We start from the raw sequence: 66,973 nt of genomic DNA, 5'->3' as shown, positions 1-66,973 counted from the left end.
CGAATTTTCACCACGAACAAAATTATCTTTCCTCCATTTCCACCCTTGTTAGAATCTTGGTCTTTTCTTAATATGTATTCACATTGGAAACCTAATCCATCATAGTACACATCCAAAAATGTTTTAATTAAGTCAATCAAGAACTGCTCCTGAATCAAGATGCCATTTTCTAAGCATGATGACGCCTAAAACTCAATAAAGCATCCATGGTTTCTTTCGTATAGGCAATTGTGGCTTCTTTTACATAATTGTGAACTTCTTTTCTTAAAAAGAGAATACCCTATTACTAAAGAGATACTTTTTAAGATTATAATGAGGATCCAAAATTCTCATTTACTTTCTTTTGCCTCCCCTGTACATATATCTACTCTTTGTAATCCTTAGAGTTTAGTCATTTTATAGTTTCTCCTCCTTTCACAAAACTCAAGATCTCTCAATAGGTATCCAAATTCCCTTCTTTTTTTGTTTAACATCTGAGACGAGTTAATTGATATAAATTTTTACAAGGTTTGACAACTGTAGTGGTTTCTAAATCCATAGTCCCCACAATCATTATTATTATTTATATCTACTCAATAGATTAGTTACCACAGTGATTGGCTAGTAAAGAAACTATTACAGGAGAAAATAATATAGGATAAATCATGGAAGCAGTGCTCTAGCATTAACTTACAGATAGTTGAAATGAAGACTTTAATAATCCAGAATTTGTATGCATTCAGATGATAAATAAAACAAATAACCAGAACAAATTCAGACTAATTTATGGACATTTTGTTCATCTGAGTGAACAATTCTTAAACCAAATAATCTTGGTATTGTCTGGTTGCATCTTGTGAACTTAATCCTTTCGTGATCCATAATCCGAAAGCCTTATCATTGCTAACCATATTATACATTGTCTTTCTGGGTAAGAAGGAAAAAAACTTTTTAATTGCATTCAGCCAATCAAAAACTTCTTTTGAATGATGATGATAAAAAACTTCTATTTTTAAATCTTGATGTTGAGGATGCCTAAGAATATACAGAATCCTTACTTTCCATAGTTGGTCACCTGACTTGTTACTTTAGTTCTTAAAGTTTTACCATGTCTTATGTCACAGTTTACAGCACTCTCACATTTTCCTTCACATCTTTTCAGCACCATGGATAAGATGATCTATGGTGGAATCAATCCAAGAGGTGGAATCGATAACCATATTTTGAAAATTTTATAGCACTTGATACCATATGTTTTACATCTCAAGTGACACATATCACCAGTATGCATTGCCTCTTAACCAGATCTATAAGATTTATGATACATACAATGAGCATACACGATTTGATTGTTCTAGCAGAGTCCGAGTCCATAGAAATAACTTTAAACTTCTTATCTTCAAAAAGAATGTTATAAATCCTACCATCTAAGAGGTACTTCAAGGTTCTAACAGAGCATTAAACACTTTCTTTCCCTCTCTTTTGCCTCCCATATATATCTTCTTTTCAAGACACCTTAACATCCAACATCATGCTTTCTCCCTTCTCACAAAATTCAAGCTCTCTTAGAGAGTTTCCAAATTTACTCTAGTTTTTCCCCTTCTTATCTCTACTTGTTTCTACATACAAAGAGGACCGATCAAATATAAACATTCCAAAGATTCCAATAAAGTTAATGGCTTGTGAATCCACAGCCGACCCAACATATAGTCATACTAGCAAAATGCCGTATAATTTCCTTTTGGTATATTAACCTTGAACAATTTAGAAATTTTAGTATGTTATCTCCATAAACTAGTTGCAACTCAGAAATCTAGCTCAAATTTAAAAGAAAAATGATTGTTTTCTAGATCTTTTAAATTAATGCAAGAACAATAAAATCAAATCTCCAACACCCAAAAGCTTAACATGCAAAGAAATGTTAAATTACTACCAGTCCAAAAGCACAAATGAGCCAACAGAATAATAGAAGCTAGTTAACACTTAATAAAATTCGGGAAAAGAAAAATCGAAGTCGAGAACTTTATAGAAAGGGCAATGCTAAATCACGCGTAGAAATAACAAGCGATAAGGTTAAAGAGGAAGACAGAAGATGAAAAGGAAGAGAATAACAAAGAGGAAACCATGGGAAAATGCTGCTTAATCCAGAATTATTATACAATCACAAACAAGAGTACAAACTAATTTAAACCCAGAGAACGGAATCAAAGAACGAGTACAACGAAAAAAGAAACAAGAATAGTGAAACGCATAAGCGGATTTACCTGGAGAAGAGAGAGAGAGTAGGGGGGAGAGAGGAGCGAGGCCTGTGAAAGAGGGAAGAATTGGGATGGGTTTAGGGCGAGTGAGTGTGATGCGAGAGGGAGCACAAGGAAGAGAAGGAAGGGAAGGGAGGGCTGATCTCAGCGTCGCCATGCTCCATGTGCAGCTAGCGCTACTCCCACACGCCATTCTCAATATCCGATACCTTCACCACCTCAATTCTCAGCTTTATGAACAGATAAGATTGGTCATCGTTTTTCCCTTTTCCCCCTTAGTTTATTTTTTATTTTTTATCTTATTTATTGATTTATTTATTTTATATTTGGAATTTTCATTTTTCTCTACGTTTTATGGGAAAAGAAGCTAGTTACTAATATGTCTTCCATCCTAGAAAGAGTATGGTCATCCAAGGAAGGAAGAAACCATGGTTTTATTTGGATGGAACATATTTAGTAAACTTTTTGACAAACAATAACAAATTATTTGAATTTTCTTTTTTCAAAATAGATTGTTTTTAGAATTAGTTTAAAATATTTTTAGTTAATTTTTATAGAGTATTTTGATAGATAATTGAGCATATGAAGAATACTTTAAAAACTTTTACATATCGACTAAATGTGTAGTATTTTCATGAGGGAATAGATCAAGAAAATTATTTTTCATATTTAAGTTTATATACAAAATATTGCTCTTGAAAATAATTGAGAACTATATTTAAAATTATTTTCAAAGAATTGGGAATTTTTTAACAATCAAAATTATTTTTAATAATTAAAATACATTGCTCCCTTTAACTCGAATAAATCATTTATCCTTATAAGAAGGTACTTATTTTTCACAGTAACTCTATTTAACTTTTTATAGTTGTCAATACATAATCTCATGGTATCAACTCCATGGTGATGTACTTGGCCAAATAAAACCCTTATTTAACAATTTTTACTAACAGAGTTTTCAATTCTTTTAACTCAAGAGAGTCATTCTAGGATGCTATTGAAATAGGATATGTTCTTAGGTATACTTCAATAAAAAATTCAAACTCTCTATGTAGTCATAAACCTGGTATTTCATTTGGAAATATATCATGCAATTTTCTCACCACTGAAATTTTTGTAATGTTCTTCTGTGCCATTTCCTTAGTACGTAGACATGCTAGAAAACTTATTAATCTTTTCAACACATACTGATATCACAAACCGAATGGTGTAAATGGAAAGCTAACACACTTCCCCATTAAAACAAATCTCAAATCCAACTAGAAAAAAGAATATTATTCTATGCTAATGAGAATGAATAAGTGCTCTATAGACTATTAACTAATCCATACCCAAGTAACATCATATTCAGTCATTTTTATAACCCTCAAATCAACCTAGAGCACTCTAGTAGTCCCAAGTGATAACACACCCTTTACATTTTCTATCAACTCTAAAATCCATGTCGATAGGGAACTCAATGTATAATAGGTTTTCTACCATTTTGTTTTTCAACCCCAACAAATATCCACAAGATGTGAGGATAAAAGAATGTGTTGCACCCATATCAAACCAAACATGCACTTAAGTACCATAAACCAAAATCATACTTACCACCAAAATGGTGTTGTCTTCTGTTCTATTAAGGTTAATGCAAAAACTTTGATTGACGTCTAACCGTATATCTCTATTGTAATTAAAATACTAAAGCTAAATATGTGATAACCCTGTCTAAGAAAAACAAGAGATAGGGTTATCACAACTTTGTAATATTTCAAGTTGTTATCCTTTAGTATAAGCTCTAATTTGTTCAATTGTTTTTAAATTAAAAAGATTAATTATTTACTAAAGTTATTGAAACTCTAGATCAAGTAAATAAGGATATAATATGGATAGAAATTTCTTAATGTTAAATAAAATAAATCAAACAAAAAAAAATGTCTAGGAGCATTTTACAATCCAATATCAAATCCTTAAAGAGAAAGAGCATTATAAAAATTTAATGTTTAGATTAAAGTCAATTTGCAACTAAATTGAATCCTATGACTAATATTGCATCGAGAACTTAGATTTTTATTATTGAAACTTATATCTCTTAAACCAATTAAACATGATGATTAATTTTGATTTTTAGTTTTATTTAATCAAAAACCTATATCTATATTGTATAATTGACCCTTAAATTTGTTAATAGTAGGATCAAATTTATATAACTAATGATTAAGTCTTTCTAAGTATCTAAGAATTATTAGTACCTTGGTAAAAATCATCAATATCTTATCTAAGGTGAACTAACATAGAGGATTTGTTAATATTAGTTAAATCTTGTAAATATAAAGAAAACTTTATGGCCTGTTTGGCGGTGTTTTTTAAATTTTGTTTTTAAAAATTGTTTTCAAAATAGAGAACAAAAAAGAGTTTTTTAGAATTTTTTAAAAACAAGAGTGTTTAGAAAGATATTTTAAAAAATAGTTTTTAAAAATAAAAAATAAGAAGCTTGTTTGGATGAAAGAATTTGTATTGTTTTTAAAAACAATATTTTACTTTTATTTTATAAAAATTTTATAAATTTGATTTGTAATGATATGTAATCAAATTCAAGTCTTATTAAAAAATAAAAATTAAATCTAAAAATTTTGTATGAGTTACAGATAAATTTTTTTTTTAATTATGAAACTAGTTTTTTATCATAGTGAAACAAAATTTTCTATAAAATAAAAATAATTTTGATATTCATTTTTAATATAAGCCAAATAAGCACTTTAATTAATTTGTTTTAAAATTTCTTCTTTGATCATGATTCTTATATTTTTTTTTAGAAATTGTTTTTAAGTTAAAAAACCATTTTTTAAATGTTTTAATAAAATAAAGATATTTGGCAAGTTGTTTTTTTAAAAAAATTTAAAATAAAAAACAAAAAGACTTGTTTGGATATTTTTTTTTAAATTGTTTTTTTATTTTATAAAAATATTTTAAATTCAATATATCTAATGTTAATTAATTGAAGCCTTATTGAAATAAAAATAATTTTGCAATTACAAATAAATTAAAAAAAATATAGTTTTTAGTAAAAGATAAATAGTAATATTATAATAAAATCATAAATTATATTGTTAGTAGAAATTATACTATTTTATTATATGTTAGAAAAAAAGATATTGTATTATATTCATAAATTTATGGTATTAATGAGTTTATTATTTATATTTTAAATTATTTTTAAAAATTAATAGACTTGTTAAAAAATCTAACGCATTAAGTTTTATTTAATTTGAAGTTAATTTGCCTAGCAAAAAAAAATGAAAAATAATAATTTTATGTGGAAGAGAAATAATATAGTGTGTTTTTATATTGTTTTTAAAAACTAGTGAAAAATGCTTTTTTACTTGTTATTTAAAAGTTGTGCTCTATTTCATTTTGTTTTTAAATCTAGAGAACAATAACCAAACAATGTTCAAAGTTTTTAAAAACCGTTTTCTATTTTTAAAAACAAAAAACAATTTTTAAAAACTCCACCAAACAATCTCATAACTTTACCATGTTCTTCCTACTCCCACTTTGGATTTTTAACTTTCATGTTAGAATCTTCAAATTCATCAAGTTAGCCAAATATGATGGAAGATTTCTCTTCACAACCCATATTTGGTTGCCAAGAAAATAGAATAGAAAAAATGGAAAAAAAAAAAAAGATTTATTAAAGAATTGAAAAAGAAGAGTTCAATTTCTTTCCTTCCATTCCTCTCTCCATAACTTTAATTTATCATCTTTAATACTCATTACTTCCTTATTTTGCCCTTACATGGAACCTTCTCATATCTATCAAGTTTTGAATCTTTAATTGACATCTTACTTTACTTTGGTTAAAAATAACTTTTGCCTTTAGCATTCTTTTCATCTTCTCTTAAACCTAAAATTAAACTCAAAATAAAATTTAGATCTATAACTAAGATTTTAGCATTAATTTAAGTTGGTGATTCAAGTCTTTTATAATGCATAAAACATAGTATTTATATGCCATTAGAGCACATATTTGGTTCTAATCAACACATATCTCCTTTTGCCTCTATCACTTGACCTTTGAGGTGATCTAACCTAGCTACTTATAGTAGTTTTCTTGGTTCCTTACACTAGCAGGGGTAATTAGAGTGGTTGGTAGTAAGGCAACTGAACTTGGGGAGGTTGAAAAGGTAAAGATAGCCTTTGCTAAGAGTATCCTTTAGGCTAAAACCGAATCTAAAATGCATGCCTCAATGGACAAACCCTCCACAAATTGTTATTTTCTTTCACTAACATAACATGTTCTATTGGTTGTTACACTATGAATACCTTGTTCACTCCCAACATAAAATGACATATGCCCATTAGACATTAGCTTTGTTGTATCTGTCGTTGGTTCTGAGGTCTTATCTCAAAGCTTTCTCCTACTTCTTGCTTCCCTTTCCTACCTCTCCTCTACTCTTAAATTTATTTGTCATCCTCTGTATCATATTCAACCAACCAAGCTCTTTTGACTAACTCAAAGTATTCCCTTATAGCTATAAGGGAACCATTCCATGTTTCATAGTAGGCCTCGATCCCTATTAGAATCTTCTTGCCTTCTCTTCTCCTCATTGATCATGCCCAAAGAAAATCTAAACAATTCAAAAAAATAAAAACTAAAATAAAATAAGACTTATACTCTAACATTGTCATGGTCCCTTGAGATGCTCAAACTCCATTTTCTTGGCATGCTTAGCCACTCCCCTAAAATATTTGTTTAAAAAGATCCTCTCAAATTGCTTTCAAGTCAATGCATTTATGTCATACATTCTCTTCATTGTCTCTCACCAGAATTTTGCTTTATCTACCAACATATACCTGCCAAATTTACCATTTTCTCTTCTAGAATTAGAATGCATTTTAGACTCATAAGCCACCAATATATCAAAATTATAATTTTTAGAATGCATTTTTATATTTCAAAAATAGTCTAATAGTCTCAACATTCAATACAAATAAATTTTTTCTTGGACCTTGGCTACATATTTTGTTTTCAGGTCTAGCATCCAAGTGAACCATGTACTACTCCCCTAGTAAAGGCTGGTCATGTAGGCACCAGGTGGGGGTCATGCCAAGGCAGGTAGCAGACCCTCTCTCCCTCCTACCCAATCCGCTAAATCCTGAAATCAACAAACTAAACCCAAAAATACAAGTATCAGAATACCAGGAAAAAAAAAATCTGAAACTTGAGTGGAAGAAAGTCCAAATCCTGTACGAATCTGACAAATTTTACAAAAGACTATTCTTGCATTAATTTGGGTACAAGAACATAGAATCAATCCATCGAAATGAAGAACAGAAATAAAACACATCAGAATCCACCTGATCTGATTCTCATGCTAGGGGTTTTATCTTCTCTGGTCTTTTCTCATGTAATTTTTTTTTTTGATTGGCAAACACACAAAGAAGCATATATTAGCAAGGAGCCCCAAAAACAGGCCCAAAAGCATACAGGGAGTATACAAGAGGCGCCCTAGGGCACAAAAAGAAGCAGAAATACAATACCAGCCCTCACCTAGCACCTAGCCAAAAAAAAACCGAGTAAAGAGAGAGGACCTTCATTTACAACAGGTTTAGACCACACCCAAAGATTACAAACAAAAGAATTTTTCAACCTATTCAACGATAGCTCCTCATGGTCTTTTCTCATGTAATGGTAATTACAATTTTATGATGAGGAATGCTGGAATGGCATTCCCATCCCAAGCCTGAAGTTAGTAAGCCAACTATATTTCTAGTAGTATGGGGTTGCCTTCGAGTGGTAAACCCACCCATAGGTTCTCAAAAATTTATGAACCATTGAAGGCATCACAATGTTATAATGCCCTTGTGTAACCCAAAGCAACAGATCACTTTATCTCAAATTAAGAAAGTTTTCTCCCAAATTCTTCTCCAGTGTTCCCACATATCAGTTGACCTCAATATCAAAAAGTTTATCCCTGCATATTAGTAATGTCCAATATCAAAAAAGTTTATTTTAAAATAATTTATACATTTGCAGTGTATTCCATAGGTGCGTAAAGTGATAAAATGTGCCCAACAAGGACATGAAGAGTTCATGCTACTCAGAAAATTATGGTATCATTTTATATATGATTATTCCCATTGTCCACGACTTCATTTTGAAAGAGAATATATCAAGAAAATCAAAAGAGATATCCTCTCATACTTTTCCTGTGTCTAATAAAATCATACAACATGCATCATGATGTTATTACTCATCACTTATCGGTAGATTTTTGAGAGATCAATATCTGCAATGAAGTAAATCCAAAGACCAGAACATGACCAACTTCCCACCACCCAACAACCCCCATCCAGTCCTCAATTGCAGCAGTGTGATCATTAATTATAATGATTAATTTTTTCCCCTAGAACACAAGGTATCCAACCTTTTTTCTTCTAAATAGGAGTTTGTTTCACCTTAAGTTTCCAAAGAGAATAACTAACCATGATTCAGTAGGCTGCCTCCCCATCAATACAATGTCCTTTTTCTTCAAAATTTGAATGGCTGACAAAATCTGAAGTAAAAACAATTTTGAATCCTGGAAATAAAAAAAGTTTGTTTTTCATGGTTCAAGATCATAGTCAGCAGTGAGGAGAAAATAATAAAATATTAAAAGCAGACATTGCAGGGCTACTACTCACAAGATGGTTGACGTTTAATTCAAGCCTTCTTGCCATACAGCAACACAAAACAAAGAGTAAATATACATTATTGATCAGCTTTGATTCCCCCTTCAATGATCAAAGGTGATGGAAAATGAATAATCTGGTGACCTTAGGAAAATCCAGCTTATGGGAATACAAATACACATTGCCTCTGATGAAGAGTTGCATCCAACAATGATGAGAGATCTTAAAACTGAGAAAAACAAAAAGAAATTGTATGATCAAAATATGTGAATGACAATAGAAGTGAATCCATAAGAATTACTTGCATTTCAGCATGTGATGCTCCTAGATTATGTTGTATAGGGAACCTAGATTTCTTCTATGGGAATAATGGATGTATATGCAGGATGCAATGAGCTACACATTAAAGGGGTTAAACCCTTAATTAAAATATGATAACAACGCCTTATTGACATAGATTAGGAGAGCAGGAATTTCTTCTTCTCTTGTTTGGTTCGAAATGGAGGCCTTTTTATAGTGCTTCTGAATAGTAACTCCCATGTTAATTATTCCATAATGTTGTGGCAGACTTTGGAGATGCAATGTGTCATAGAGATACAATTTCTTCTCTTTCCCTCTCATTCTGGTGGAAGCATGCACAATACATGTTAATCTCACCTTGATGAGCCTTCAGCTCTAGCCACCAAACCAAGATTCTCAAACCAATCACAAGGTGTTCAGTGGTGAAAGACCAACTCCACCACCAAGTCTATTTTGGACCCTCAAAGCCCTGCTCCTGACCCAAGCAAGAATTTTAGCATCAGGCAGCTAGCTACAACCATTTTGGAAAGAACATTCATTCCCATGACGGGAAAGAAACAACCATTCATTTCAACTGTGTATGGTATCACCTTCACCAAGAGGTAAGAGTAAGAAAATCTCCTCAACAATTGCTATAGGCAAGTATCCATATTCCATGGGCCTACAAATGACCCAAGGATGTACTTAGAGATAGGCATTCTTATTCAAATGTTATAGCACTAGGGCATAGGGAGAGATGTGCAGAATGCATGTACAGAAGAGAAAATGGACCTATCCTTGGAGCCCCAAGGCAGGTTCATTAGGTGTCATCCTAGTGCAAAACTATCTTGAAAATATAACTCCCAAGACAAGTGGGACATTGTAATTGATTGTGTCATGAAGAAGCTCACATGTCACAAGTTGAACATGTGGGGCATGTAATGATTGATTGACATGAACTTTTCAAAAGAAGATATTAACATTTAGGCCACGTATGCATGAGAGGGGTTCCTCATGGTGGAGCATGCCTGAACACCCTTTTGAAATCATGTTTCATTTTGAAAGTAATGATTTATTCTCAAATAGAGAATCATCCTACATGCACATGAATGACAACATATACCTCCAAACTAACAAATTCTTGTCATGGCATTTGAGTCTATTATAAAAAGAAAACAAAAAACTAACTCACAGATTCACAGTTTTTATCCCTTTTGCTGGGAAGTAGACGGCAATAAACAAAGTAAGTTTTCTTTTCCTTTATGAATCACTATTTTAAATTTTTTTTCGCAAACATGACAAGTGAGACACATCCTCCCTCCTCATAGGGAGGCAAGGGAGACATAAAGGTCATGTGGATAAGGCCTCAACAAAACTATTTCTTAACATGTAAAAAATATTGCTACTAATATGCATAATTCTTAAAATAATAAGAAATAATAAACAATAAAAATATAAGACTAAAAAATAATCATTTTTCTTTCATGCATTTACTCCATGGCAAGGGTATTAGTCTCAAGGTGGTCTTCACTTTCCCTTTTTCCATCTCTTCACTTTTTCTTTTCTTCTTTTCGGGAAGAGGAGGCCACATCACAATACGAGGTGACCCCTTCTGCAATTTTGAACACAAAGGGCAAGCCCAAGCCACCCACCAACTTGGACATGTTGCTACCTTACACTTCAAGGTGGCCTCTTTTGCCAAATTTTATTTTTCTTAAAAATTATTTTATTTTGAGTAATCCCCTTGTTTATTTATTTGGTAACTATTTTCAATACCGCAATCCCTTGTGATAATCAATAATTTTTTTTCCCTACATTTAAATATTTAATTACTTTTTGTTGTAAATTATTATTATTATTATTTTTGATAGACTGTTGTTAATTATTTTTTACCATACTAATATATAACATAGGAGAATAGGAAATAACATATAAAGATATATTTTCATTTAAATGTCTGTAACAAAATTGCGATGAACTCTTCATGGAGGAAAACCTCAAAATTCTTTGAGCAAACTCTAAGAAGAATTATAAGTTAATTTCGTCAGTAATTTATTATTATTTTATCTTTAATTTTATGTTGAACCAAGGACGAAAATATTGGTGATATATCCCCGATATATATTATATTGGAGAAGATGGATTTATATACAAGTAAGATATATCGACTGACGGAAATATAAGATTTTATTGAAAAAAATCGCCTATATATCTATGATTTCCAATAAATCAGCGATATAAGCAAAAATCGACCCTAGATGAAAAAAAATCGCTGAAATTTCGACGAATATTGGTGAAAAATCAGTGATGTCTAATGCCCAAACTTTTTAATTTTGTCCAATGTTCCAATGTTGGATCAACCTAACTAGCCAATACATGATGACTTTTTAATTTTCTCTAATGGGCCAAAAGATGGATGAAGCCCAACGACTTAATAAATGTAAATTTTTAACTTTAGTACAATAGGCCAAAGGCAGACTTAGGCCCAACCCGCCTATATATTGTGGTCAGGTGTTGTATAAGGTAGCACAAATAGAGACTATAAAGTTTTGCAATCTCTAAAGTTTCAATGTGGGATTGTGCTCTTATTTACACAAAATGAAAAATTCTCATACAAGATAAGAACTCGAATTTAGGTGCTTATTTTTAAAATAGATGGCTTCTGCCATTAAGCCAAACTTATTTTATGGTATATATGTGCTTAGAATTGTTTATATATATGATTATTATACATGTATTTTTATATATTATAATATATTTTATAAATTAATTAAAATAAAATTATTATAAATAAGTTAATTTTCATTATCTTATAATCCATTTTGTATACTAATTAAATATAAGACAAATATAAAATCATAAATGAAATTATCAATATTTTTAAATAAAAAAGTTTTGTGTCAAAATATCCACCGGTATTTCCTTGATATATCCAATATATTCATAAAATCCAAGTACTGATATATCCGTGATTACCAATATTTTCATTGTGTTAAACTATGTTCAAATTTTTATATTATTATCTTTGTTAATTATTATATTTATCTTTACTTTTCTTTTGCAAAAGAAAATACATATAATTTTAATGACAAACATTGTATCAATATATAAGCTAGGAGGGAATAACTTGATCCTCTCATTTCATTTAATTTATTTTGTTTAATACAAAGATAAAGGAGAAAAAAAAAATTAGTAATTGTCCCACCATGAAAAAGTGGAACAATTCTCCTTAGGTCTTATAGAAAGACCAGACTTAATTAAAGTAGGTCTCCCTCGCTTAAACATGAATTGCAAAAGTTCAATTCATCGTTCACTTGACGTAGTTTTAATTATTATTTTTTCCTACATTTACAAAGATTGAACATGTCTTTTTTTATAATTTTATTTTATTTACTTTAGGTTTCTTGTCTTATCATGTCAAGAAAACCTATTGTTCACATTATTGGAGCTTCCAAATCATGAAACACGGAAAAATACACCCATACTTAATAATTACTTATGGCAATTAATTGCCCACTATCTGTTCAAGACCACTACTAAGTCTAGGAAATATATGTTGTTGCATGTGGATGGGGATGCTATGCCTGAGATGGAAGTTCACATACCTATAGAAGATGTCACAAGTTCCATGTTAGATAGAAGGAACATGCCTATTTCCTCCTCACACTTTGCTGGAAGAGCTCAGTGAACTGAGATTTCAACTTCTTGGATTTAACCAAGGCCCACTTAAAAAAAGTGTCAACATGCTCCACTTCCACAGAGTATTACATATCCCATCTGTATGCCAACATATTCCAAGGTAGGAGTGAGTTCAGACCATGCAGCAATGTAAGTAGTAGGGTTCCACCTAGATACTAGATAAGCTAACCCTATCCAAACTTTGACATTACTAGGAAGAAACTTCAATAGCTCAAAAGACATGGGCATTGACCTGGGAAACATCAAGTACATTATCCACCTAGAGATCACAAACTTATAAGGTGTTGAGCAACTCCAACAAGATACAAGTAGGAAATAAGTATATCTTCTTTGTCCACTTGTAACATCTTCTCTGGGTATTTTAACTCTTATCTCAAGTTAGCATTCCCATGCATCAACATGTACTTCCATGACCTTCTGGTGGTCTTAAATGAATATTAGAGATTTAACTTGTAGAAGTGGTCATGAAGTCTAGATGTGTTTTTCCATTACTAGTGACTTAGAACTTGAGGCACTACTCCTTTAACATTGAACATATAATATATACATTATATTATGATATAATAATAAATAATATATATATATAATATATAGAGAGAGAGAGAGAGAGAGAGGAGAGAGATTTACAGAGATAGGTAAAAATAAAAATAAAGAAGTAAAATTGCTTCAAGTGAATGATTTTTTTTTCTTTTGATAGGCACTAAAAATTGTATATATACAAAAAGAAAGACGTATACCATAGGTCATACACAAAAGCACAAAATGGCAAGCACAAAAAAGAGAAGCAAAAAACACTCTCTCTCTCTCTAATGAGATCCAACCAATTTACAAAATAAATCGAAGACATTGACCTTCTTTTATGTATATCCTAACCCAAGCTAACAAATTACTTAGGAACAACCATTTCAACTTCTACTTAGACTATTCATTTCCAAACACTTCCATTTCTCTCTTTCCACAGTGTCCAAAAACTACATAAAGCAACTGCTCGCTAAATGCTAAAATTTTACCTAAAAGTAAAGAATAATTAAAACTACTTCACATGAAAGATTTTTTTTTTTTTATAGGCAACAAAAATTTATTATAAACAAAAAAGAAAGATGTACAAGAAAGGTCGTACGCAATGGGAAACAAGTAGTAAAGTCACAAAAGAGAACAAAAACAACTCTCTCTCTCAATGAGATCCTAGCCAATCCACAAATCAATCAAAGAAATTGAACCTTCTTTTATATGTATCCTAACCCAAGCTAATAGGTTACCTAGAAACAACTATTTCAATTTTTGTACAGACCGCTCGTTTCCAAACACTTCGATTTCTCTTCTTCCACAATGTGCAAAGATGCATAGAGGAACCACTCGCTAAATGCTAAACCCTTTTATGTTTCTCCCACAAAAGAGTCTTTCATGGTGAAATAGGAAGTATTTCATTTTCTTACCTTTGTCTTAAATAAAACAAACAAAATAAAATAAAATAATTAATGAGTTAGGGGATTAAGTCATCCATGTTAATTAATACAGTATTTTGTCATTAAACATATATAATCTACTTTTATAAAATTATAATAAATAAACATAGAAAAGAAATACTAGTAATAAAAAATGAGCATACTTCAACACAAAATTCCAAGATAAAATGATAATTAATAAATTAATTAATTAATTTGCAATTCTTCTTAGAGTTTGATCAAAGAATTTTAAGGTTTTCCTCCAAAAAAAAGGTCAATGCAATTTTGTAATAAAAATTAAAGTGAAAATAAAACCTTATATATTGTTTCATTTTTTTTTTTTGTACATATTAATATGATAAAAAATAATACTGAAATTAAATAATTTGAAAGATAAAAAAATTATTTATTACTCATAGTATTACCATATTATAAATAATATCTACAATAAAAAGTAAATTTATTGCAGATCCCAAAAATAAATTAATTATAGCATCCTTGCACTTAATGATGAAAATATCGATAATCACGGATATATCGATACTTTGATTTTATGGATATATCGAGAAAATATCAGTAGACATTTTTACACAAAATATTTTTTATTTAAAATATTGATAATTTATTTATGATTTTATATTTGTCTTATATTAATTAATATACAAAATAGATTATACAATAATTCAAATTAACTTATTTATAATCATTTTATTTTAATTAATTTATTAAAATATTACAATAAATAAAAATATACGTATAATAATCATATATATAAACAATTCTAAGCACATATATACCATAAAATAAGTTGGTTTAATAGTAGAAACCATTTGTTTTAAACCTAAGTACCTGAGTTCGAGTCCTTGTCTTGTATGAGATTTCTTCATTTGTGTAAATAAGAGGACAATCTCACATCAAAACCTTGAGAGATTGTAAAGCTATATAGCCTTTATTTAAGGTGTTGCCTTATATAGCACCTAACCACAATAGATAGGCAAGTTGGGCCTACATCTGCATGTGGGCATTGTACTAAAGTTAAAAATTTACATCTATTAAAGTCATTAGGCTTCATCCATCTTTTGGCCCATTAGAGAAGATTAAAAAGCCATGTATAGGCTAGTTGGGTTAATCCAACACAATCTATTGGACAAATTTAAAAAGTTTGGGCATCAGACATTACCAATTTTTTACTGATATGTCGCCGAAATTTTAACGATTTTTTCCATCCAAGGCTGATTTTTTGCTTGCGTCACTAATTTATTGGAAATCACCAATATATCATCAATATATCAGCAATTTTTTCCAATAAAATCTGATATTCCTGTCAATCGATATATCTTACTTATATATCGGTGATATATCACTAATATATCCTAATATTTTCGTCCTTGCTTGTACTAAACAATTTATTTTTTATTGTAGTATATTTATAACTTCATGTTCTAAGAGATACAATAAAACCCCTATAAAATAATACTTTTGGAACCAAGAGAAATTATTATCTTAATGGGATTATTGATTTATTAATAAATGAATTAACTTATTAATTTATCGATAAATGAATATTTATTAATTTATAAGAGTATTATATTTCTACTATAGAATACTTGTACATGTATAACTATTAAATCTAAAAACAATGAATGCAGTAGAAAGTTAATACATAGAACTAAGAGATTCTAAAAAAATAAAAGATGGTTATTGATTGCAAAACTAAAAAGACTCCTAAAAACAAGAGATATGGAGTCAAACCTTAATGCCCTAAAAGATTAAGAAGTTTCAAATATGTGATGAGTCTGAGAAGGAGTGACTCAAGAAAAATAGAAATGATAAAAAACTACTCAATACTATATATAGAACTTATTATGAAGTTCTATTGCTATATTATGTATTTCATCAACAATTAACTTATATTTTCTTAGGCCCATAAGGATCTCTAAAAATATTATTATCTATGCATTTAGCGAAGTTATTAATTTAGTAAACTAGCTCAAGTTAAGACAAAAGATTTTATTATTTAAGCAAGGTTACTAATTTATCAAGGTTTTATTGTAAAATAACAATAACAATAACAATAACAATAATAATAATAATAATAATAATAATAACAACAACAACAATAAAAATAATTATAAACATATCTAAATAATTCTTATAATTTATTACTTGTTTATTTTAATATTCTGTCCACCAAATTAATTATGTCAATATTTTTCAATAGCATGTTAATAAATTGTTTTATTAAGGCCCCCATTCACATGAATACAAGGAGTTTCAAGTCTCTATTGTTGCACAATTAGGAGGATTTGGTTCGCTTATGATGTTTAGGACAAATATTTAAAATAAGTATGTATAAAGAAAGAAAAAATATAAATAAGTATGTATAAAGAAAACAAAACTTACTTCTGGAATTGAACTTAGTACATGCACTTTAGAGAAAAAACAACAAAAATGATAAAAATGGTGAATTTCTGGGTTAGGTTTTTTTCCTTTTTATGGTTGGCCCAAAGTTATAAGAAGCATTATCTCTTCAAGTTGATATCGTGTGATAAAGCACATATTACTATCATGCACCTATGAGATTATTCTCTGATTGAGGATAACTTATGAGTTCCAAAATGCAGCATGACTTCTAAAAGTGTGCAAGCACACTCTTACCATTATGGAACCCCACTCACATAAGGGACAAAATGTTGATTTCTCAATCTGGCTCAATCATTTCATGTCACGTATTCAACTTATAACATGTTAGCTCCATTATAGAAAAAAAAAAATTAATGCTTTCTTCAAAATGGTCATGAACTAAATAATCTCCTATATCCCTTTGAAGGTGTCACCGTTGATACAACATTTTGATTTTAAAATGTTTACCCAAGTGAGCAAGGATTGGGAAATCTGAAATGGATTTATCGTATCTCGGTGGTGCAGTTGGCCTTCCACCACAAGTACTTTGGGATTAGTTTGGTGTCTTGTTTTGGTGGTTAAAGATGAAGGCTCATCCGGTGAGATTGACATACATTAGGCCCCTTTGTCAACCTTGCCTAAACTAGAAAGAGAGAGAGGCGGGACCATTGTGCCTTCATACACATCATCTCCTGAGGATCCCACTTCATCATGGAATTATTAATTTGAGAGTTATTATTTAGAGAATTATAAAAAGGCTTTTTTTTTTTCCAAACAAGAGTAAGAAATTCTTGTTGTCCTAAAATCTTCTCCTTAATTCTACTATCACTATCTCTAAACCATCTACTTCCCACCCTGCTCTACTCTCCCTAAAACTCTTGACATCTCACTGTTCTGTGGCTGACTTCCCACAATTAAGAATCTCACATAGACATTTTCAGGGGCTCCATAATCTTAAAATCCCACTATGACCTTAGCACAAAGAAAGGAAAATCAAGAAGAGAAAGAGAAGGAAATAGAGATAAACCTTGGAGTTACATTAAAAGCCTTTTACAAAACCTAAAAACTCAAGGAATCATACAACAAAAAGGAAATAAACCTATACATATAGTAGCCTACTAGAAGTATATTTCTTTTCCTAGAACTTGTTAATTTTCCAAACAACTCCCCTTCCCTACCACTCTCCTCACCGGCTCCCCACCCCTATCATTGCACTCCCTTAATTCAAGGCCCTGCTATCATTATAGCATACTTGTTCCACCCAAAGTCTACCATCAGCATTTAGATTGTGTGATAAAAAACTTCATTATTTCAGGAAATGGAGATCACATTTTTTTCCTTTCTGGTTATGCAAATGGACACTAGTACAGCAACAAGATTGATTGCCATTATTATGATCAACAGTATCACAAAAAAAAAAAAAAAGTGACATAAATGTCCATAATGCATCCTCCAGGAAAACAAGAACTTGAATTGAAAACATAAATATTTCATCAAAATTTTAAGTCCATTAAATCAGTCAGACCTCTCTTGCAGAAAATTTAAATAAAGGTAGAATTTAGAACATAAATATTTCATATAAAATTTTATGTCCACTAAAATTATTAGTACCTCTCTCGCAGAAAATTTAATAAAGGTACAAAAGATAATAAACAAGAAATAATAAATAATATGCATACCACCTAGCGTTAACCAAAGAATGTCAGGGTGATTTCCTTCTGTTTCCTGTACCTGAGCAGGTGTTTATGATACTCTTCTAGCTCTTCTCCAATTTCTCAATAAACTGACTTGTATGCTCCAGGGACTGCTCATACCTATACTTTTCCAAAGCCTACAATTTTGAAAATGAAATTATTTCCAGCTCATGTATCTGTGATAATTACGATATTTTTAAAAATTAAGCCATTTCTGAACAAAGCAACAGGCCATAGTCCAACAGTTTCACCTTTGGGTTAATGATTTGTCTCAAGCATCTTTCTTTCCCCATCTTAAAAAGATTCCATAAATGCATTGCATATTAAAGTAAATTTTCTATGGACTCATTGAATGAAAAAAGTATACATGCCAATTAAAGGAAAATGCATTTAAATAACTTTTATAGGAATAAACATATAAATACAAAGAAAAAATATCAAGTTTTCTTCTAGAATAATATACTGAAATAAATTTCCATAAGAACAAATAAAATAACAAAATGATAAGTTTCTTTTCTAATAACTTGCTTTCCGCTTCTTTAGTAACCCACCATATTAGGTTCTCGCATCCTTCAAATGATCAATGTTCCTTAGGATCACTTATACAAAATAATCTTTTCTATTACTTTCTAGAACTAAATAAATTTGCATCCACCTTCCATGATATGTTGAAAATGTTACACATGCAATTTTACACCCAGTTCCAACATAGCTCCAGACAAAATAAGTTGGAATATAACTCGAAGAATCCAAGAAATATTAGGCTCAACCTAAGGATAACAAAAATGCAACAGCCTTAAAATATGAATAAGACCCTTATTTTATTTTCCATTAAGTCAAAAAGGCTTGAACCATTCAGTACTATAAATATGTATTTTTAGATAGAAATATAACCTTAAGGTCATCATATGTCCAAAACCTTTGGCGAATAAATCTGAGATCTATCACTCATTACACATGCTATCATTACCCAAAATGCAGTAAAAAGAAAAGTAGTTAAATTTTTGTCCAAGAATAAATTAAATTGAAAAGCAACAAATTAAGCCTTGAAACATAACCAGACCACAAAAATAAAGATTTTTCAAGTCTCATTAATATGCAACAGAATTAGGTGTAAAGTATGGGATGATGTTCAAAGTCTTGAGGCACATAGCATATTGGGATATTGTCCTTAAGCAATTCAAGTTAATTAGATGCTAGTTGAAGTAGATGAGACTTTTGGGATCACACAATTATCATTTGTATCATGTTCACCTTGGAGATTTCATCAAGATATCTCAGCATCTGTTGAAATCTCTCAGCATAAAGAACCACTACCTCTTTATCTGATTTTCACACTTTTCTTAAAACTTCCAACTCCAAAATTCCTCTTCTTTTATTCAAAATTCCCCTCTGGATGTAGATGCCAAATGATGAATGAGGTTACATCATCGTAATAAATTTTATTTTTCTACATTTTTAATTTCCAAATTTTGGAAATTTCATGCATTAATAAGTTTACAATATCGACATGTTGTATGCTAATGAATATTGATTCCAATCCCAAATTGGTATAATAGTATAGCAACCATTATGTAGAGTCTATGAAGGCATTTGGATAACACTCTGTGTGGTCTCTGAGATAACACCCCAAATTTCCATCTAGCCCAACTCCCCAAAGAACATTCATTAAATTTAAGTTTTAACTATCTTGGGAGAAAGCACCTAGGCTGCTGATGACCCAGCCCAAGACCTACTATCTCTACATACTGACATCCAATCTCACATAAGCCTTCTATCATAAATGTCTCTAAACTTTGAGGAAGCCAGCCCCCACAAAAAGAAAAAATGAAGTGAAAAAGTTTCCCACAAGGAAACTGTCAACATCTTGTCTTCAAAAATCCTTATATCCCTCTCCAACTAAATAATAGATGGTAGCAGGCCTAGCCTGCCAAATCACTCTACCTCTTGGACTACTCCGAAAACCTCTTAAAACAATGTGTCAAATCCGAAACACTTATAAAAGGAGCCCAACAAAAAAACCATCAATGCAAGGAGATTATTTCATAACTCCAATGCCATAGGGCAATGAAAGAAAGATGATCCACTGGCTCACTGCAGTCAGAGAGAAGGAGACACCACTCAGGACAAAAGTCAGAAAGGACCTCTTCATCAGTAAGAAGTTATAGGCATTAACGCTTTTACCTGCCATTGACCATGGGAAGGCTCTGGATGAATAGATTTTGAATTTCCAAATGAACTTGTCTCCTCTTAAGCCTTTTAACCAAAGGCCACAGAGATGATAGTCACTGTCCACTAATGTCAACAGCTTATGTTTTGGCACTTCGTTTTTAAACAGCTTTACCCATAAGGTCCATAACTCATGCAAACTCCAAAACCATTCTCCAACTACAACCACCTTAAAAACCTAGAGGCCTAGCTCAAGTGGTAAAGGATTAGGGAGGGTTTGTGGGAGATTACAAGTTCAAGTCCAATGGGGACAAAGATTTACCTATCAAAGAAAAAACTTCAACACCTCAAAACCTTGAAATTTCTCTAACCTTGGTCCACTGAACATGATTGTAAAAAGCATTATTCTGAGTGCTTAAGTGTTATCCTACATTAGAACATCTACATGTCATTATAAGTCCAAAACTCATATATATAAGCAGGTAAACTAAGTGAAACTACTACTACTACTACTACTACTACTATTACTACTATTTGCTTGTCAAGAAAAGGGAAAACCCGCTGTTACCACTTCATTGTTTAACATAACACTTGGATTCAGAGTATGATCAAAAGGAAAGCTAAAATTACCTTGCTTTTGGAAAGGGTATCAGGGGGTGACATAACTTGTGGCTGTACATAGTTCTTTCCTCGGTAGAATATTATGGTGTTGTTAGGCTTTATATCGATCACGATGCCTTTGCTCAGCCGGGCAAGCTCTTCAGCATATTCATAAACCTGCCCAACCTTGCAAGGTTTGCAGATAACCTTTACAGTCTCATGCTTCTTCCAATGGAGATGCATATTGAGAACAACACCCCCAAAAACGCCTCGCCTCCCAACTGGAACATAATTCTTCTTTTTCTCACCAGTACGCTTTAGGTAAAATTTCTCTTCCTCAGTCAGAATTTCAGGATCATATGCTTCAGCGGGGGCTTTAGGAATATCAAATTTCCTCAGCTTCTCAATCAACCATTCTTCCTTTCTTTTAGCCTGAAGAAAGATTAAAATGTTACTAAAGTTTAGTGGTTTGTGCATTAGAATAACTTTCACTTCTCTAACACAAATGCTAAATTACCCCAGACCTTTCCAAATGATATAAACAAACATTCCCGTATACTATGTGTTAATGTTATATTTGGTCCCTAGAAAATACTAAGGAAAGAGAAAAAAATTGTCAAAGAAAATAATTTTCTCATGTTTGGTTCTACTAAGGAAAATATCAAATAAAATAAAATATAATTAAAAGTAGTTACAAACTAATGCATTTCAAATTATTTAATCTTATATGAAAGAATTGAACCAAGTCAACTTAGTTTAAAGTACCATATAAAAATAATTTATTGATTTTAAATCTATTTTTTATTTTCCTTCACTTTTTCTTTCCTTCTAAATTTCCTCTATTTTCTTTTCCTCACATTTTCCCTCAAATTTTCTAGGAACCAAACATAACCTAAATTTTTCCATTCAGTTCCACTCTGTTTTCCAATGATCAAAGATTCATAAAGAAAACATTGCATTTTTCCTAGTAAAGAAATTACAAGGAAAACCACCATTACAAACAACCAGTGGATCTGCTATAAGACCAGATTTAATCCTCAACAGGTATATGAGAAAACCAGACCACCTGTTTTTCCAGTATCTGAAGTTTTGAAAAAGGATGGACAGAATAGACAAGCTTTTGCAGCAATGATTATGCATGCCTTGGTGCTACCATATATGTGATGTGTGCAAGAATTCCATACAAATGTGGGTCACCCATCATGATCCAAAAAACAATATAGGATCAAATGAGAGCTCTTAAAATTAGAATCGGTAAATTGAGGCATTGTCAGCAATTCTTAATGACTGGAATAATATAGTTGTATCAGTCTGAACTCTTCTGCAATGTTCGTATAAACGCTGCCTAGATAAGATTGTGATATAAAATTTAAAGAACAAGAATAAAAGGTGAAAATCTTTAAAATGCAATAGAAAGACTCGAAGGCAACAAACCTTTTCAAGTTTGTACCGAATCCTAACTTCTGGATTCGGAGATGTTATCTTCTTTTTGCCTTTAGTCTGTAGAACCTGAGTTCATTCAATTTGGCCTTCCTAGACATTTTAACTCGTCTCATTTTCTTCTTTCCTTTCTTTGAGGTCCCAGTTTTACCAGGCGGCTCACCAATATTAAATCTGACAACATCACTGTCCGGCTTCAGTTCAATGGATGTATTGCTCATGTACTAGCTCGTGCCCATTTTGAAAGAGCATCACCACACCCCAACCATGTTGGACCCATGCCACAACAAAGTATTGCATGGAGACCATACACACTCCCCTGCAGCTACCTTGTAGCTTCTTGGGTGCATTTGCATGACATGAGATAGCATAAAGGTCGAGGAATTGGTCGCGGCTTTATATAATGATGAGAGTTTTGACACATTTTTAACTAGAAAACAGCACCCAGCTAAAGAATGCCTGCATAGACAACAGATATCATATATCTCCCAAGACCTCTGAAATCAAGAAGGGGCTTTATGAAAGGTACGGCCACAACATTTCAGTAGAATGATAACAAACCCATCATTCATTTACAAAAAAGTCCCAAAAATTAGTGTCCTGTGGGAAAACTCGATTCCAATTTCACAAAATTTCTACCAGAAACCAAACCCATTTAGACCCATTTAGGCTTATGCTGAAATCCCATCTCAATTCCAATGTAAAAACCTACTCTTAATTCCAAATATGATAAAATGGCAATAAAAAAACAAAGATATATCTCAAGCCTAAGCATTTACCAATGCGGAAAATTCTTTTCCCTTACTGTCTAAATCCAAGCACAACCCATTATTATCATGTAAAAGAAAAACCATTATCATGAAACATCCTAATACGTTCAATTTTCACAGGAACGACTGAGCAAAGTTGGGGAAGTTATTAAAAGAAAAAAAAAAGTAGGGGTGGGGGGCTACGAAGAAGAAGAAGCAGTGATAGGAATCTGGGAGGAGACATGGAAAGAAGAGAGGGAGAGAGGGTACCTGTACATTTAGGAGACAGAGGTTGAGGAGAAAGGCCGCGGAGGAGGGTTATGGTGTTTCAATTTTCAAAGGCTGCTTCGCTCTTTTTGGCTTGAGGGCCTTTTTCGGTGTTTTGGGGCGTGGGTTGGGCCTCTTCTCTCCTCTCTCAATCCTCTTTATGTCGAACCTTTCCAAAAGCAGTCCATCTCATCGATAAATTAAGGCGTGTTTGTCAACTATTTTCGAATCTAGAGAAAAAAAAAAATAGGACATATTTATTTTCTATTTTTTATTTTTAAAAGTAAAAAATATGATATTTTTAAATAATATCTTTTTAATTAATTTTATTTTATTTTTAAAAAATGTTTTTAAAAAATAATGATATAGACATGTGTGAAATAATTTAAAATAAAATATTAGATATATAAAAATTATTATAAAGTTTTTAAATAAATTTTTATTTTATAAAATATTTGAGAATTATTTTAAAATTTTATTTTCAAAATTACTTTTTAGAACTATTTTTAAAACAGTAATCAAATAGGATCTAAGAACAACCGGGAAAAAAAATTGAAAAATTGTTCAGAACAATCAACACTTGCACCTCATTTATAAATATTAAAAAAGCCTTGAAATCACCAAAATATAAGAAAATGCTACAAAAAGTTTTCTTGCTTTATCTATCCCTAAGTATATAACAACCAAATATATTTTACTTTTTTTTCCTTTTAATAATAAGAATCAAAGTTAAAATTATTAAACATTTATAATATTTTTTTAAAGTAAAAAATAAATGAAAATGTGTATAAAGTTTCTATTCTTAAGTTAGATTGAATTGTATTACAATTTGGAATTTTTTGCTTTTTTATTTTCATTGTTATATATGGTTTTTAAGGAAATTAAAAATAGAAAAAAAAAAAACGTTATTGCAACTAAGTTTATTGATACTAATCCTAATCTAGGCAACCACGTATTAAAAGCGTAGAGACCCATTAAAAGATTAATAGTATCAAAATCAAGATCATGTCGTAAAAGAATAAATTTTCATAGCCAAAAGATTTTTAAAAAATTGAAAAATATTACTGCGAACCCCATATTAAGGCTCATGTGCTTCCACTCGATAGCGAGCTCGATTTTTATTTATTTGAAAATGATTTTATTTATTAGAAAATGACTTGGAGTCGTCACTTATTTTTATTTTATTTTTAAAAAGGGTAAATAAAATAAGAAAGCACTACAAAAAAATAGGTTTTTAATGACGAATCTTTGGTCACGACCACAAATATAGTGATCGAAGATATTATTTTGTCACGGCCAGGATAAAGTTATGACTATATGTGTTAATGTGGAAAAAAAACATGTTTAGTCACGGTGGTTTTATCAACTGTCACTAAAAGTATTGATGAGAGGGTATTTTAGTCACGGATTTTTTTGAAACCGTGACTATTTGTAAATTTATGGAGGGAAATTTTGGCGCCAATAATTTTAGTCATGATAATTTTATCATCCGTGACAAAAAGTGTAACGAAAAGATGTTTTAGTCACGATTTTTTGTGAAACCAAGACCATATATATATATATATATATATATATATATATATATATATATATATATATATATATATATATATATATTGTGACTTTTAGTCATGCCATTGATTGATGTAGGGGAATCTATAGTCACGAATTTCTCATGACTGTGACCAAATGCATAAAGGTTTATTTTAAATATTTTGAACCTATGGTCACGGGGTTCACATAATCGTGACCAAAAGTCTATTATTTATTTTAAATCATTTTTTGGGTTATCTATTATAATTTTTAGAAAATTATATATATATATATATATATATATATATATATATATATATATATATATATATATCATAAATAGAAATTATCATTAATAGTAATAATAATAGTTCTTATTAATTATAAAAAGTTTAAAGTTATATTACTATATTTTTTTTAAGTTAAGAAACAAATTAGTGTGTTACCTATTTTTCTTTAGTTAAAATTATTTAATTTCCTTGTTATGATTAATGTTTTAATAAGAAGCAAAATAAAGTTTAATATGTTAGTTTAAAAATATGATGGTTCAATTTGATATTATTTGATAAAAAATTTAAATGCAAGTGAGTTAGCATATTAAAAAACAATTTTGATTTTATATATGATAAATAATTCTTATTATATTTAAAGTATCAATAGTCGTGATAACTAAATTTTACTATGAACAATTACTAGTAAAATTGTTTATAGTTTTATTTAATTTTCAATCATAAAATATTTTTTAATCTTTATGATTTTTGCAATACAGAAACAGTTTATAACTACAAAAATAACATTCTTTGTTTATGATTAAAAATAAAAGTTCTAAACTTTTATAATTCTTAAATTTGTAAAATTAACAAATTTATAAAGTTAAAATTCATGGAAAAATATTCTTAAATGCACCATTCTCTATTTATGTTTATTATATTTAGTACCAAATGGAAGTCTGAAATTCTGTTGTCCAAATGTATGATGAAATTAAGCTACAAGCATATGGGATAAGGTAGAAATTAATATCATTATATATGAAAAAATGATACCATATGATAAAATAATAATAGATTGGTATAAGATATAAAGGGACACGTGACTGAAAATAATGAAGACAGAGTAGGAGTAGAATGCACATGTAACATTTCCTAGCACCTAAGGCCCACAAAAATACTAATAAATTATAGTTTTAGTTGTGAAGTATTTTGACATTTTCATAAACAATTATACAAAAACGGTTTTTTAAAACATTTTTAAAAATTTGTTTGCGGATGTGTTTTAAAATAAAAGTCGATTTAGAAACCTATAATATTCTTAATATATTTTTTATGTTTTTAAATATGTTTAAAAAATAACTTTTATATGTTATATTTTATTTTTAATTATTCTTTGTATTTAAATAATTATTTTTGAAAATATCTTTTACTCTAATAAGTGAAAACAATTTAAGATAACTAAAAATATTAATATTTTTTAAAAATATCTTATTTTTTAAAAATATCTTATTTTTTGTTTTTAAGAACAAAAATTGTTTCCCCTCTATGCTTTACTTATTTATTTATTTATTTATTTATTATTAAGAATAAAAAACTGTTATAATTAAAAGCTCGTTAGCAAACACTGCCTATACCTTTGAATTATTTTAGAAAAAAAACATTTTATATATGATAAATAATAGGTTTTATAATAAGATAAGTTATTATTAGAAGATTTTATTAAATTTTATCATCATTCATATTAACATCATTAAGAGCAGTTATTTCTTTTTTAGTAAACTTAAATTTACTAAACATGTTTAACTATTAAAATTTTAAAATATAGAACTTGATAAATTTCTAATATAAAATTTTAAAATTTTAAAACTTGATAAGCTTGATAAAACTTTGAAAATAACAATTTTAAAATATAAAACTTGATAATTTTCTCATACATAATTGTAAAATTTAAAATTTTAAAACTTGATAAAAAAAATTTTAAAATATAAAACTTGATAAATTTCTAATATAAAATTTTTAAATTTTAAACTTGATAATTTTAAAAATTGAAAAACTTTATAAAACTTAATAAACTTTTAAAACAACACTTTGAGTAAAATATTGAACTTTCAAAATTAATTTTAAATTTTAAAATAATTGTAAATTTAAAATTTTAAAATAATTGATAATAACCACGACCAACATTTTAACCCATAAAATCTTAAAATGAGATTTGATAATAACCATATATAAAGCCATGAATATAAAGTCTCACATCACTTTCCAATATAATATTTTAACCATGTGGGCCAACATTTTAACCATTGACTTTCCAATATAAAAGACACAGGCAATGTTTTAACCCATTTTAACCATTGAGTAAAACCCTTCTTCTGCAAACATTTCCAATATAAAGCCTCTCTCTCCTGCCAACAAAACCCATTTTCTCTTTCTCTCCAAAACCCACGGCCATAAAACCCACAAAACCTACCCACAACCCCCATTGCTTGGAGGAAGCCATTGCCAGAAAAAGCTTATGGAAGCCATGCCGAAGAAGCCCCATGGAAGCTATGGTCCATAAAGCCAAAGCCACCTCCAAGAAACTCCCATAAAAATCGTTTCTCTCTAGGTTTTGGTGAGTTTTGGGATTATTTTTTTTTGGGTTTTGTTAGTTGGTATTTTGGAAATGTTTGTGATTAGCTTTGAGATTCCATTGTTATTGGGTTTATTTTCATTGTTATTGGGTTTATTTCCATTGTTATAGGGTTTTGGTGCTTTTGGAAAAACCACACTTAATTACTTCCTAAGGTACAATTTCTCTCTAGTTTCTCTCTATTTTTTCTATGATTTAATTCTGATTTCATTGTTATTGGGTTTATTTCCATTGTTACTGTGTAATGAAAGAATTTTTCTTTTGTGTGTTGCATTCTCTTCAATTGTCTATTTCCATTGAGTTTAATTATTGTGTTACATTCCTAATTTGATTAGTTTTCAACAATGTTGTTTTTTCTTTGTTTCTGTAGCTTTGAGTTTGTGAACATGTTGATATGGATTAAAACTATATATTCCACATTCCACGTTTCTGTAGCTTTGTTTCTTTGTTTTTTTTTTGTCCTATTTATGAGTCTCACAAACAATAATATTTTACAAAATTTTAAATATTTTATTTGTAAATCAAATATTATAGTCATACAATTAAGACACATCACCTTTATGAATATTATTTTCCACGTAAGATAGATTTTTATACCATATGTCACACTTTAGTTAAGGATATGGTAATTTAAACAAATATTTTTTAAGATAGTCCTAAAAATTATTTTAAATTTTATGATACCCATTAAGTGTATTAGGAAATTGTCTTTTCAATTAAATATTAAAATATTTTTTAAAAGACAATTTTAAATTTAAATTAAAATTATCTTTTTTTAAAGTAATTTTAAATTGCCTTTTCAATAATATTTTTTTAGCTTTGGGAACTCATATTACCAACTATCTAAAATCCATGATATTTTAAGTAGATAAAAAAAAAAAAAAATAGAAAGTAGATAAAAAAAATTATAATTTAAGAACTATTAATTATATAATAAGAGATACAAATAATTATGGAAAATTTTGTGTACAAATAACTATTTTAAAAAATAATTATATAAATATATAAAATAAAATATTATACATAAAATTTATTTTAAAAATATTTTAAAATTTTAAATATTCTTTTGTTTTATTAAACATAATTATTAAAACTCTTTTATAAAACTCTTTTTAAAAATAATTATCAAACATGCTATTAAAAATTTTGAATCATAATTCTTTCTAAATAAATTCATTATACAATTAATAATATAGAATGAAACTTAAGTATGTAATAGCTCCCACTGTAAGTCCCCTAAAATTTAATGATTTTCCATGTGGCATGACATCATGTCATAGTCAAATCATTTCCATCCTAAAATAAATAAAGAAATTTACAATGGTGGTGCAAATTGGATTGCAATAGTGGATTAATTAAAGTTAAAGTAAATCCCTCAATGCATCCAAACTTACATGATTAAAGAAATTTTATAAATTAGAATTATGAAATGAATAAAATAATAAAGGATGGATTATTGATTAGCTTAATTGACAACTATTTTATAGGCGTCGAGATACAAGTAGATATTTAATTTTATATATACAAATAATTATTTTTTATTTTTATATATTTTAAAAAATAAGTGAGTCAAAACCCACTTTTCTTAAAAAAAGAAAAAAAAAGAGTTTGAATTGAATTTAGGTAATAAATTAGATTAGATAAAACTTCCTATACGTGATTTATTAAAATTTTGACCGAATACATTTAACTTTCATTGATTCCAAATTCCTTTAATATATACATATATATAATTTTTTTTTTTTTTTGATAGAGTTTGAGTTGGCAATCAACCAAACCCCCAATCCACATGAGCTACACGTTACAACCGCTAATGCTGAGTTGGATATATATAGGCCCTGAATCTGCATATATATTATAATCTAAAATTCATGATATTTTAAGGAAATAATTATGTGACTTATGAAAAAATGCCTTTCACAATATTTTTAAATGAATTATTTATAAAAATTGGGTTTATATATGAATCTGCATATATATTATAATCTAAAATTCATGATATTTTAAGTAGATAAAAAAATAGAAAGTAGATAAAAAGAAATTTATAATTTAAGAACTATTAATTATATTATATGTACCTTCATGAAAAATAGATGGAGACAATAATTTTTTTTATCTTTGAATTCCCAAATATAATTTAAGAACTATTAATTAAACCATGCTTGACTTTAGTGAAATATTTACATTTTTAAGTATTGTCAAAAGTAAAAATTTTAAAAGTGATACAAATAAAATCTATTCTCAAATTTATATTTTTCTTTTTATGATTTAATTTATAAGTTGTGTCTTTTTTTTTATATTTAAAATAAAGTAATTAGTTTTTAAAGTTTAAAGATAGTAAACTTATATAATATTTTTAATTAAATATACTCTCAAATAATATCTTACTTCCAAAACAACTTCTCAACAAAAACCATTTTTTATTAAAAATAAATAAATAAAAATAATATCAAACCTATTATAGAAAAAGAATAGGAATATTTAGAAAATTTTTGTTTTGCACCCAAATTAGAAAATTAAGAAAACCATTTTTTATTAAAAATAAATAAATAAAAATAATATCAAACCTATTCTAGAAAAAGAATAGGAATATTTAGAAAATTTTTGTTTTGCACCCAAATTAGAAAATTAAGAAAATTTTTGTTTTGTTTCATCTTATTTATACTTTACCCTTTCGTTACTTCATGATCTAAGATATGCATATGTTGCATCTATTGTGAGGCCTTATCTATGATTTTATATTTTATTATTATTATCTGTGAACTAACCCTCGTTGATTTTATGCAATAGAAATATTAGTAATTCATTTATATAAATTATCGAATGTGTTAGTCTCATTGTGTGTTTTTATCTATTTTTTTCTAATATTATTTGTCATTAATTTTATCATTTACTCATTTTCATATTAGAAAACCCTAGAATTCCCATTCAAGTATCCTTGCTTGACAAATGTCTCTTTTATCATATATTAAAAACATATAAGTTGTAGATGTGTGGATATGATTATTTATTGTGGTCATATTCAATTTTTCAACCTATATGTTTTGTATATGATTGGTAGAATTGTCTGCAAATGATGCTTGAATTGTCCGTTTGGACAGTTTGGAAATACATAATATCTATGAAATCACACGCTTATGCTTTAACATATTGATAAGATTTGACAATGATTCCCCTTGTTCTCTGGGTGCATATTTGGACAAGGTGACATATTGTTAGCAACTTAGTTAAGCTAACTAATAGTATGTTTATACCTTAGCCAATTCGTGTACTTGGAAAACTATGGGGAAATGCTGCCGAAATTTTATCAAAATGAAACTAAGCATGTTAGTGATTGATTCATAGGGATTATGTATTTCTAAATGGGATAGGAACCACTACCAAATATAGGAGTTTGAGATGATAAAAAACATATCACATTCATTATAAGTTGATATGAAGATTCATTGTTATGTGATTGAAGGGTTTAATTTGCGGAAGTACGAGAAAAATGCTAATAGATAAGAGTTGGATGCAGAAGTCAAGAGTAAGTAGTGAATATCATAAAAGAGTTTTGGAGTTCTTAAATTTTGCCTTTACCAATGCACCTGGAAAAGAAATGCTCCCATGTCCTTGCATTCGTTGCAATAATTGTGTTATGCAGAAGCGAGAAATCATGTATGACCATTTGTTGGACAATGGGATAGCTAGAAATTATGTGCGATGGTTGATGCATGGAGAATATGAGTTTTTTGAATTTGTGAATACTAGCACTAATGAGTCTGATATGCATAATGAGATGGAAGAAATGTTAAATGATGCATTTGGAATGTCAATGCCAAATGAGGAATCTGAACGAAGTCCACATGTGCATGAGGAGTTTGAAAAACTGAATAAGGATGCAAACAAATTTTATAATTTGTTAAGAGAAGCAGATCACGAACTATATCCAGGGTGTAAAAAATTCACAAAGTTGTCTTTTATCATAAGATTATTTCATATGAAGTGTCTTAATGGATGGAGCAATAAGTCCTTTACAATGTTGCTTGAATTGTTGAAGGGAGCACTTCCTGAGGGTGAGACATTGCCAAGCAACTATTATGAAGCAAAAAAAATACTTCGTGACCTTGCCCTTCATTATATCAAAATTGATGCATGCCCCTCAGATTGCATGTTGTATTCAAAAGAGCATGCAAATGCAAATGAGTGTGTTGTTTGTGGTGTCTCTAGATGGAAATCGAGTGATGATCATTCTACAGATGAGTTCACTAAGTCAGTAAAGAAAAAGAAAATTCTTGCTAAGGTCTTACGTTATTTTCCCTTAAAACCAAGGCTTCAAAGGTTATATATGTCATTTAAGACAGCTTCTCACATGAAATGACATGTTGATGGTCGCATGGAAGGTGAGATGATGAGGCATCCAATGGACTCTTTGGCTTGGAAAAACTTCGATAACATACACCCTTCATTTGCGCTAGAACCTTGAAATGTTAGGCTCGGTTTAGCAAGTGATGGGTTCAATCCTTTTGGGAATATGTCAATTTCATATAGTATGTGGCCGGTGGTTCTTATTCCATATAACTTACCACCTTGGATGTGTATGAAACAAACATTCTTCATGTTGTCACTACTTATTCCTGGTCCAACTGCACCTGGGAATGACATTGACATATACTTACAACCATTGATAGATGAGTTGAATGACTTATGGAAGGTTGGAGTTGAAACATATGATGCTTCAAAAAAACAAAATTTTTGTATGCGTGCAGCTATATTATGGACCATCAATGATTTTCCTGCATATGCAAATCTTTCGGGTTGGAGTACTAAAGGGAAATTTGCTTGTCCTATTTGTAATAAGGATTGTGTTCATATCGATTACAAAACGGACGGAAATGGTGTTACATGGGTCATCGTCGATTTTTGCCAATTGATCATAGATTTCGACTTGATAAAAAGTCCTTTAATGGAAATGAAGAGCATAGAGCAGCACCTAAACAATTGTTTGGGGAAGATGTTCTACATCAATTAGATGGAATGGAACATATTACTTTAGGGAAGACATAAAAAAATAAGATGTCAGCAAAAAGAAAAAGAGAACATGTTGAACTTGAGCACAATTGGAAAAAAAAAAAGCATTTTTTTCCAATTGCCATATTGGAAAACCCTCATTTTGCGTCACAATTTGGATGTAATGCATATTGAAAAGAATATATGTGACAGTATAGTTGGCACCTTGTTGAGTATCGATGGTAAATCGAAGGATAACTTCAATAGTCGTCTTGACTTGTAAGCTATGGGTATTAGAGATCAACTTCACCCCATACAAAGAGGGAATAGGGTTATATTGCCTGCTGCATGCTATTCACTAACTTCAAATGAAAAAAAGGAATTTTGTAAATTTTTGAAAGAAGTAAAGGTTCCAGATGGTTATGCTTCTAACATCTCTCGGTGTGTACAAGTGAATGAAAAAAAGATATTTGGGTTGAAGTCTCATGATTGTCATGTTCTCATGCAATAACTCTTTCCACTTGCAATTCGAGGAGTTCTACATAAGAATGTTTGTGCTGTTATAGTTGAACTATGTAGTTTCTTCAAACAGTTGTGTTCTAAAGTGTTAAAGACTGATCAATTAAAGCACCTTGAGAATGACATAATAGTCACACTTTGCAAATTAGAAAGAATATTTCCTCCATCATTCTTTGATGTTATGGTGCATTTACTTATTCATCTTGCAAGTGAGGTAAAGATCACTGGACTAGTGCAATATCGATGAATGTATCCTATCAAGCGGTATGTTCTCATTCAATTAATCTTATGTATATTAGGTTTCGTAAGAATATTTCATCCATCATTCTTTGATGTTATGGTGCATTTACTTATTCATCTTGCAAGTGAGGTAAAGATCACTGGACTAGTGCAATATCGATGAATGTATCCTATCAAGCGGTATGTTCTCATTCAATTAATCTTATGTATATTAGGTTTCGTATAGTTCATGAAACAAATCTATCATGTTGTGGAATGACAGGTATTTACGTACATTAAAGTCTTATGTCCGTAATAAGAGTCGTCTAGAAGGTTCTATTGCAAAGGGGTACATGGCAGAAGAATGTACAACCTTTTGTTCAAGATATTTGCATGATGTTGAAACGAAGCATGACCGTGAAGAAAGAAATTATGTCATTGAAAATAACATAACAAATGGTGGAGGGTTAACCATTTTCAAATGCATGGGACCTACAATAGGAAAGTCAACATCTCGTGTTCTTAGCACAAAAGAATGGTCCCAAGCATATTCATATGTGTTGACTAATTGTGAGGAAGTGACGTCATTTATTGAGTAAGACACTTATTTGAATAAAACTTTATATTAATTCACATACAAAAATTTAATTTTGGTCTTTGTGAGCATTATAATTAATTTTTTCATTTTTATCAAAGAGCATAAGCAATCTATAAGGGTTAAGCCTCGTATTCGTCCACGAGATGTAGATTTGATTCACAGAAGAGAATTCATTAGTTGGTTTGAAGAACATGTAAGTTCATTCACTACATAAATTGTTCTATTATCTAATACACATGTATGTATTAACATCTTATATTTGAATCTATAGATTATACAAATGCGACATGAAGGTCCAATTTCTGAACACATACTATCATTGTCTCGTGGACAAAGTACATCAGTTACATGTTATAGAGGATACATCATTAATGGGTTTAGATTTCACACAAGAGAACGAGAAAAGGGAAAAAAAAAACTCAAAATAGTGGAGTTGTTGTGACCGCAGAGGTATCAAGCTTTGCAAGTGCAAGAGATAAGAACCCAATTCCTGGTCATGTTTCTTACTATGGTGTGCTAACTGATGTAATTGAGTTACATTACCTTGGTGGAAATAGAGTTATTTTATTCAAGTGTGACTGGTGGGATGTAATCAATAGTGGAAGGGGAATAAAGAAGGATGAATATGGGTTCACGTGTTTGAATTTTGAACGTACCATATGCATAGATGAACCATTTGTGCTTGCATCTCAAGCAAAACAAGTCTTCTATGTTCAAAATTCAAATGAGGAAAATTGGCACACCGTTGTAGAGATACAAACTCGAGGGGTTTATGATATGAATCAGAAAGTATCTACTAATGATCCAGAGTCATATCAACAACTTATAACACTTCATAGTCAACGTGATGTGCATGAGTTGATCGAGAATGATTTAATCAATTGGGATAGAAATGATATTGCAGGAGAAACTATCCAAACGGATGTTCTAATATCACGACAAGAAAACATTGTTGAAAGAGATAATGAATTCATTCATGATGATGATATAGATGATGTGTAGCTAATAGTATTGGTAAGTACATAAATATATACTTACCAGATATACAAATTGTAATTTATTTCATATTATTTATGTAACTTATTTTGTATTACTTTTTCTAATTTACTTTATTATGTAGGAAATGTCACATCGAAGAGGAAGAGTACAAATAGTGTCTCCAGAAGATGAGTTGGACAATCTACAACAACTCTTAAACATACAACCTGCTGCAACTACTACTCCTAGTGGTTCTGATCCTTCTGATTCTTCAAATCCTTCTGTTGTTGGTATGATTAAGAAGATTATGTTTAACTTTACATATGATAAATGTGTTTACATATATTTAATTTCTTGAATGATAGGTTTTTAATGTTTAATTTTATATAAGATAAGTAAATTATGTTTCTTTTAATTTCATTATTACTCTTAATAGGTTCATCCTCTAGCAAAAAGAGGACACGTGGCCTAACACGTAACTTAGATTTACTTAGTATGAAACCCGGGGAAAAAAAAACTACACGATTCAATACCAGAGGGCAAGTCGTTTATGATGGAAAATGGGAAAGATTGTCAAGCTATATGGGAACATTGGTGCGATCTCAACACAATGTACCCATCCAAGTTCAAGATTGGAATCATGTTAGTGAAGATGTGAAGGAAAAGATTTGGGCCTTAGTATTGGTATATGCTAGTTACTATTCAATCTAAATTGTAATGTTATTGTTTAAAAATGATACCTCTTATTTAAACATGACATTTTAATGTAATACAGGAAAAATATGAACTAGAAGAAACATGTAAGAGCTACATTCTTCAATGTTGTGGAAATTTGTTTAGAAGCTATAGAAATAAAATGAAGGCCAAGTATTATAACCCTTATAATACAGATGAGGAGAGATTGTGCCATCGACCTCCACACTTATCGGATGATGATTGGAGGTGGCTCATCCACTTTTGGGGTACACCTGAGGCCAAGGTAAAGATAATGATCTTTTCTTGATAATGTATCTTATGATACTCATATTCACATAAAATGATATTTATTAGTTATATCTAACCTAATACTTCATGTATGTAACTTTTATTATGTTTCTATTACCTATATAGGTGACTTGCTATTTTTTAATTGATGTAGGATATCTCGGAAAAAAACAAGGCAAATAGGGTAAAACAAGTGATAAAGCATACATTAGAATAAAAAAATTATGCTCAAATTCGATATGAACAGGTTGGAAATTTATTATTAATATGATTTGTTTGTACATAAATAATTCATCATAAATAACTCAATTGTTTTACTTATAAGAATAGGCACAAAAGAAGGAGGATCGAAGTGAGCCCAATAGAATTGAGATGTTTGCCCTGACACACACAAGAAAAGATGGGACGCCTGTTGATGATCATTCTAAGGAGATTATGGTAATAAAGTAAATAAATTTTATATACTTGTATTTCAATTATAACCTCATACTAAATTATTTTAAAAGTCTAACAATTTTTTTTTTTATTTATAATTCCAGGATCAATTTCAACAATTACTATCCCAACCTGAGGGGACATCTTCTTCTACTTCTGCATCATCTGGAGCATCTACATCTGTATCATCTACATCTGTAGCATCTACATATGTAGATGAGATATATACTCAAGTCATGGGTCCAAAGAGGCATGGTCGTGTTCGAGGGCATGGATTTGGTCATACTCCTACCTCAATCTTTGGTTCTACTAGTAGAAGGCGATCAGGAGTTATTCTTTCAACACAACTTGAAAACACCCAAGAGATGCTAATAGCTGCAGAACAAAAGTTTACAACTGCAACTGAAGAACTCTCAAATGTGAAAGATGAACTCTCACATGTGAAAGAAACATTTGAAGAGAGGTTGATAGAAGTTCAAAAGAAGACACGTGAAGAAGTGAAAAAAGAGTTTGAAGAAAAAATGATGGAAATGCAAAGAAAAATGCAAGCACAAATGCAAGCACAAATTCAAGAACAGATGATGCAACAATTTCAGCAAAAGCAGTAGAAATTTGAAGATTTTGCTACATCTTTATATGATAGATTCTCTTAACTTTTTTGAAGATTATGCTACTTATTTATATGATAGATTCTCCTAACTTTTGTTTTGCTTTCTATGACTATCATGTGATGTTTGGTTGGTTGATTTGTTATATTATGTTAGAATGTGAAACTAAATTTGAATCCCTTTGTTTTTTGTTTGTTTTGTTTTTTTTTTTTTTGTTATATTATGTTTTTTTTTATTTAATGACTTATATTGATATATAAGTTTTTAACTAGCTTGGAATAATTGATTGTAATATATTGAAATTGGTTTAATTGTTTAATTGCATATACAAGTTTGAAATGGGTTTGTTTGGGTTTATAACAGGTTTGGGAAATTTTAATTTATAAAAAACCAATGTCCAAAATATAACATATTTTAGTCACGACCACTAAAAAATTGTGACCATAAGTGTGCTTTTAGTTACGCTTAAAATGAATCGTCACCAAAAGTTAGGGATAGCGGCCATAATAGACTTAATGTTTAGTCACGGTCACTTAATTAACGTGACCATATACATATATTTAGTCACGGTTAGGGGCTTTGACCGTGGCCATAAGATTACATATAGTCATGGTCAATTTCTTAACCGTGACTATAGACATACATTTAGTCACGATTTGGGTATTGACCGTGATCAAAAGTTGACATTTAGTCACTGTCATTTTTATTAATTGTGACTATAGACATTCATTTAGTCACGGTTATGGTACTGACCGTGACCAAAAGTTGACATTTAGTCACAGTCATTTTTAGTGACCGTGACTATAAACATGCATTTAGTCACGGTTAGGGTACTGACCGTGACCAAGAGTTGACATTTAGTCACTGTCATTTTTATTAACCGTGACTATAAACATACATTTAGTCACAGTCATTTTTATTAACCGTGACTATAAACATTCATTTAGTCACGATTAGGGTACTGACTGTGACCAAAAGTTGACATTTAGTCACGGTCATTTTATTAACCGTGACTATAAACATGCATTTAGTCACGGTTAGGGTACTGACCGTGACCCAAAGTTGACATTTAGTCACAATCATTTTTATTAACCGTGACTATAAACATACATTTAGTCACAGTCATTTTTATTAATTGTGACTATAAACATACATTTAGTCACGGTTTAGGCATTAACCGTGACCATAAGTTTACATTAATCCATTAAGTTTACATTTTGTCATGGTAACTTACATGAACATGACCATAAGCTTACATATAGTCACGATCGATAATTTTACCCGTGACTATAAGTGTACATTTAATTACGTTCATTATTTGACCGTGACTAAAGGTTAAACATATAGTCACGGTTTATTACCTGACCGTGACCAATACCTTTAACTACGCCTCATACTGTGACGTTCAGTCACGAATATATAAGATTTGGTGACGATTGGCGACCGTCAACAAGAATCCTATTTCTTGTAGTGAAGAAAACCCTAAGTGTGACTCTTTGTTCCGGAAAATGTGGTCTGTGAAAAACCGGATCAGGTTTGAGGGTCAGGTTACTTATCGGGAAGGTACGGTAAAGACGGTAACATCCCTCTAAGGCCCTAGAGACGAGTTTCTACTAATAAAATGAAGCAATCATGGTAATTGATGAGTAAATCACTAGATATCAATATAATCACACACTAAAAGTCAAACCATACATGGAGGATGGTCAAAGTGAGAGAAGATGCGTACCTTGGCAGCAATTGACAATGCACTATCAGAAAATAGGGTTAGTACACCATTAATGAACATAAAATATGGCTCACATGTTACTAAATCAAATACGAAATCACAATGACACACCTGACACTTCACTTCAGTTCATTTTTATTTTAAATAAAACTTCTTTGATGTTGGGCCCCCACCAAAACCCATTTTATTTTGCATGGACCAAATATGTAAATTCCATCACTAGGAATTACAAAATTTGATTCTTGGTTATTTTAAAACATTTTAAAAAACCAAGGAAAATGTGAAAATGGGGCTTGCTGAGAAAAAAATGACGGCAAATTTTATTAGAAAATGAGATATTTAGGACCTAAAGAAAATCTAAGGATGAAAGATTTGAGAAAAAAAAGAAAAAAATTATTTGAAGAATTTGGAAATTGGAAAACTAATTGAGAAAACAAGAATTTTTAAAAGAAATTATTTGAGAACTAGGGATGTGAGAAACCACTTATGAAAACAGAATAAGGATGAAGAAGTGGGAGTGTGCCACGCGTCCACAAAGTGGCCATGCAAGCCATGCAGTAGTGGACCTGGGGTAGAGTGATGATGACAGGTGCGATAGATTGCCTTTGTGAGTCTAACCTTCGCATGTGAAGTGCATAGCATCAGCTAGTGGTGTTTGATGTTTTTCTTAGTGGTACCAGTCCGTTAGAGTCATGACTACTCTCTCATTAAAGACCATTGGCTTCATGGTTGAACTCATGTGTATCACTAGTACTGCGCTTTCACTTGTTTCAGTCTTATCCACTGTACCTATCATAGTTTCCCTTGTCTAATGCATTCGTCAATCCTACCTTCCACGTAGTAGTATCCCATGCAAACATGTTCATAGTCGCCCATGCTTAATGACATTTGCTTCTCTTCACCTACAACCTACCCAACCATTGCTCTGCATCCGCTTGGAACAATCTTCTTAGCCCTAGATGGGAGCTTGATCCCACTGGTGCCATTGTCAGGGTTGTGGTTGACGACAATAGACTAATCGTCGGATTCCTTGGCGAAGACACCTCGATCACCAATGTGATGTTCAACATTACAGACCACGACATATTCGGGAATAAAACGTAGGGGCGGAACATTACTGACAATGAAGGTGGCTTTCTTACCGCAGTAAATGAACTGACATGTGTACATGCCCTCAGCAGCCACAATAGATTCAACATGACTGCAACTCCTACTAAACCATATCCCCGTTTCAGCATCAATACTCAGCTAGGTAAGTCTCAAAAACTGGAATAATCTTCCCAATGAGCTCAGATGTCAATAATTTGAGGCATGTCTTCATGTAAGTGACGTACTGCTTCTTGTCATGGATGGGGTTATATGAGTAAGCTTGATAGATGAGCTTCATAGATATACAAGGTGGAAAAATGAGGGTGGTAACTGCAGGGTGTATGAAATGGGTATGAATAAGTTTAGAAAGAGAAATGGGTGTATATGTATGGAATGGAAAGGATTTAATGGACTTAGAAAGAAATGGCGGCATGCATGGCAGGGGAAATGGGTATATACTTGGGTAAGAATGACATGGATGGGGACGTGATGATGAACGGTAGGTATGATATGGTAATGGGTATGTGGTGGTGTGACATAGAGAGATAAAAGGTGGTGAGGGATATAGAAGATGAGTGACATAGGTATGCATGGTGATGGACATGAGAGATGGGTATGTATGCATGAGGATGGATGGGAAAGGAAAACTACATATTAAAAACGAGTCTAAAAAGAATAGAGAACCCGATGGCACGTGTGGAATAAATTTGTGGTCACCCAGGTCGCTGATCAAACCATGGCACATATACTGCAATTTGAATCATTATCTGATCCACCTTTTGGATAATGGAGCCGACACGTGAGGATGCATATCATCAACATCATACCTTCCAAGCATTTTCATTCTTTTCTCATTAATCCACCATATCCCGATCCATCACCTCATTGGCACAAGGAACCCTCTTAATCAAAGATACTACTTCTACAGCCAACTAAACTTTGCTTCCTGGCCATAGCCCTAAGTCCTTGGTGAAACTGGATTCATAGGTTCAATTGACACAATGAATGAAATAGCCGTGAAACCCCAGTCCAAATGGAGGATACAACAATGGTTTCTCGTGCGAAGTCGTGGGAAGCTTTGTTGGGACAATAGAACGAAGACACAACAATATCCATGGCTACCTTCAAAATGTCACTGATAAGGTCAAAGTTACTGAATCACTTGAATGCTCTTGTGATCAATTCTGCCCTTAGATGCGATCCAAATGCCTTATGGATACGTATTCCTTATAAGAATTCATAGCCAGTCCCGGATCCTTTCTCTCTCACAGCCCATGTATTGAACATGGACCAGGAACAAAAAGAGCAACCTCAGTAGAAAAGAAACCATAGAAACAGAACATGAAAGAAAACAAACTAAAACATCCCTAAATGAGGCTTCACTTCATAGATCATTAGTGAGCCTTTTGGTTAGGTGAGATAAACACAAAAAATATAACTATTGGCATGATTATGGGGCATTTCACAGTAGAAGCAATGCATATTAAGATTAACAATGGCAAACACGAGTTCAAGATTATATATCAACAAGAAACAAGTGGCCTTCATCATCCACCCCAAGCAAACCAACAAATATCCAAATATCAACAAGAAATACAGAGGGATAGCCAAAGTCTAAAATCAAACAATAAACCTGTTGCGTTCATACTTGAGAGTGCCCTTCCCCAGTAAGGTTCTGTTCAGCTTCAAACGCCCCAAAATCTCTGTAAAAAAGCCATGAAAAACCTCCCTCTGCAGCTTGCTCTCTCAACTAAAAGATCTTTCCTCCAAAGTCCTTCTGAAACCTAGCAAAAACCATTTCTCCTCTAACTGGTTATCCTTCTCTAACTTAGAGACTTCTCCTGGAATCTCTCACCCATCTCAAAAAACTGAATCCCCTCAAAATATCTCAGGATCCTCCCCTCTAGCTCATCAGAAGCCTCCTCTGTAGATTTCTAAAAATGCACACCACCTCTCTCATTTTTTGATTTTTCTCTGTTTTCTCTCTAGTGTTTTCTCCCTGTAACCAGCCTGGAAACTCCCGGAAAAACCTGCTCCTCCAGCCAAAACTATCATCTCAAAAATATCTCCCCAAAACAATCACTCCTACGCACCACCACCCTCTGCAGAATTCTCTCTCTCTCGTACGTTCCTCCTAGCTTGCAATAACGACCTCTAAGATTCCATAACAGGTGTCAAACTCTCATAGCTCCTTCAAACGACCATTGTGATTCCCTACCAGCCACCAATGAGGCGACACGTGGCTTGTCGGGAGCCCTCCACTTGCAAAAAAATGACCTGCAAAAAAATAAGATATAATGAACCCCAAATGGGGGTCTACAATTACCCAACCTTTACCTTTTTTGTTGTGATATGTTTGACTTATTTATTTTTAAGGCTATTTTGGTTCCTGAAAAGTATTAAAAGAGAGAGAGAGAGAAATGGTTTTTCACATATTTGATTTTACCATAAAATTTTTTTGAAGAAAATAAAATATAATTCAAATTAACTAAAAAAATTAAACATTTTAAAATTATTTAATCTAAAAAATTATAAATGAAATGAGTTTGAAAAATTATTGTAGACCCCCATTTTGGGGTGTATTTTTACAAGTGTTATTTTTCCACATAGAAGAACCTTAGAGGGCCATGTGTTGCCTCAAGATTGGTCATTAGGGAATCACAGTAGTGGGTTTAAGGTGCAATGGGAAAATGACAGTTGGGAGGAAGATTCTAAAGACCATTTTGAGTGCATTTCTGAGAGTGGGGAGCTATAAGTAGCTTGGAGAGGAAGATTGCTGGGGGAAGAGAGGGCTGCTATGGAGGTGAGGAGTTGAAAACGAGAAAGAGGTGGAGGTTTAGAGAGAGATTGGATAGAGGAGAACTATAGGTCATTAGAGGGGAAACCAGCTGAATTTAGAGAGGTTAAAGGGGAGTGAGCTGAGATTTCTTTGAGAGACAGACCCAATCATTTTTTTTGAAGCAAAGCAGAGAGCTAGAAATGAGGGAACGAGGAACAGAGGAAGGAGATTGCAGAGCTTGAAGCTAAGCAACTCTTTGTTTGATGGGAGTTTTTCTAGGTATGACTACTATGAGCTTTTTATCTCTTATTTCCACATTGATTTTTTTTATTGGTGAGACTCTTTATCATGTTCACTATGGGGCATCTAGAGATATTGGTTGCATTTTTCCTTTGAATCGGTTTGTGATTTTTCCACCAACATGAGCCCATTGAACGATCATGAAATGTGGCTTTCATTGGTTCATTTTTGTTTCTTTTCCCCAAACCTTGTTTTCTTGGTTGTCTTCTTCTGTTTTTTTTGTGGGTATTCTGGGTGCATGGCATTATGGGTACTACCAGGTGACTATGACAGAGAAGGGCTTTTGAATGCTATTGAAACTTGGGTCCCAAATTTGGAAGAAAAGATCAGGCTCGGTGGCTTTGGTGTGATTGCTGTTTCATGGGAAAAATGAATTGGGATCGGTTGAATATGGGTCTTATAGAGCTTTTGAACATGGCCTGATGACTGAATCTGAGATTTGGAATGCTGAGAAGAGCCCATGCATTTTACATTTATTGAAGTTGTGGAACAAATATCATTAAAATGTTTAGGAATCAGTACGACACGAACATGACCACATGGAGCCTAACCAACAGACTTTTTCAGGCAAAATACGCCATGGAAGCCGTGAAGCAAGGGTCTGCTGCCATTGTGATAAGTGGTCCTAGTCAAATCTATAAAGAAAAAAAAGATCTTTAAAATAATATTCTGCTTGAGGTAAGAATGAACCTTGTGATTTTATTATCTGCCCTTCCCTTGTCCTCCATAGCTAAAATGATTAAATACATAAAAGACTCAACTATTCCACTAAACAAAAGGAGTGAATGGCTAATGGACAATAAAATAGCCAACAATGGTAGGATTATTCTTTCCACTTATTGACCGATTCCTATGCAAACAAAATAACATAATAACAGCTTATTGACCATTGACCGATTCCTATGTTGCAAACAAAATAACATCATAATCTGCTAGCCCATGGTCCCAAGCTCCACCCTTGTACCTTGGATTCTTGATAGGCACTCGAGTTGATCTTCTTAGCTTATCATATTGGCCTATGATCTAAGGCTCACGTCGTCTTGGCTTATGTCAACAAGGCTAATTTCGAGTTCTCTTCTCACCAGAAGAAGATCTTCAAGGTCGGTGACCATATTGGAGTATCCATCGCCAGTCTCACCTGGCAGAGTTCCTCTCTTAGTACATATGATCTGAATGTATTTATTACAGCTTCACTTACGAGTCACCGCTTTCTGTTGGTTGACTGGTTGTTCAGTTTGCCGACAAGGTCCAGGTTTGCACCCAAAGGTCCTGGAAACGATCCTATGGTGTTGGTCTACTTGTAGCTAGCTAGGATGAATTGGGACTCACTTATTTTACAACTGCTCAAGTGATAATTACTTTGAATATCAAGCTTTTGCTATTGGATCCCACTCACAGGCTGCAAAGAGGTATTTGACACGTAGGTTTGAGACGTTCCAAAACTCTTCACGAGAATATCTTATCAAGGATGCACTTTTTGCAATATGAGAAATCTTGCAACGAGAAAAGCTTAAGAGCTCCATATGCACAGTTATAGTGTTTGGAGTGGGGAGCCTTTCAATATATTGGAACGTGTATGGTGCGCTTAACTTCTTGCAAGCATTGGTTGATCGAGAAGTCCATGATCATTCTGATCTTGGAGCAGGAGAAGGAAGGACTTGAACATTTCACCGCTACCTATGGATATGATTACAATGGTGGAAGTAATGCTTGAAGGTGCTGGGATATTTCAGCATGGTGGGCTCACTTCGAGTTCATTGTTTTTTGGGTGATTAGGTTTGCACCCAAAGGTCCTGGAAACGATCCTATGGTGTTGGTCTACTTGTAGCTAGCTAGGATGAATTGGGACTCATTTCTTTTACAACTGCTCAAGTGATAATTACTTTGAATATTAAGTTTTTGTTATTGGATCCCACTCACAGGCTGCAAAGAGGTATTTGGCACGCAGGTTTGAGGCATTCCAAAACTCTTCACGAGAATATCTTATCAAGGATGCACTTTTTGTAATATGAGAAATCTTGCAACGAGAAAAGCTTAAGAGCTCCATATGCACAGTTATAGTGCTTGGAGTGGGGAGCCTTGCAATATATTGGAACGTGTATGGTGCGCTTAACTTCTTGCAAGCATTGGTTGATCGAGAAGTCCATGATCATTATGATCTTGGAGCAGGAGAAGGAAGGACTTGAACATTTCACCGCTACCTATGGATATGATTACAATGGTGGAAGTAATGCTTGAAGGTGTTGGGATATTTCAGCATGGTGGGCTCGCTTTGAGTTCATTGTTTTTTGGGTGATTATCATACAGGTCTGGAGTGCTTACTCCCCACTGACATTAGTCAACTGGATGTTTACACCAGTGTTATTGGAAGCCACATTACAACCATTTATCATTTTGGGTTTGCCAATCTTATGTTGCGGATGCGGAGGTGAAAGTGTTGTGTGGGCAGGTAAGGGCGTTTCTCATGGAGGAATGAAATGTGTAGTTGGTGAAGTGTCCTGTAACTGTGTAAGGCGACATCCATGGGCAGTTTCGCGATCTCGTCGAGTTGTTTAGGATTAGTGGAAAGTTTCCTGATATCAATTACCTATTCATGGGAGATTTCGTAGATCATAGATAGTACTCTGTGGAGACTGCCACACTTCTAGTGGCCTTGAAGGTTCGCTGTAGAGATAGAACTACAATTCTAAGAGGAAATCATGAGAGTCAACAAATAACTCAAGTATATGGATTTTATGATGAATGCTTAAGAAAATATGGAAATGCAAATGTCTGGAAACATTTTACTGATCTCTTTGATTACCTATTGATTCCGTGTAAATCCAGTCGGGTCATTTAATAAAAAACATTTATAAAACCTATGACCTTATACTAGCGTAGCAAAGCTACTATAGTATAGTGGCTCTAGGGTCGAACTCTGGGATGGGTTTTCATTCTACCAGTGATATACTCAAGATTAGAAATTGAATTTAATGATTTCCTTTACCAAAAACTTAAAGTTTAAAAGAAAATAAAATTTTTTTTGAAAGTGTTTGAAACTAAATTAACATAAACTAATTAAAAATGGAAGAAAGAAAGTCTCCCGGAGCTAAGGATTGCTAAGATCAAGTTCAGAATGCAAAGTGGAAAATTCCGGATTTTTCTTCTCGCATTGGGGATTTAACCTATAGTTATTTCCCGAACCGGTGTAGGTTTAACAATGAAGATTTAATCCATAAAAAGTCAATAGAAATGGTAGTCAAGGTCCATTAATGGCTTTAGACACTATGGGTCTTCACCTTGAACCACTTTCCAATGGCTCGTATATGATAACTAATGGACTGATATGGATCTAGCAATAAGCATCCACAAAGACCTGAAGCTTACCATGTATTGGCCATTCAAAGTGATTATAAGGGATTTAAAGCAAAACTTTGGATTTAAAAGCCATTTATGAACTCCAACTACCTGTATTTAATGCACGAGAGTTTTCCACCTTTGCATCTGGACTTTTCACCTAACTTCCTTCACTCCAAGAAACCAAAAGTTTAGCCTCTCATCCTTTGAAAAAACATCCTCAGAGGTTGTTTGGCTTCCAAGAAAAAGAAAATAGTAGAGAGAAAAGGGAAAACGAGAGAGCTCTGTATTTTACTAAGTGTAAAACATAACACATATGGTGAGAGGTGATTTCCACCCCCCTTATAGTCTTTACAAAAGTAAAACTTGTGATTGGTTAGTTACAAGGATAAGAAAGGAAATTACATAAAAAAAAAAAATACACAAGAAAAGATCTAAAGTGGAGTTGGCAAAAACAGAGGAAAATTCGCACCACGCATGGGCTGTGCAAATTTGGAAGGTGGTGTGCGAATTTCGCACAATGTTCGCACAAGCTGAAGGTGTTGTGCGAATTTCGCACAAGCCTAGAGCAGCTGTCTTCCGAAGGCCATATCTTCCTCATTTCAGCTTCAAATCATACACGATTTGAAGCGTTGGATTCTTGACTTCCTAAGCTTTGAAATGGTATATAGCATGTAGAAAATGGACTTCGGGAAGTTCTCCAAAAGTGCTAAAGAAGACTGCAGCTGCTGTCCTCTGTTTTCCTCTTTGCTTCTCTTTGCTTCTCTCCTTTGGTTGGCTTGTCTTAATGATCAAAAAAGCTGTCAAAACACTAAAACTAGCCAGAAATATGATTAGAAGTCATTGCTAGGTCCTTAACATGCCAATTGGAATAAAGATGGAGAATTACTACACAAAAGTGCTTAAAACATAATGACTTAAAGGTGTAAAATAGCACTTTTTGGGTAGTAATCACCTATCCCTCATGGTGGTCACCCAAAGAGGAAATCCAGAGGGGATGGTAGCCGCAAACACCATCGGCACCAACAAAGGAATCCAACTGCAGCACCCTAGGCCCACGTGTATGACCTCATTTTGCATGGCCACCCTTCTAGGCCCATTGTCACGGACCCATTTCACCTCTGCTTCTCAGGCACTTCCCCATCCTCCCGCCGCCATTCGCCACTGCCGTCCGACACCTCTGCACTGGGTAGGAGCCACCCGTCAACTATGAGATTCAACCTCTAGTGAACTGGAGAGTTAGAATAGTGCCTGAAAAGAAGGCATGTATAATTGAGTGGTTTGGGAAGTATGTGAAGACTCTTGAGTCTGGAATTCACTTGCTGATTCCTCTTGTGGATCAAATTGCATATGTGCATGCATCAAGGAAGAAACAATTCCAATTCCGGACCAATCTACTATTACCAAGGACAACGTCAGCATATTGATTAATGGTGTGCTTTATGTGAAGATTGTGGATCCTAAATTGGCCTCCTATGGTGTGGAGAATCCTATTTATGCGGTTATTCAGCTTGCACAGACAACAATGCGTAGCGAGCTTGAGAAGATTACTATCAACAAGACATTTGAGGAACGAGACACACTCAATGAAAAGATAGTGTTGGCCATCAATGAGGCTGCTAAAGATTGGGGCTTGAAGTGTCTCCATTATGAAATAAGGGATATATCTCCTCATCGTGGAGTGAAGGCAGCTATGGAGATGCAAGTAGAAGCAGAACGTACAAAGAGAGCTCAAATTCTTAAATCAGAAGGAGAGAAGACAGAATGAAAGATTAGACTCACAAGGACAAGTCCTTGTTCCTGCCAATATCTCTCTACCTTTGGGACCAATTCTTTCTTTCTAGCATGGCATGCATAGCCCCCTTTTGGTGGGCCACTCTTAAGATCTACGTGTCTCACCTTATATAGCTTCATGCAGGCCTTCAAAAATTGATTTTTCAAAAATCTTGTTTTAAAAAGATTTTAATTCTTCAACTTTTCTTTCTTGATTTTAAATTAATCCAATTTTAATAAATCAATTCCTAGCATTTTCCACTAGGCATGCATATTTTATTTTATTATTTTATTATTTTATTTTTTATTTTTCTTGATTTTAATATTTTCCTTTTTTAATAAAATTTGGTTGCCATTTTCTTTCCAACAAGCATCATTTCACATCTTCCTTGATTTTTAAATGTTTTAAAATAATCTTCAATCAAATTCTATAATTTTAAATAATGGAATTTATAGAGTTAATTCATGCTAAAAAAAATCGGGCTTTGGTGGGGCCCAATATTTGTGATTTTCTCATTGATTGATTGATTGCTATGCTTGATTGATTTGCTCCGCTCTATGACATGCATGTGATTATTCTGTATTTGTGCACTAACCTTGTCTCTTATGATAGCACCCAGCTTGCGATTAAGGTACGCCTTGTACCCGATTGTGTTTATTTATTTATTTGCTATTATGCGTGTCTTGCTTTCACACCCTTGATCATTGTTCGGTATTCATAATTAATAAATCAATTGTCGCACTTGCTTTAACTCAATTAGTAGAGACCTAATTTTTAGGGCTTAGAGGGGTGCTACAATCTATCACTGTACTTTCCCAATAAGTAACCTGACCCTCGGACCCAGATTCGGTTTTTTACAGACCTATTTTTCCTTTAGGAGTCACATTTAGAGTTTTTCTTTCTTATTTTTTTTCTCTTTTAAAAATAAAACAAAAATAAGTGGCGACTCCAAGTTATTTTCTAAAAAATAAATCATTTTCAAATAAAAAACGAGTTTGCCATCGAGTGGGAACGCATCGAGTGAAAATGAGGGGTCAACAAATATATAAAAATAATTTATTAACTTTGAATCAATTCTTATCTTCGCCCCATTTTAAAAATTAAATAAGACGAGATGGGATGAGCATGTGAATTTCCCATATATACCTAACCGACATTGCCTCATTTAACTTTTTTTTGAAAATTTTTAATTTTAAAAAATTGTTTTAAAATTTTTTTAATTACACTAAAATAAATATATTTTATAAATAATTAAAATATTATAATTTTTATAACTTATTTTATAATAAAAATAGGAAAATAAAAATTAAGTTAAATTAATTTTTAAAATTAGTTTTATATGTTATCAAGAAGGGAAAAAGCAATATTTGAACGTTTTCAAAAAAATCTCAAACTCACGCGTAACCCATTTATTTAAATTTCAAACATTTCTCATTAAGGGCAAGGGGGACGGATACCCAAAAAACCCCATCCCATTATCATCCTTATTTCTATTCACTTTTTTTTCTCTTTTTTCTTTCCCTCAAATTTTCTGAAATCAAACATATTCTAAAACTATTTTAGAGATCTTAGATACAATTGAAGATATCATAGTAAGGAAATCACACCATGTTTAACATTTAAAAAATAAAAACCGGTAAACAACATGATTTTTTGTCATGGAAAATAATATAATAAATAATGAATTAAAAGAATAATAATTACTGATTTTTTATTTATTTCTTGAATCAAAAGTAATCTCACAAAACATTTCATCCACAATTTATGTTTATTAAAGAGAATAACAAATAATGAAATTAAAAGTACACTGATGACAAAGAAATACACAAAGAAACCCTTCCTACATTCTTTTTAATAATATAACAATATTTTATATAAGAAACTAATACATAGGATATTTTCTTTAAAATAATATATATATTAACATGGTAATCTAAAAAATATTTTATATATTAATTAAGAGTGTTTTTTTTTATAGGAAAGATGTTAAACAAACTTTAATGTTTTAAATTAAAAAATTATTTTTATATTTAAACTCATTTAACTTATTTTAATTTAATATTGATTTGTATTTAACTTTTTGTTATATCTTTTATGAGAAAATCAAATATAAGAAAATAATTTTTTAATATTTTTTTTTCTTAATAATTTCTTGGAACAAACATAACATAATATTTTGCTAAAAGGAAATATAAGTAGATGTAGCTAGGAAAGAAAGCCAAGCATCTAAAAAAATTAGAAAAAGAATTCTCAACCCATCTAAATTCTCAAGGACATAAGTTGGAGTTTGTATAAAATATTTGATAATTTTAAAAAATATTAAAAGATCAATTAGAATTAAAAAATAATGAAAATAAGGCTTCAAATTACCTTTTAAAATGTCTAAAATCTAGATTGGTTGTTTCATTGATGAATTCTTTGGCCCAAGTTGTGAATGAAATTAAAAAAATTAAGAATCACTTGATTTTCATAACACAAATGTCTCAACCTTCATTTTCTTTTTTAAAGAAATTTAAGAAAAAGGACTTTGTTGTAGAAGTGTGTTCTTTTAGGCTTTTCTCAAAGAGAAAGAGTGAGTGAAAAAGAGATTTTTTTTTATATATATAATTTTAAGCAATTTTAACTCTTAGAAATTGTTTCCGTTATTTATCATTTTATTGGACCAAGTCAAGTTAGCCCACTTGCGCACTTAAACCCATCTCCAACATCTCCCATTTGCACAAGATGGTCTGAAATAACCCAAACAATAACATTCAAGTCTATTCTATTCAAATTTTGAAGGTCATTAGCATAGGCAAATGGATTATGCAACCATGCAAGTACACCTACAATTTGGGACCTATAAAGTTATGTATCTATTAGGGATACATAATAACTCAAATCTAAAAATTTGAGTGAGCAATTATAATCATATCTTGTTGTACCCTAAACTTAGTTACATTTTAATGTATACATTTAATCTCTCAAAGTTGTATGCTATATAACATTATAAACATATTCACAATTATATAAGCTACAAAAACAATATAATTGGTCAACCATGAATGCATCTTTGTCAATGTAAATTAAATTCAAATGAATGACATATAAGACAAGGATGGAACTTGAATAACTTTCCTAGTGATAACACTTGGCTTGTTGAATTGATTCTACAGAATATATAGACTTATTCTTGCATGATGCATGGCCACCTTCTGCATGCAATCCCAAACACACGTGCTCTTTGACTAGGATGATGCCCATAATGCTCATATTTGTTCTTGGAAAGACATTTTCTATGGCAATGTCAGCTTGTTAATTGTTTCTCCGAACCTGTCAAATTTGAATTTGGGTAGGGAGATTTCATTAGCAATTGGTAATTTGAGGAATCTGCAATCCATATTTATACAAGGTCTTAAAGGCTGGAACTATCTTGTGACGGAAACAGATGCTGCCAATCCATAGAAGGATCTTAGGATGATTGGGAAACAATAGTCAATGATCTCATTTACAAAAAAACTCACACCTAGATTCAATATGCCTAGTGGAGATGGGTTCTCCAGTAAAGTATTCTTCAACGGGGAGGAATGCTCACTTCCATCAGTCCTTCCAATAAGTAGAAGTTACAACAAGAGCCCAGGTATGACCATTTTAGTGCTCCTATTGATTCCAGTTCTCATGTTGATGCAACAATAGTTGTAGAACGAGGTTTGAATTCTTGGCTACATAGCCACTATTGGATTTTTTTTGAATTCTTTCAAATGATTTTATTGATGAGTGTTGAAATAATCGGTGGTGGAGAGCTTCTGATTTTTTAGAGCACAAGTAGTTCTCCTCAATTGTTTGTGGTGATGAAACTTCCAAGGCAGCAATTGCCTAATTAGAAATATTGTTAAAGGCCCTTCAAACTCTTATTTCAGATGAGGTTCACACCTCAAGGAGCGAGAACACTGATGTTCTATAATAATTGGATATTTTAGGCCATGTCGAAACTTTAAGTTTGAAAACATTTCTAATTAGTGATGGTTGAAAAGTCAAAAAAGGTAAATTGAAAACAAATGTCAAATTTGGATCAACGAAATTCGAAAAATTTTAGTGGTCAAATTTGAATTTTGTACCATGTCAACTTTACTGTAGGAAATTTCTTAGGAATTTAGAAATCGAAGTTTATTGAAAAATAAAAAAGTTACAAAAAAAAAAGAAATAAAAATTTAATAATATATAATTGATAATAATAAATTATAGGAAATTAAAATATTATTGGGTTATGTTTAAGAATTTATCTAATGAAATGAAATTTAAAAAATAATAATAAATAAATGAATTAAGTAATGAAATAAAATAAATTGATGAAAAAGAAAAGAAAAAAAACAAAATAAATACAATATATATATATATATATATATATATATATATATATATATTGATAAAAAAAATAAACAAAATAAATAAAAATAATTGGATGTAGAGGCCACTTTAATGACTTTGTTGTTTTTAAAAAAGAAATAAAAAGAAACAGAAATAAGAAAGAGAAAATAAAGGCTAATATTAAAAGAGAAAAACACCCAAGAGGGGGGTGATTAGAAATTGGCTTTCAAAGTTTCAACTTTCCTAACCATGTTTTTAAATTTACAAATGCACTTTATGATTTGAAACAAGCACCTAGAGTATGGTATGAAAGTTTGAGTAAGGTTCTTTTGAAAAAAGGTTTTAAAATGGGAAAAATTGACACAACTCTTTTCATAAAAACCAAAGAAAAAGACATACTCTTAGTTCAAATATATGTTGATGATATCATTTTTTGTGCTACTAATGTCTCTTTTTGTGAAGAATTTTCTAAGTGTATGCATAGTGAGTTTGAAATGAGCATGATGGGAGAACTCAACTTCTTCCTTGGACTTCAAATCAAGCAACTAAAGGAAGGAACCTTCATCAATCAAGCAAAGTATATAAGAGATCTTCTCAAAAGGTTCAACATGGAAGAAGCCAAAACAATGAAGACTCCAATGAGCTCATCCATAGAGCTTGATAAAGATGAGAAAGGTAAATCCATTAACTCTACTATGTATAGAGGTATGTAGGTTCTTTGCTATATTTGACCGTTAGTAAACCCGACATTATGTATAGTGTATGCTTGTGTGCTAGATTTCAATCTTGTCCTAAAGAATCTCACTTTAGTGTCATAAAAAGAATCCTCAAATATTTGAAAGGGACAATGGACATAGGCTTATGGTATCCTAACAGTGATAACTTTGAATTAATTGGATTTTCGGATGCCGATTTTGCCGGTTGTAAAGTTGAAAGAAAAAACACTAGTGGAACTTGTCATTTCTTAGGACACTCACTTGTTTCATGGCATAGTAAGAAGTAAAATTCGGTAGCTTTGCCAATTATGGAAGCCGAATACATAGCATGAAATTTATGTTGTGCACGAATCCTTTGGATAAAACAAACACTTACTGATTTTGGTTTATCTTTTGAGCATGTTCCTATTAAATGTGATAATACTAGTGTTGTAAGTATATTAAAAGAATCCCGTGCAACACTCTAGGACTAAGCATATAGAGATTAGACATCATTTTCTTAGAGATCATGCACAAAAGGATGGTATAACACTTGAATTTGTAAGCACAAAAGATCAACTTGCTGATATCTTTACAAAACCTCTAAGTGAAAAACAATTTTTTGATATTAGAAGACAACTAGGGTGATTTCTTTATGATCTAATGTTTGCTTAATGAATTCTTGATCAATATACCTTCTAATTGCATGAATTTCATGTCATATGCATCATATAGACACATACTTAGATAATGGTCAAGTTTTGACCAAAAATCAAAATTACCTTGGCATTGGGCATAAACAAATTGGGGATTTCAATTGAAAAGGGTAAGGAGAGGATCATAAAATGAGAAAGTGCACAAAAAATTGAAAATTAAAAAAATGTTGACCACGTTGACTAAGCGGTCGATCGGACTAAGACCAGTCAATCGGTTTGTGGGGATTTGGGGTTTTAAGTGACTTTCGTGCTTCATTTTGCCCATCGGTTTCCTCTGGTTCTTCAAAAGATCTGCCCATTTAGTTGTCAAATAGTGATTTTTGAGGTTATTACAACAAATTAAAGGCTTTGGATTGGATTTTTGGGAAGATTGGAGGTTAAGGTTTCAGATTTAGGCCAACTTCTCTTTCTTCTGTGCGTCACAGTCAGCTTCAACATCGTTCCCTCTCCATTTTTGCATTCCTAGGGTTTCAATTGTGAGCGTATCTCTCTCTACCAACCACTACTCCCTTGTTTCTTCTTTCTCATGGCTCCTAGGCAAGAGTCCACTGCCTCTAGGGCACAGGGCAAGCGCTTAGTTGAGCCATCTCAGCAGGAGGCACACCAAAAGGTAAGGTTTGACACTGCTTGTTTAGTTTCGTTGAGGACTACTAGTGGTACAAGCAACACTTTGCTTAGAGACGAGTAGTTTTGAGGAGAAATATTAATTTTCACCAACTTCAGCATTTTGGATTTGAGGGCCTATTTACTAGGATGGGTTGGTTGCTAGTGGTCACTATTTCGGAACCAATTTTCTCGACTCTAGTGTGAGCATTTTATTCGAGGGTGACTTATGACATGGGTGGCCCTATCATTTCTACTGTTAGAGGAGTTGAGATCCGTCTGGACCAGAAAAGCATCTGTCGTATTTTCGATATTGCTCAGGTTGGACTCAGAGTGTATGAGTCCAAGATTTGGCCCACTATGCTTGAATTCAAGCCTAAAGAGGCCATTCAAAGGATTCGCGAACTTGCAAACGCCCAGGGGATGGGCAAACCCTCGGCCCATAGCTTGACCGTATCAGCAAAGTGTTACACCATATGATATGCTCTATCTTTCTACCACGGGGCGGACACCGAGATGAGGTCTCTTATTATGAGGCATTCCTTATTGACTCCATTTTGACTGGGAGACGGATCCACTTAGGGTACTTGATGATAATGCACATGATCTCATATTGCAAAAGCACGACTCGCGTACTCCCTTGTAGTCGCTTCCTCACCAGAGTGTTCAAGGATGTTGGCGTTGACTTGAGTAGAGAGACTTTGAGGCCCCCAATGCTTTTGATACATATGATGATCATTCCACAGGGTGGATGAAATTTGAGAAGGCCCCAGATGGTTCTTAGGTAAGGAGAGCAAAGAGAGCACTTACACGGCCCGGGGATAGGGAAAGACACATCTCAGAGTTGAGGAGGAGGTCGAGATACGAGAGATGGAGGGTGGAGTAGAGCCTCAAAGTGGCTATCAGCAAAAAGAGCCCGAGCTTGACATTTCTCCACTCTAGTTAGAGGGTGTTCATTTTGAGGCCACCTCTTTTGAGTCAATGATGTCTAAGCCGAATTATACAACGGGTCCATCTACTCAGTCGTCATTCACTGAGCCTTCTCACACTGAGATACCACCTCCTCAGGCACCTTTTTCTCCTGACCATGCTCCTTATATGGATTGATCTACTCAGATTAGCTCTCTAGGCACTCACATGGAGGAGCTTGCTATAGTCAGTGATACTCGGTTCTACTCCATGAAGGATTGTATGGATCAATATCAAGCTGGCTTTACTTTTTAGTTTGAGCATCTCCAACAGAGGTTTGAGCGCCTTGAGGATCACATGGATCAACATTAGGTTGGCTTCACCTCATATTTTGAGCATTTTCAGCAGAGGATTGAGCGTATTGAGGATCGCTTGCAGAGTCAGTATGAGAAGATGATGGCTTATCTGTACTCTGTGTTTCCACCTCCACCTCCTCTGCCTTGATTTCGTAGAGACCCTCTTTATTCATTTTTTATGTTGCCAAAAGGGGAAAATATTTTAGGATCTAGGAGACTATAGGAGACTTACATGAATATCATTGTACTTATATTGTCATATCATCACTTGGATCGTACATATTGGATATTGATACATTTGAATTATAAATGATATTCCTATATATTTCATGACTTACATTGTTTCTTATTGCAAATTCTTTCTAGCATGTCTTGATTATCTTGGTTTTAACTTCGTAAATTTTGATTGATTGATTGATCTATGATTGGTTTGAGGGGGAGATTCTTCTTCTCCTAAATAACCAAGGTTTGCCATCATAAAAAAGTGGGAGATTGTTAGCCCAAAGGTTCTCCTAATCAGGTTTTGATGATAACAAACCATGGTTAAGTTACTAATTGGGTTGAATTATAAAGAATTTCAGGTATTGATTTGGAAATTCATCAAATGACCTAATGGATGCAAGATCAAGACTTTTAGAAGACCTTCAATCATAGAAAACATATGTAAGATGAATGCATGGGTGCACCTAGGTTTTACATATCATTTCATGCATCTTTGAAAAACTCACTTTATTCTTTAAAGTTACAAATTCATCAAAACCCGAGTTTTATCAAATGGACCTTAGGCAAATCACTTCAAAATTGGCATATTAATTTATCTAAAGACCTTGCCTAAGTGTTAAAAGAGAAGAGAATAGAAAAATATAGGTTTTCGAGTAAAAAATGGTGAATCGGTCGAGACACTAGCCAACCGACTCAACCGGCTAGGGTACTGGTCGATCGATTTCCTCTTCCCAGTCGAGGTCTGATCGAGGAGTACACAAAATACACTCTCTCTTCCAATAGCCTTTCCTTCTTGATTGAGGTATTTGCCTTCCTGGTTGACCTCCGATCGAGGTCCTATCGAAGTCCGATCGAGGGTAACGATCACCTGCTAAGCATTAAATGCTCCAACGGCTAGTGAACCGGTCGACCCCCAGCTCAACCGATTGAGGTTGCTTTTTGGTTTTCTTGGCTCTTGAGGTTAGAAACCTATAAATAGAGAGCTCAATTTCATTTATGAGTAAGAGAACACCTGCATTTATTTGTCTATCCACTTGTTCTTGCCTTAAAAGCTCTCATTTCTTTCTTGGTGCATTAAATCTTCATTTGCATATTCTTTAGTGCACCTTTGTGATTCATCCTAGCCTTAAGTTGTATTTGAGCTATTATTGAGCTAGGTTGAGAGATTCATTCTTGTTAATTGAGTGTTAAAGCCTTCAAGTGAGTTGAAACTTGAAGAGATTGTGTAAGAGCCCAATGAAGCTAGAATCCAAGTGTAAAGGTGATTAGAAACTTGGTTGAAGTTTCAAGTTAGTAGAACCCTCACTCGGTTAGGATCTTAAGGAGAGTGGATGTAGGCAAGGAAGTGTCAAACCACTATAAAATCTAAGTTTGATTTCTCTAACTCTATTTCTTTATATTTAGATTCCTGCTCCAATGGCCTTTTACACAATCTCTCAAGTTTCAACTCATTTGAAGGCTTTAACACTCAATTAATAAGAATGAATCTTTCAACCTAGCTCAACAATAACTTAAATACAATTTAAGGTTAGGATGAATCACAAAGGTGCACTAAAGGATATGCAAATGAAGATTTAATGCACCAAAAAAGGAACAAGAGTCTTTAAGGCAAAAACAAGTGGGTAGACAAATAAATGCAAGTGGTTTCTTACTCATAAATGAAGTAGAGCTCTCTATTTATAGGTTTCTAACCTCGGAAGCCAAGAAAACCAAAAAGCAGACTCAGCCGATCGAATTGGGAGTTGACCGGGTCAGTAGCCGTTAGAGTATTTAATGCTTGGCAAGTGACCATTACCCTCCACCGGACCTCGACCGGAGGTCGACCGGGAAGGCAAATATCTCTACTAGGAAGAAAAGGATACTAGAAGAGAGAGAGAGAGAGAGAGAGAGAGAGAGAGAGAGAGAGAGAGAGAGAGAGTGTATTTTACACTCCTCAATCGGACCTTGACAAAGAAGAGGGAATTGGTCTACCGGTATCCTGGCCGGTTGAGCTAGTTGGCCAGTGCCTTGACAGATCACCATTTTTGGCCCAAAAACCTATATTTTTATGTTATTTTCTCTTCTAACACTAAAGCAAGGTCTTTAGGTAAATTAATATGCCAATTTTGAAGTGATTTGCCTAAAGTTCATTTGATAAAATTCAGGCTTTGATGAAATTGTAACTTTAAAGAATAAATTGAGTTTTTTAAAGATGCATGAAATGATATGTAAAACTTAAGTGCACCCATGCATTCATCTTACATATGTTTCCTATGATTAAAGGTCTTCCAAAAGTCTTGATCTTGCATCCATTAGGTCATTTGATGAATTTCCAAATTAATACCTGAAATTCTTTATAATTCAAACCAATTAGTAACTTAACCATAGTTATCATCCAAACCTGATTAGGAGAACCCTTGGGCTAACATAAAGGAAAAGGAAAAGAGAAATGAACATGAGAGGTCTCACAGGCGTTAGTAGTGGAAAACACTCGTCGCCTTTGGCTTACCATTTAACCTACCAAACGACCTTCGTTTCATGTAAAATTTTAGGAGGATACTTTATTCAACACAAGAAACATTCCTACAAAGTTGAATTTTAATTTCAACTATTGGATTTTTTTCGATATGTAGTAAGGTGATTTAAGCCTAAAACTTTTATTTAATATTTTTCTTGGGAAAAAAGTATGGATTTTTTTGTTGGGAGAAAAATAGGTGTCATTTGTTTTCTTTATGTTATTTGAAGTGTGATTATTGTTGTGGGTATTTTTCTTTTGTGATTACAATTTTTTTGTGGAATTTTTGTGATGTTTAGGATGATTTAATGGAAGAAAAATTGTTGTGTTGTGTGTTAGAAATTATTGAGCTTGTTGGGACTAAATAAAGTTTATGTGATTAAGGTGTAAATTATGTTTCTATTGATATATGAATTATTGTGAATTTTCTTTGATATTTGTAGTGATTTAAGTGAAGAGAAATTGTTATGTTGGTTATTGGAATTATTGAACATGTTTAGATTAAATAAAAATTATATCCTGGAAAATTGTGGATGATGATATGTGAGTTTATTGCATTTTATATGCATCATGGTTGTAGGAAGGAAAAGGAAAATTGTTGAAAAGTTAAATGAAATGGAAAAAGAAAAAAAATGATGATGAAAAGTAAAGGCCCGTGAAAGACGAATTAAGAAGGGAATGAGATCCCTAGTATGAAAGACAAAAATTTACCTTAGGAAGACTTCGAATGAGGAGTGTATTTGGGTACGGACGCATATTCTTTGATGAAAACTAGAAAACAATAGTACTTTGTATGATTGTGTGTCACATTCTCACATGTATTTTATTTAATTGTTAAGAAATATTTAAGTTGTTTATTTAGATTAAATAAAATGTTTGGAATGTTTATTTTATGGTTTGAATACTCATTTTGTTTATCCTTGAACCATACTAATACCAATTAATCTTTTTGGGTGTAAGGCACCCTACTAAACAATGTGGAAAGGCCCACTTCTTTCTTCTTAAAACTTTTTAGATACAAATATTGTTCATGAGGATTAGCAGGTAGAGTAAGGAGGGGCTCTAGAATGCCCTAGGAGGTTCCGAAACAACTTAAAGGGCTTTTAACATTTTTGTTTTGTTTATTTTGAGACTTGTACTAGTTGGACTGTTAAATTATATATTTGTACCTTGACTTTATTTTGGTTAAGCTACTCAAATTGATGAACTTTTATTACATACTTGGATTAGAGACTTTGATAATATTTCTTACTTCAGTTGCACTTTAGTATTGGTTTTGATATTGGTGAATTAGAACCTTAGTTGGAAGAAGTTTTGTTTTGATTTAGATTATGATTTATTTGTAGAAAATAAAAATTCAAGGTGTTCTAGTTGACTGCCAACTTGGACTAGGAGAAATCCTTAGGGTTAAACCTTTGACTTAGGGTCATGGGTCAAATTCTGGACTGCCTGAAATTTGGGTCGTGACACCATGGCATCAGAGCCAAGGTTGCAATAATACCTTGGGATTAGTGTTTGTGTGTATTGTTGTGATTATGGTTTTTGTATATAATTAGTTAATGACTTAATCACCAGTTCATTTATTTATTTGCTCATTCTTGGTGCTTGAAAATCTTGTTATGGTGCTTATTAGTGATAGTAAGAAGTGTTATGGTATTAGTTATGACAAAATATGTCTTATGATTATATGAAAAGGAAAATTTTTTTAATAGATATTAAAGTTGCTAAATTATTATATGTGAATCTATTTTGCTTACTTTGGAAGTGTAGTTGGATTCGGTCTTATTGGGAATCTGAAATGGCGGGAAGGTCAAGAAAAGAAAGAACTGAAAGAGATGAAGAACTAGAGTTAGTAAGGGGGGAGCTAAGAAAAGTATGAAGAGAACTATGAGAGACTGCACAATCGATAAGAGGCCAGGATTCCATGAGGTCAGAGTGTACTTAAGCCTGGAAGATTCTAACCATTCCCAAAGAAGGGATTGCCCAACTAAGGTAGTGATGAGCTAGATGGAAGCAATGAAAAGATTCATGGTAATGCAACCCCCATCTTTTAATGGGGAATCAAATGCAGAAATGGCAAAAAAATGGTTGAGACATATAAAAAGAATATTAAAGGAATTGGACATACCAGAGGAAATAAGGGTTAGCTTGGTAGCATACATGGTAGTAGATAAAATAGATTTTTGGTGGGAAACCATGAAGAGGGTGTATGATACCGATGTGAAGACCTAAGAGGAATTTAAGAGATTTTTTCTAGATACATATTTTGGGGAAGTGGCTAAGCACACTAAAAGGATGGAGTTTGAGCACCTCATTTAAGGAACCATGATAGTGCTAGAATATGAATCTCGTTTTCTTGAATCGTCTAGATTTGTAGTGAGGATGATAAGTGAGGAAGTGAGAAAGTAAGAAGGTTCCAATAAGGGTTAAGGCTTGCTATCAGGAATAGAATGTTTCTATTAGCTATAAGAAACTACTCTGAACTAGTTAAAAGAGGATTGTTGGTTCAGCAGGATATAGATGATACTAACCAATTTTGGGAACAAAGAAAAGATAGGAAGATGAAGAAAAAATAGGGAAAAGTTCTTAGAGAAGATCTCATAATCAGTAGCAGAGGTAGCGGAACCAATAGTATGAAGGGCATTAATTGTTTTATGTTGGAAGTGAATAAGGTACTTAGAGTGCATCAACTACTAGAGCATGTTATGGTTGTGGAGAAGAAAACCATTTGTGGAGGGCTTACCCATTAAAGGGTGCATCGTAGGCTTAATTTCAACCTCAAGGAGGCCCTCAACAACAATCAATTTTACTATTTCAACCTTCTCAATTTCACTTACCTTACTACCAGACACCCTAGTTATCCCCAGTAGTGTAGGAAACGAGGACAACTACCATGAGTAGTCAGACTAGATCATCTTAAGGGTCGAGTACTAGAGGTAAAGGGAGACATGTGACACCTAGAGTTTATGCCCTGACCCCAATGAAATAAGAGGATGACGCCCTTTTGGTGGAATGCATGATTTTGGTGTATAGTACTTGGGTATGTGCTTTGTTTGATACTAGTGAAACTCATTCTTTTATCTTTACATCTTGTGCTAATGTGTTGGGGTTGAAATAAAAATGGTAGAAAACCTATTATTTATTGAGTCTCTTATGGGTATGAATTCTAAAGTTGATAGAATATGCAAAGGGTGTGTTATTGTCTTGGCAAATAGAGCCCTTCAAGTGGATTTGAGGATTTTGGATATGAATGGATACAATGTTATCTTGGGAATGAATTGGTTGATAGTGTATAGAGCACTTATTGATTGTGATCGCCCTAGGATAAAATTTTGTTTGCCATATGGATTTGATATTTGTTTTATTGGGAGGAAATGTGTTAGTTTGCCATTTACGTAGTCTGATATGTGCTATCAGTATGTGTTGAAGAAGAGATCAATAAATATTCTTGCTTTCCTTCACAATAACGAAAAAGGTTAGAAGGACATTACTGAAATTCAAGTTATAAAGAAGTTTTAGGATTTATTTTTAGATGAACTACCGAGTTCACCACATTATTGTAGGTATTTTTCTTTTGTGATTACAATTTTTTTTTTTTTTTGGAATTTTTGTGATGTTTGGGATGATTTAATGGAAGATAAATTGTTGTGATGAGTATTAGAAATTATTAAGCTTGTTGGGAATAAATAAGTTTATATGATTAAGGTATAAATTATGTTTCTGTTGATATATGGATTATTATGAATTTTCTTTGATGTTTGTTGTGATTTAATTGAAGAGAAATTGTTATGTTAGTTGTTGGAATTATTGAACATGTTTGAATTAAATAAAAATTATATTTTGGAAAATTGTGGATGTTGATATGTGAGTTTATTGCATTTCATATGCATCATGGTTGTGTGAAGGAAAAATAATTATTGAAAGGTTGCATGAAATGGAAAAAGGAAAAAGAAATGATGATGAAAAGTGAAGGCCTGTGAGAGGCGAATTAAAAAGAGAGTGAGATCCTTGGTGTAAAAGATATAAAAATTTCCCATGGGAAGAGTATTTGGGTACGAACGCATATCCTTCGGTGAAAGCCCAAGAATAACAGTGCATTGTATGATTATGTGTTACATTCTTGCATGTATTTTATTTAATTGTTAAGAAATATTTAAGTTGTGTAATTAGATTAAATAAAATGTTTGTGATGCTTATTTTATGGTTTGAATGTTCATTTTGTTTATCTTTGAACCATAGTAATATTAATTAATCCCGTTGGGTGTAAGACACACTACTGAACAATATGGAAATGCCACATTTTTCTTCTTAAAACTTTTTTTATGTAAATATTGCTATTGAGGATCAGCAAGTAGAGTAGGAAGGGCTCTAGAACACCTAGGAGGTTCCAAAGCAGCTTAGAGGGCTTTTAACATTTTTTTTTGTTTATTTTGAGACTTATACTAGTTAAACTGTTAATTATATATTTTTACTTTGATTTTATTTTAGTTAAGCTACTCAAACTGATGGACTTTTATTACAAACCTAGATTAGAGACTTTGATATTACTTCTTACTTCAGTTGTACTTTAGTATTGATTTTGATATTGGTGAATTAGAACATTAGTTTGAAGATGCTTTGTTTTGATTTAGATTATGATTGATTTATTTATTTTTATTTATTCATTTTTTATTTTTAGGGTGTTCTAGTTTACTGCTAGCTTAAACAAGGAGAAACCCTTAGGATCAAACCTTTGACCTGGGGTCATGGGTTAAGTTATGGGCTGCCTGGAATTTGGGTCGTGACATATTCTATACTCCCTCACAAAAGTTCAAACTCCTCGGAAAGTTGTAGTCTCAGTCACCCTTTGTTAGAGCCATGTGAAAGGCGTATTTAATATTTTGAATCTTGTTTGTCCAAAGTTCCTGAAGCTAGAAAGTTCCCATACTATTGTTAAGTGGAAGCAATTAAAATTTGGAAATGCTTTTCATGACTTGGTAGGAAACACACTCCAGAAATATGATGCAAATGTACATCTCAGCAAATCAAACAAAATGAGAACATGCATGCAATTAAGGAAATTGGTACTACCTTTCCAGTCATGTCTTTACCATCCATTGGACTATTTGAATTTGCCAAATCAGATAATAGTAAACCAACGTTAATGGGTAAAGATATGTATGAATCATTAAGTCAACTATCATTGAATATCAGCTTGAGTTCTTCTTGGGCCTCCAAATTTTCTACTACCTTTTTCGGGTAATGTTGTTGAATGAATAGAATAAAGCAAATCAACTTTCACTTTTCAACAAGGACAAGGTCATCCTTAGGAAGACTATGGTGATGGGTATCATGCACCTACTCCTTACCTTGCCAGTGGACAACCCTAACCAATTCCAAGACATGATCGATAACAAAGTTATAATTCTACCACCGGTTATAGTAATATGGCTAACCTAATGCAAGAGGGGTACATTGCCTCACATGTTAAAATTTTTGAATAGATCTATTAAGTTACTAATGACCAAAGATATGGAAATAGTTCAACTGCTATTGGTTGGCTTAGTCACAAATTACAAAAATACTCCTTTTGACTAAGTGATGCAAGATTAGAGAGACAATTCTTTCTTTGAAACCTTGAGACATAACTATGAGAAGCCTCTTAATATTAATGGTCGAAATAGTGGAGTGTTGGTGGAACATTCAGTTTTAGAAAAGATGTCAACATTCATTTCTCGTAATGAAGCCATCACATAAATGCATATTAAATTTCTAATGATGTGAAAAATGAAAAACCTAGCAAAGAGTTACCATTCATACCAAGTTCCCTTTAAAAGCTAATTCACCAACCTTCAGCTCATCATTCTTTGAAAACCTTCAGATTGGGAAAGAGTCCATTGCTACTATTGAAGCTAAACAAGTGATTGTGTTGGGGCACCACACTTCTTAGCCCCCTACACTATCAGCAACTTGCCATCCTTCTTCCCACGTGCATGTGATCCATGCATGCATGGTCACTTTTCCTCTTTTCGGTGCACATTTCCCATTACCTTGTAATTTTGTGTTTTAAATTGAGCTTTCAAATTTTATTCAAATAATCTCAATTTTGAAAATTCATTCTTAGATATTTTTAGGACTCTAAAATTCTTTTAATGAACTTGTTGCCATATTTCACTCTAGCATGCACTTTTTATTATTTTCTTTGTTTCTTTTAATAATTTCCTTGATTTTTCTCGATTTTAGTAACATGAGTATAATTCTATAATTCCAAAAATAATGCAATTCATCTAAATTCTTATGATCCTTTTCCATGATCATTAGGAAGATGAAATTTATAGAATTAATTCATGCAAAAATCAATTGGGCATTGGTAAAACACAACATATGAGTTTTTTTTCCTTTGATTATTGATTGTCATGCTTGTGATTAATGATTAAGAATATATTTGTGTAAGTACCGATTACATATTCAATGATATGAGTAACAAATGCACATCTCATTTGATCATGTACAAAATATCTTATATCCAATTAATAATGATCTATGACATATAGTCAATATAAAATTATAATCTACATAGTCCTAATGACCTTACATGTACAAAAAACATGTCTCTTGGAATGGATTTTGTGAATGGATCAACAACCATCTCACATACAGGTAAATATTTCAAGATCACCTCTTTTTATGCAATAATTGTCTCCTATAAAATTATTCATAATATCTGTGTGCTTTGTTCTTCCATGATATTTCAAATCCTTTACATAAGCAATCATAGTTTGATTGTCATTATAGACTATTGTTGGTTCAAAAACATCCCTTACTATTCTCAAGCTTTGTATCACTTAACGACATTTGTAAAAACTACTTCTTATAGCTTGGCTAAAAAAAATTCCACTTCTAATCTCTTGACCATATGAACGACATGATCTACATGTTCATTTATAAAATGACTAGGGTTCATAAGCATATCCAAATTTGATCAAGGTCCTCTGCTCTTAGTGTTTTCCTAGTTGTCTTAGTTCGTACCATTTCAAACCTAACCAAAAATGATTTTATTAATTTAATTTTAATGAATAACATATACTCATTAAATATTCAAACAAATAAAAAATTTAATTAGAAGGACTTAATTATTATTGTTATTTAATAAATTAGACATTTGTCTATCATTGCCTAATTATATTTTGAACAAATCAACATGCATAATTTGACTACAACCTAAAGAATTTATATTAGATACTAAATCTTAGTCATAATCTAAATAAAAAAATAACATATATATACACAGCCAACAAACTTGGATTGGGGTTTTACCTTTTTTTTTTTAAGTACATTATAAATGATATAATACCAATAAAGAGTACTTATATCAAATCAAATCCTAATGGTCTATGAGTAACAAGGGACCCTGTACATAAGAGGGGCTTAGGTCTCCCAAGGGAGAGTCTGCAATGGTGTGGTAGAGTGGACTTTCTAATAACCTTGTCTCAAGAGAGAGCTTGTAGTGGCATGGTAGGGTGGACTTTCCACCCGTTTTTTTCTCCACTTCAAGTGGATCTTATCTTTTTCCTTTTTTTATTGTTTTATTTACTTATCCATTTTGTTAAGGAACCTGCTTTTCTAGAGACATCTAGAAATTTCTAGTATTTATCCACATATCTATCCTTTTTTGTTTTATTTATTATTATTAAGAAATTCCATTCTTCTCCTTAAGACAAAGAAAATAAAAAATAAAAATAAAAATCAGAAAACAACCTAAATAGGCCTTTAATACCCATGATGGAAATAAGACTTTAAATTACATTCTGAAATGCCCAAAATCTAGTTGGTTGTTTGATTGACGAATTTTCTACCCCAAGTCATGAATGGAATGAAAAAAATTGAAAATCACTCTATTTCCATAATACAAATGTCTTAACTTTCATTTTCAAATAAATTCAAAAGAAAGGACTTTATTGTTCAAGTGTGTTCTTTCAAGCTTTTCTCAAAGAGAGAGTGATTGAGTGGGAGAATTTTTTTTTTTTTAGAAAAGTGGGTTTTAACTCACTGATGTGAAAATATATAGAAAAAAGAACCCCAAATTTTTTAAATTGATATTGTCTTCATCTAATTAAAAATAATTTCAAATACATACATTTTTTAATGAGTCATATAATTATTCCCTAAAATACCCCTTTTAATTGTCATGACATCAATACCAATTGACAACTAAACTCTTCTATATAAATATTTCTATTCGTTTTAGATATATTTTTTTTATTAATATTACTAGTGATGACCTTAGTCATGATCTTACCTTCATTTTTCATCAATATGGAATTACGGGATGACTACCAATATCTTGGTTTTTAATTTTTACTAATCATGAGAAATGTCAACATAGAAAAAGTGCAAACCCAAGACAAGAATTGGAAACAAGTTGCAATAATAAATTATTAGAGTCATAAACAAAGGGGAATGTTATAGAGCATGCTAAGATTCATATTTTCTTCTTCTTTTTGGATATTCTTGGCTACCAATA

General features: G+C 32.1%; 1 protein-coding gene, 1 long non-coding RNA gene and 2 pseudogenes across 4 annotated transcripts in view; 1 reads left to right on the top strand and 3 right to left on the bottom strand.

The window, feature by feature from the left end:
- LOC117923770 (50S ribosomal protein L17, chloroplastic) overlaps positions 1 to 2,466 on the bottom strand; it is a 34,384-nt gene extending 31,918 nt beyond the window's left edge. The window contains exon 1 of the mRNA XM_034842213.1: positions 2,244 to 2,466. Within this exon, the coding sequence (XP_034698104.1) occupies positions 2,244 to 2,430 (187 nt within the window). The 5' untranslated portion in view covers positions 2,431 to 2,466. The remainder of the gene's footprint in view (positions 1 to 2,243) is intronic.
- Positions 2,467 to 7,790: 5,324 nt separating this feature from the next.
- Positions 7,791 to 18,431, bottom strand: LOC117923407. Of its 3 annotated transcripts, none has more exons than XR_004652614.1 (4): positions 18,397 to 18,431; positions 8,904 to 9,120; positions 8,706 to 8,800; positions 7,791 to 8,194 (listed from the first exon to the last, which is right to left on the bottom strand). It is a non-coding gene; the product is annotated as an uncharacterized LOC117923407 (long non-coding RNA). The 3 variants fall into 3 exon arrangements; XR_004652613.1 differs by lacking the exon at positions 18,397 to 18,431 and adding an exon at positions 9,549 to 10,550; XR_004652612.1 differs by lacking the exon at positions 18,397 to 18,431 and having other exon boundaries at positions 8,904 to 10,550.
- Position 18,432: 1 nt separating this feature from the next.
- LOC117923064 lies at positions 18,433 to 22,841 on the bottom strand (annotated as a pseudogene).
- A 20,681-nt stretch (positions 22,842 to 43,522) lies between these two features.
- Positions 43,523 to 44,680, top strand: LOC117923063 (annotated as a pseudogene).
- Positions 44,681 to 66,973: the final 22,293 nt, after the last annotated feature.

This window comes from Vitis riparia, chromosome 10 (assembly GCF_004353265.1).
Source record: "Vitis riparia cultivar Riparia Gloire de Montpellier isolate 1030 chromosome 10, EGFV_Vit.rip_1.0, whole genome shotgun sequence".
NCBI lineage: Eukaryota > Viridiplantae > Streptophyta > Magnoliopsida > Vitales > Vitaceae > Vitis > Vitis riparia.
Note: the sequence above shows the minus strand (reverse complement) of the source record. Positions and strands in the feature narration are given on the sequence as shown.